The 72,089-nt window shown below is 43.5% G+C and overlaps 1 protein-coding gene and 1 long non-coding RNA gene across 2 annotated transcripts in view; both read right to left on the bottom strand.

Annotated features, from left to right (window-relative positions):
• Nucleotides 1–24,973: 24,973 nt before the first annotated feature.
• On the bottom strand, nt 24,974–57,710 carry LOC306940452. Its single transcript, XR_013792018.1, has 3 exons — nt 57,477–57,710; nt 51,020–51,064; nt 24,974–25,055 (listed from the first exon to the last, which is right to left on the bottom strand). It is a non-coding gene; the product is annotated as an uncharacterized lncRNA (long non-coding RNA).
• Nucleotides 57,711–63,594: 5,884 nt separating this feature from the next.
• The window catches only part of plcb1l (phospholipase C beta 1-like), a 220,270-nt gene continuing 211,775 nt past the window's right edge, over nt 63,595–72,089 (bottom strand). Inside the window, exon 33 of the mRNA XM_079525533.1 lies at nt 63,595–65,214. Within this exon, the coding sequence (XP_079381659.1) occupies nt 64,981–65,214 (234 nt within the window). The 3' untranslated portion in view covers nt 63,595–64,980. The remainder of the gene's footprint in view (nt 65,215–72,089) is intronic.

Raw genomic sequence — 72,089 nt, 5'->3', positions numbered from 1 at the left:
CTTGTTTGTACTGTAATTGTATATGTTGCATATAAAAATGTGTAAGCCATGTTGATATTTTGGTCTGCGGGTGGCACTGTACTAAAGTTAAGGGAGGTCAATCAAATGGTTAGGATTCAGCTGCTGGGGTGCAAGTTTCATGGCTTTCTGCCCATTCAATTTTGAGCTATGTTGTTGTGTGCAACTGGAAGTGTCGGCCAAAGGGTGGCGCTAGAGGAGCTATTGGGAAACCAAATTAATCCTCCCATGGAGAATGCAGGGACACAGACAACTCAATCCAATCCAATACAATGCAATCCAGGCATCTTTTTATATATATATATATATATATATATATATATATATATACACACCGTATATCCTTTTTGGGATAAAGCAACAGACAGACTTTGCCATCCTGAGAGGTGACATCCTTTCCAGTACCTGGCCAAATATAAAATGTATAATTCAATATAAATACTATTATTGATACTAGTGTGAATGCAAAACAAAATGATCTGCTCTGTCCTTCACAAAGCACTGCCGGTCTTCAAATGTGAAATATTTCACAGTCCAGTCAGTCGTATAGTCTCACATCCTCCTCTTCACTCTCTATCAGGCACAGAGAAGCCCTGCAGACTAAAGCCATCTAATAGGACACAAACGCTGCTCACCTACAGTGGATTCTACTGTGAACAAAAACAAACCTACACTCTACAATCTCTCCGTCTGTCATGTTCACATTTTCCCCAAACTATACAGATACTGGTACATTAATCACTTGCCTTGCAGTCAATATAATGGCATCACACACACTCTGTCGCACTGACTATATATAAAACACACACAAATACTTCATCGAAGAAAGACTGAAAGAATTTTTTAAAAATGAAAGAAATATCTGTCAGCCTCGCCTCCATCTACACAGGTTGCTCAATGGATAGTGGATACAGTGCAGTACTGCCACGGTTGTGGATTTGAATCCCCATGAGGCTGCCTACTCTAAAGTCTACACCTGCTTCACTGCACACCGAATCACCACACCAAGAATGGCATAGTCTACTGGCCAGCCTGCCTACCTACCTGACTGACCTGTCCGTCTCTGTGCAGTAGGGTCCAACCTGTTAAGTATCCCAGAGGAAGCAGAGAGACCTGCCGACTGCAGACCGTTAGAGGCAGTGTGTGTGGGGGGGAGAGAGAAAGAATTAGAGAGAGAGAGAGAGAGAGAGAGAGAGAGAGAGAGAGAGAGAGAGAGATGAATGCATGCGGGTAGCACACAAACGGACCACACCCTCAGGTCCATTGGCTTAGTTAAACATCGGATTTTACAAACAATGCAAAAGCGCAGACATACCAGGATGCATTAAAGAAGAGGTTTGCCAACCAGTGAATGACACTGCCACTCCACACTGAAACAAACGGGCTGATGGGCTGAAGTCTTCGCGGTCCCACTACATGAGGGAGATGCGAGGAGTCTGCAAACGGACGCTATTTCATTCAATTCTAGATCACAGGCAAGATAAAAAACATTGCAGATGCAGCATGTCGGCCCCCAATTGCATTACCATAAATTAGATTTGAAACCAAATGCTATCGAGTACAATCGGGTTAGGGTTAATGTTGGCCAGTGACGCCCGGTGCACCGCACCGCTCCCTGGCAGACTGCCGGCTGCGTGCTGCAAAGACGCAAAAAGCGTATCATAAAATAATCAAGTGTTTACCCCAGCTAGAAGTAGCCCTTAATTTACTGACAGGGCCTTGGCAAGGGATGCAGGGAGGGGGTTTATTGCACCCGGGAGACATCGACTTGCTCCCTGCTCAAACAGCTTAAACGGCGAGGAGATCAATGTCGGGCCGTTTCCCTGTGTCCGTGTTCATATTTCATTTACCCACTTAGTGGATGGAGGAGGGGAGGAGGTCCAACGGGAGGAGGCGAGGACACGCGGCAGGAGGAGGTTCAACAGGAGAACATGAAAGGACGAACAGCGATCACACAACAGAGTAAACACACTCACCTTTACTAGGATGAGGATCCGGTAGAGCTGTGTGTGTTTGTGTGTGTGTGTGTGTGTGTGTGTGTGTGTGTGTGTGTGTGTGTGTGTGTGTGTGTGTGTGTGTGTGTGTGTGTGTGTGTGTGGATGCATGCATGTGCATAAGTCACGCTCCACTGCAGCCTAATGTGGCATGCAACCTGTGGTCTCCTTGCATTAAACAAAGTCCAAAACACACACACATCACTCCGAGAGAGGAGAACAGAAGCGACGCAGAGTAGGTGAACTGGAAGGAGAGGAGGATGGAGGAGAGATCAGAGGAGGAGGGTATAGAGGAGAGAAGGATAGAGAGATGATAGGAGGAGGGTATAGAGGAGAGAAGGATGGAGAGATGAGAGGAGGAGGGTATAGAGAAGAGAAGGATGGAGAGATGAGAGGAGGAGGGTATAGAGGAGAGAAGGATGGAGAGATGAGAGGAGGAGGGTATAGAGGAGAGAAGGATGGAGAGATGAGAGGAGGAGGGTATAGAGGAGAGAAGGATGGAGAGATGATAGGAGGAGGGTAGAGGAGAGAAGGATGGAGAGATGAGAGGAGGAGGGTATAGAGGAGAGAAGGATGGAGAGATGATAGGAGGGTAGAGGAGAGAAGGATGGAGAGATGAGAGGAGGAGGGTATAGAGGAGAGAAGGATGGAGAGATGAGAGGAGGAGGGTATAGAGGAGAGAAGGATGGAGAGATGAGAGGAGGAGGGTATAGAGGAGAGAAGGATGGAGAGATGATAGGAGGAGGGTAGAGGAGAGAAGGATGGAGAGATGATAGGAGGAGGGTATAGAGGAGAGAAGGATGGAGAGATGAGAGGAGGAGGGTATAGAGGAGAGAAGGATGGAGAGATGATAGGAGGAGGGTATAGAGGAGAGAAGGATGGAGAGATGAGAGGAGGAGGGTATAGAGGAGAGAAGGATGGAGAGATGATAGGAGGAGGGTAGAGGAGAGAAGGATGGAGAGATGATAGGAGGAGGGTAGAGGAGAGAAGGATGGAGAGATGAGAGGAGGGTAGAGGAGAAAAGGATGGAGAGATGAGAGGAGGAGGGTATAGAGGAGAGAAGGATGGAGAGATGAGAGGAGGGTAGAGGAGAGAAGGATGGAGAGATGATAGGAGAAGGGTAGAGGAGAGAAGGATGCAGAGATGAGGAGGAGAGATAATGCCAAGTAAGTCTATTCCTCTCTCTATTCAAATTCCCAGCTGAGTCGTGAGCTTATTTCCCTAAGTGTGCGTTTGGGCTCACCGACACCAAGCACATCAACACAGCCTCCTCTGGGTCCACTGGCAATGTGTGTGGGCGTGTGTACTCATGTACTGTGTAGTGGAGGTACTTCTTTGGCCTACTGCCAGTATGCACCAAAAAGTTACTGATTGGTCTCAGTAACTTTAGAGATTATTCTCTCTCTCTCTCTCTCTCTCTCTCTCTCTCTCTCTCTCTCTCTCTCTCTCTCTCTCTCTCTCTCTCTCTCTCTCTCTCTCTCTCTCTCTCTCTCTCTCTCTCTCTCTCTCTCTCTCTCAAGCTTGAGTAATTAATATGATCAATTACCTATAAGGCTTATTAGACAATACCCTTCAACATACTTTTCCACTCACAAGCCAGCTTCCGTTAGCCAGCGCTCACAATAAACACAATACATCCGAGTAAGTGTGACGTAAGAGCAAAATGGCCGCGCATGTAAGTATGGTTCGAAAAAGGCGGATAGCTGGCAGAAGAGAAGCTGTTGGCGAGAGATGTCCGGTGACAATTGACAACTGGCTACCGGAGACTAAGAAACAAGACTTTCTCATGTCGGCCCTTCAAAATGATTTGTGTTGGCTTGGATAGGATGTCCTGCGCTGGCACCAGACATGTGTTTCTCAGGGAGCCCTGCCGAGGAGTTCCTACATTAGCTGGAGGAAAGAATGTTCTTTTTCCACAACCAAAATGACCCCTTCTTCAATCCTCTACGTTGCCTTTTATAGTCGAGGATCGCCCGTCCCCCGCACGCTCCCTCGGTTCCGGGTTACATAATTAACTTTCGAGGCTGGGATGGAAACTGGCCGCTGCCTCCGCTCACCAGAGGAGGACCGCTGCATGTGCACGGCAAGGAGCCTGACGGATAGCTCATGCATTAAAGTGTGTGTGTGTGTGTGTGTGTTTGTGCACACTTAACTGAACGTACACCATGTGTTTGTATGTGTGCGTTTGTGAGTCCCTGCACAGAACACACACACACACACACACACACACACACACACACACACACACACACACACACACACACACACACACACACACACACACACACACACACACACACACACACACACACACACACACACACACACACACACACACACACACACACACACACACACACACACACACACACACACAGACCTCCAGGCTGCCCAGTGTAATATCAAAGCGCCTGAGGCCTCCTCTATAGCCTTTGTTAGGAGAATATTAATTCTCCTTTCGTTAAATACAATTAATTCTCTATAATTTTTCATTTCATAATGTGTATTGGGATTTCTATATAATGCTAGAGGTTACTGCATGTGTTGATCCTCACATTCCAACATGTCAAAGTACTCAACCAGGCTTTCCGCGGTCTAAAGGTTTATACTGATAAATAAGGACAAGGTCAGAGGCTCTGGGTGAGAAGGGCCACTGCCGAGCGTATATTATTCGGCTCGGCAGATGGGCACCTTTTTCTCAGGCGCTTATCTTATCGGGCCGGGAGACTCCCTGCTACAACTCATCAATGGGTTCCGGCCTAAACCTGCACTCCTTGTTGGGAGCAAATCAGTTGTAATCTTGTAATTAACAACCTGTCATGTAGGACCACCTCTTTTTGAAGAATCCTGTGTGTTTATATATTCAAACCAAAGTGATTTTGTTCATGTTCATGCGGAGTCTCGTTCTGAGAACTCGTGTCTGCATCATTTTGTACAATCTTACCATGGAATAAATATACCATCTCAGACCAGACCATTTCTCCAAGAGCTTTTAATTGTCATCGTGTGCATAATTAATCTTGGTCTAACAATTGGCGCGGCGAGCAGAGGTCATCCAGGTCACCGCCCTCCAGGCCCTTCGGGTGTTTTGCCGTCGGCTGATTAACCATCTCGGAGGCTTTCTGCCAACCGGCCCCGGACCGCACATAGAAAACAGCGAGGGGGAGCCGCGTTTCCAAACACCCGGAGGGGCCAGGAGCACAGCGGACTGGATCTCAAAAGAACAAACAAGACATGCACACGGTGAGGTTTTTCTAAAAACTATAAATCTTGTTCCTGTGAATCGGGGGGGAATATTTAAGGTTGTAAAGATAAATTGAGTATTAACTCATATGTCGGGACCGTGTTTACATATGTCGGTCTGAACGGAGGTCCGTTTCAGAGGTTAGTCTAATGGTCTGTAAGCATTCGAGGTAGTGGTGAAACAGAGATTATTCTAAGGTCCGCAAGCATTCGAGGTAGAGGTGCTGCGAAGGTCAGTTTTCTGACGGTTAGTTAATGGTCTGCAAAGCATTCGAGGTAGTGGTGCATAGCAGAGGTTAATCTAAGGTCCGCAAGTGTTCGAGGTAGAGGCACGCGGAGGTCAGTCTTAATATTTAAGGTGTTCTTGACACTTTAAGTGACTGAGGGTATTTACGCTTGTTTAACCCACGGTATAACCAGCCTAGCTAAAGAAATTTAACTAGAAAAGGTCACTGAGATCGTTATCAGTGAGGAATAAAGATGGGCAACCATCGGTCATCATCAAGATTAGGTGATGAGGGACATGAAATAAAACACGGTCCTGTAGTTTTTTTGCTGTCTGTCTGAATGGTAATTTATGGGTTTTTCTGAGAAAGGTACACTGAGTGTAAACCAAGTGATTGAACTTGGTGAAAAGCTAACCCAGACAAAGTTAAGTCTCTCTAAGTAAAGAGAGCATAGACAAAGTCAAACAAAATAAAAAGTCCTAAATGTGCAAAGTTGATGCAGAAAGAGGCAGTAACAAGAGAGATACTGGATGAATGTGTAATGTGATCTCCATAAAGAAGTGTTTGCAATGTGGATGAAGGAAGAATGAGTGGATGACGGAGCAGAGCTCAGACAGAGAGAATGATGTGAAAGTGATGTCTAAAATAGAATCAGTGATGGATGAGAATTCGCAACCTCCCTCTTTACATTTTTATGGGAGCCCCTACTCGCATGTGTTTTGTCTGTATCACCTCTGTAGGCACTGCTGCGGATCGACCCAGATCTTGGTTTCCCCCCCCATACCAGCCATTCTACGCCCTGCCTGCCCTGTCCAGCAAAGCAACCAGCATTCCAGCACGAGCAGAGCCCGCAGCCCTCCCCGCTTCACAGCAGCAGTAACCCCTTCACAACCTATGACGGAAATGGACGTGCATCGTTGGGTTAATGCTTCAGCACCCCAAACGATGCCTCTGCACAAAGTGGACAGCAGCAGCCCTGTCAACACACATGCCTGTGACCTCTGCAACCCCACGGCCTCCTACGCCATATCTCCATATCGACGACCCTGCCCACTCTGGAAGAAACACAGTCTGCACAGATGTGGGCTGCCCTCAGCCTATGGACTTGATTCAACTCAATGACGCAGGCGACACCCAACGCTCGTCCTGCACTGACATTTCAGACCCAGTGCTGTCTAAACAGTGACAGTACAAAAGGGCACACCAACATATTCGACTAACAGCCTATAGAGGACTGGCACGGTGCCCCGATCACAGGGCGCCTCACAAACGTATCATCTGCCAGGTGCTGGGCCCACCTCAAATGAACTGTATCCTGACCCATGGGCCCAGCAAGAAGAGGAGGATGAAACCAACGTACCACCGGCCGACATGCAGACAGCTGACGACAACGAGAGTGGTGAAAAGGGAGGTGAAAAGAACCAACAGCTGAATGGAGAGCGGCTTGCCCGTTACTGAGGGGGAACAGAGGTCAGGGCCGCACGGGGAGGGGTCAGGCGACTCCAAGGGAGACCACGGAGACCAGGGATGATGGAGATGACGGGCGCTGGGCCGGATTGTCTGGTGAGGGGAGGCGGACGAGAGAGCTGGGGCCGATGCTGCACTGTGCGTTCAGACGTCGAGTCAGTCACAGGTTAAGGTTATGCACTCCATACACCCACTCAAACACTACATAAACACGCTCCAAAAGGCACACATACATCCCCGCACAACCTGAGAAATAAAACATGTCCCATGCCGTCACGCAAACAAACATCCTCTGAGCCATTTTCATTGCACTATACCACACTTAAATTGCAATCAAGCAGATCATAATCATGCCTTAAAAACACCACACGCAAACAAACACCCTCTGAAACATGAATCACGACCCCACGCCTCATTTCATTCATACACCCCCTGTGCCATGACAATGCACGACACCACCACTTAAGTCTCACACAGAGAAGATTGTTTTTTATTATTATTACTATGTGTTTTAGAATGTCCCTTGTCCACATATGCCTCACAGTGTTCGTTTATAAACTGCCCATGTATTTTTGACCTGGTGTTCAACTGCAGTTGAGGGAAACAGTACTCAAATGTTTAAAGTAAAAGTATCGATACTGCAAAATAGAGAAAAAGGTACATGTTGTTGGAAAGATGGCGAGAAAGGCCATTTTGTTATGTATTTAATGATACGTATTTACCAATATGAATATGAAAAGCCCAATACCATAATGTCGGAAGGGGCAGCGTCTTAAAGCTGCTTTTGGAAACTAAGGGGTTAAAACAGAAAACTCCAAATACCATTTTGGCGTGTAGAGCCATAAACTATTAAGATAACCTTTGAGTTATCAACTAATCAATCATCTGGACTCTGGAGGAGTCCCGTTGAGGAGAATTTGTAAGAAGGTAATAGAGTACAAGTACTCAAGCCAGGACTATAAAACCTCATTAAACAAGTGAATATTAACTTTATCTTTAATGTTAATATGTTAAACTGTAAATCTATATTAATATCTTTTAAGGATGAATACTTTAGAGGAAAACTACAATACATTGGTTGCTGTCCCTGTCTGCAGCCCACTGGGGCACACCCCCCACTCTCCTATACAGCAACGATGCCCCCAAGTAGAAACACACACAAGCAGCATTCTAACTGTTGTCTGTATTTCTGTTCAGTCTGAGTAAAAGTATCAGAGTATACCAGAATACCTTAGAATGAGTTTGACACAGACGATGAAGGCCAGGAGAAAACAATACTTTATCTACCCGCCAGCTGGGGGGAAGAATTAATACTATCTGTTTTACGCTGGGGCAGAAATGAGATGTAAACTCATGGCACACAGGGCAAAGTTATTGGGAACATGTAACCAAATCCCACAAAATAACAGATCTACAATAATTCAAAATTATCCATCACATGTACTCATTTTGAGTTTCAGATGGTTTATACATGAGGTTCCAATGTCCTAAATGTATTGTAATGGTTAAAATATACTACGCTTTGTGATAAAAATGAAGCTGGAAGTAACTGAGTTTCAGTATAATGTTAGGTAGTGAAAACTGTGGTTTAAATGTTGACAGAAATGTAGGTGATCAAAGTGTGATTACTACCCTCTCTGGGGCAAATAAATTAATAAATAATGACCATTGTGTCTTTAAGGTAATTAGTAAAATTACATAACATATGTTGCAACTAAAGGGAGGAAGGCCTACAGCTGATTCAAGACACATTTTAACCCCCCATTGTGGTAGGGTACTACCCTACCTATCGATGTGTCAAATTAAATTCATATCTATTCCAGCTGGATGATTCTAAATTAGCTTACACACTGCTACATTTGTGACACGCTCCACAGACATGTTTTCGCACCGGTTATGTTCTTCATAGCCACACGGTGACCATGCTCTGGTGTCTATTATTATTGTTAATATATATGTATATATATCTTTTAGATTAATTCCCTTGTCTTTCTTGGCTGCCTGTGCGTCAACATGCAGAGCAATATATTAACTGTTATCTCATAGGAGTATAACCCCCCCCACGCATTCCTGTGGGCTGCAGGAAAACTGGACTGACTGAGGGGACCGTGCAGGCGTGCACAGCCGTGACTGACTGGCAGGTTATACCAGGATCTTGACATTTTATTTTGTTTTAATTCTCCAACGCTTACACGTATGGCGCAGGCAACATGTGCTTTCCTTGCTTGTTTTATCACACCATTTGACAGGCGGATGCATGCCGACAGTGGCAGACTTTGATGGGCACGTGATCATGACCGCTCCTTGAAAACTCCCATGTCCTCTCTGCTGACATGGCGTCCACCAACAGACGCAGTTTTTATTTACGGCTTTGGTGTTTTTCTACTTTCCTTTTCGTCCGCTTTGTTGACAAAATGAGAAGATCGCAGCTGTGTCTGCTTGTGAGACAGCTGTACTGATTTCAAATTACTTTCTCTACCAACTCTTGACTTACAGATCCCGTATGCTCACTTCCTGCTTGAGCAGAAGAAACCTACTACATCCAGTATCTATAGGTAGGTATTGATTAGGTAAGTTATGCGCAGGCGTCCACATTATTCCACAGGCATACCACTGGAGCCAACCAGGAGGAAACACCGGAGCAGAGGCCAAACCCTTGGCCTCGGAGCTCATAAGATATTTGTTCTGCTATAACTAAAAGTCTTTTCAGGATGAATATTGCCCTGCCCACCCAGGGGCCACAGCTGTCTGCATCTCCAACCTGATGACCTCATATTCAAGGATATCACCAAGATTAAAAATCTCTTCCGCGCCCTATTGACCAGCCCATCGGCAGTATGAGCCCCAGAAAGAGAGACATGGAGTCATGCCACACACTACAAAGGATTCAACCCAGGCCTTCCGGTGATTGACGGCTTCATCGACGAGGAGATTCGTTTCTACTACAACCAACCTGGCCCAGACCCCTGCCCATCCATCCATCTTCAACCGCTCATCCGTAGTCGGGTCGCGGGAGCAACAGCTCCACCAGCTCACCAGTCAAGGAGCTACGATCTGGCTACTGGCTCCCCGACACGGAGGGCCAGAGTAGTGGACACCCCTTAGTGGCCAGGAGGCTGATTCGACGACGAGGTAAAGTTTGCGCTGGAACAACGCGACCAGCTGAGGCTTTTTGTCATTGTCTCCAGTTGAGACAGTGGAGCAGCCTTGTTGTCATACACACATAACTGCCTACCTCTGAATGTCTACCGTCTCTACCTCTCATTGGCACAACCTTGCACATGTATACATACACATGCACACCCCCCAACTACCTCTCACTGAACTACCTCTCACTGGCACGTGCGCACACGCACACACGCATGTGCAAGCCTCTACTGCACACGGAAGCACTCGTGCGCTCATTGGATTTCCACACGCACGCCGACCCGGACGGACCGAACCTAACAATATGTCACTGGGATGAATGGTGTACCTTCTAATGTCTTAATTGATGTTTGTATGCATGTCACATGTCCACCTGTAGCTCTGCCTGGATTTGGTATCTTGTTTATCTGGGTTATGTCAAAGGTGATGAGGGAGCGGGCCACATGGCCACAAATGGTGTTTGAGGGTTTTTGATTCAAAGTGATTTCACAAATGGTGTTTGAGGGTTTTTGATTCAAAGTGATTTCACACATAGGGCAAATTAATGGGCGTCTTCTCACTAACCGCATGCCATTTTGTTCTGTTTTTTTCCACAGGCCAGACAATGCTGCTCCCGTGTTGTGGGTTCACTGTCTGACTTTAATCTAACTTAATGCTATACTCCTTTCCTTGGTGTTAGACAGGAGACAGGAAGGTCATTGTCTTCACAATGCCAAATCTCCCTGTTTGATATCTGCAAACGGTGTTTGTTTCCCAGGTGGAGATTTACAATGGACTACTGTACGTAATCAGAATTCTCACTATTACCTCCCACTAGGTTCCCGGTCTGAACGAGAATTTGTGTTGGCAGCGGGCTAAAGGGAGGCCTGTTGTCTGGCTGCTGGTGATAAATATGCTGCTAGGGTGATGATTTCATTCGATATAGGAAAACTTGCACTTTGTACGAGGTTGCACCTTTACGTTGGGTACTCGCCCCTCTGGTTGTCTTTTGTGTTCCATTTTTACATTTGGTTATTGTTCAAGTATTTTGATTGTGATGTATTTTGCTTTGCTTGAAAACGTGTGGGTGTCCTCTCTTGGTAAAATCAGCCTGAAATGTCCAGCTGTGATTGATGTGCTCTTTTGCAACCATTGGGGGGAATTCCACTGATGTGTGTCCTACGGCAATCTCCGTTGTAATTGTATATTCACATTTGATTGTTTAGTTTAAGTTGTTTAAATAAACAAAAGGGAGGATTGTTAGGAGAATATTAATTCTCCTTTCGTTAAATACAATTAATTCATTCTCCTTTCGTTAAATACAATTAATTCTCATCGTGTGCATAATTAATCTTGGTCTAACACCTTACATGCTGCATGTGTTTGAGGGACAAGGGCCCGTTTGTAGCGTCTTCTGATGCTATCCTCTGTCACATCCATCCTGTTGTATAATGTACATGAGCCTTCAGGGACACCTAGGCCCTTTAGCTGCTCTCCAAGTCAGAAACCTCTTATCTCCATATTATTCCTCCTTATTAACTTTTTTGTCAGGTTAAACCCTTAGAGTATATATTAATAGAGACGGCACCCGGAGGAAACCCTGAGGCGAAAAGGACATAGTGGCCGAATTTGGTACTGCAGCGCTGGGCCAAACACAAGTACGCGCTGGTCCGTTGACTGTCATTGTGCACGTTCATGATAACACGTGAACGCTGAACACGTGCAATGATAGTCAACGGCCAGCGCGTTCATGTGTTTGGCCCAATCAATCCCAGAATGCACTCTGTTCCTACCCGGAAGGAGGAGTGAAATCGCCTCATGCGCTTTTGAGCAACTTAATGCAAGTGGATGGGAGGAGATATCGGGTGCCGTCTCTATTACTATATACTCTAAGGCAGGGTTCCCCAATTAATTTTCCTCAAGGGCCATATTTTGACTAGGGAACCAGGCTGGGGGCTGAGTTGCGCGAAAAATTGGGTTTTTTATTTTTTCATGAATGAATAAAAAATTGTTCTCAACCAGTGGTCCTGGTCCTTGAGGGGGAGCCCAGTTTGACATGCATAGGCTACTGACCCCAATGTAATGCCATTTATATCTGGGACACCCCCCCCCAAAACAAAACAAAAAACTTTTTTTTGATTTTTTTTAAATTCTTCCAGGGGCCACAAGGGGTCGCTCCACGGGCCGCAAATGGCCTATTGGGGAACCCTGCTCTAAGGTTAAACCTGACATAAGTTTTTATTAGCGACCTAGTCATGAATGAATGCCCCGTAAGCCAAAAGTACTCTCTGGTCTGCACTCTATCCTTGGGCGACAAGCCACATATTTTGACTTTGTAGAGGTTTTTGACTTTTGAATTTGAATCCTGAAAAGTAATAGTTTTGGACATATGAGGTTTCCACCTGACAGAGACAGAGACAGAGACAGAGACAGAGACAGAGACAGAGACAGAGACAGAGACAGAGACAGAGACAGAGACACACACACACACACACACACACACACACACACACACACACACACACACACACACACACACACACACACACACACACACACACACACACACACACACACACACACACACACACACACACACACACACACACACACACACACACACAGTATGTAGACACATCAGTGCAGTCAGATGGAAACCTTGTACCGTAAGTCAAAAAACGTTCCTTTATTATTATTTAAAAAAATATATTTATAACTATTGAAAATAACCGATCTACAAGCTCACAGTTTGTCATGATGGGACGCGTTGAGAGCTTGTAGAGCATCTATTTTCAGTACTTAGTTGTGTGACACTCTTGTATGATGTAAGTAGGGCATTATTTTATAAACAAAACGCTGAAATAGTTACAAGATACAAGGTTTCTGCCCAAAGCGACAACATGCTAATGCTGACTCACGCAGACAGGGACTCACACACACGCAGCAAACGCACACACACACACATGCACACGCACGCACGTACGTACGCACACAGTTTATGGAATCTATATTTAGAACCACTTCCAGGCTAAGCCAAATTGAGTTATACAAAGGACTTAACACATGGTCTAATGGAAGGGGCATGCACCTAATAAAGGGTAGGCTAAACCCCCTGCCAAATGGTGGATCTGTGTCTGTCTCTCTGTGTGTGTGTGTGTGTGTGTGCGTGCGCGTGCGTGCGTGCATGCAGTCTTGAAAGTGTTACAATAAGCATATGTGTGTGTACAGTACTGTGTGTGTGTGTGTGTGTGTGTGTGTGTGTGTGTGCGTGCGTGCGTGCGTGTGTGTTTGCGTGCGTGTGTGCGTATGTGTGTGCGTGTGACTGTGTGTGTGCGAGCAGCCCCCTAAGTGATTAAGTGATGTAACATGGGTCTCCGTGCCTGCATCTGTGCACTCGCTCCCGCGCGTGTGTGCATGCGTGTGTGTCTGTGTGTGTGTGAGAGACTTATAGCCCAAGGCCCAAACATTACCCTGACAGAGGGAACAATGAGGCCTCTCAGAGGGGCAGGAAAGAAGAGATGGATGGATGGGCAGAGAGAGAGAGAGAGAGAGAGAGAGAGAGAGAGAGAGAGAGAGAGAATAGTAGGGCTGTCCCTGGCTTATCAGCATACTGGATCACAAGTATTTACAGAGCTCTCTGCAGTGTGACTTCTCTCTCTGCGTGTGTGTGTGTGTGTGTGTGTGTGTGTGTGTGTGTGTGTGTGTGTGTGTGTGTGTGTGTGTGTGTGTGTGTGTGTGTGTGTGTGTGTGTGTGTGTGTGTGTGTGTGTGTGTGTGTGTGTGTAAAGAGGCACTTAGACAGGGAGTTCCCTAACGGTAATGAAGTAGTGGGGTCAGACCGCTGCTTTAACATGCTAAACCATCACACACACACCCTCCTGTACACACAGCTTTAATGCTCGCTTGTACGAACACACCAAACATCCTTCAGCCACTTAACCCTTTAAACCCCAGCATCCGTATTACAGGGAAAGCTTTTGCAGAAATTGCTTATTTTCAGCAAAGCTTTTCCCACAATATCCGGGAAAAAAAAATATATATATATATATACAATAGTATAGAGCCCTGAAGGACTCCAGTCAACCATATAGCTTTTAAGTGGATAAACTATGTATCAGTGATTCCCAACCTGTGGGTCTTGATTCACTGGTGGGATGTGAGGGCATTGCAAGTTGGCCCCCAAATAATTGACGAAACACTAATACTACTTGGTTCAAGTCTGAACACGATCGACTAATTGATACGTAGGCTCTAATGCAGCCTGACAGCAAGTTGTGGGTTCGATTCGCGAGGCCGACAGCCTTTGCTATACCTGTCACTCTTAACTGTATCTACCCCAATACAACGGCAGAAAAAAGGTCAATTGTGAGTGTGTGTGCTTGTATGCTTGCACACAAGCACACGACAGAAGATGGTTGGAGGTGACAGTAGCCAGGTGTACACCGTTGACCGTTCACCCCGGGGGAACCACCACTGCTGTAGGGTGGAGGTGACAGAGTTGACGTGTCCATCATTACCAAACAGCTGAGCAGTACATCAGTGGCTCCGTGCTGTTATTTGAGCAGGGCTCAATTAGAACAGATTAGCAGGTTGTGGGTTTGGTTCGCCCCACTGACTACACACCGACTTACTGAGGGACTGTTTTGGGCCAGGCTTGCCCAAACATGGAGCCCAAACAGTGAGATCAAACACGCACACACCTAAACAAGCGCACACACGCGCACGTACAAAGTATGCGCACGTACTTGGTAAAAGTAATTTAAACAGAGTGTGTGTGCCAGTGTGTGTGTGTGTGCAATTACGCAATTGTGTGTGTATGTGAGTGAGTGAGTGAGTGAGTGAGTGAGTGAGTGAGTGAGTGAGTGAGTGAGTGAGTGAGAGAGAGAGCAGCAGCCCATTGGGTTCTGAATTCCAGCTGAGAGGGATTTTGTTCATTCTCCTCAGGTAAGCTTTATTTCCCTGCTGTGGTGCTACTACAGTATATACAGGCTTCTCAGGACAGAACTTTAGACTGCTCACTACTATACTGAATACTGATAGAACTTTAGACTGCTCACTACTATACTGAATACTGATAGAACTTTAGACTGCTCACTACTATACTGAATACTGATAGAACTTTTGCACCTCAGGTACAGTTCTCATCTCAAACCTTTAAATTAATAAACAATATTGAAATAACACGGCCCCATCACATATTAAAGGGACAATATCAGTCACCAGAACCAAGGCCGGGTGTTTTTGATGAATCGAACATGGTTAAAATGGTGTTTGAAGTTGGGTTTCATAGGAAGGGATCAGGGCAGCTAAAATAAATATCAGTGAAATATCCCTTCAAGGAATCGGTTCGTTAAGAGGGAATCGTTAATGACGCGGAATCGCTAAAACCCTAAAGCAGTGGTTCTCAACCAGTGGTCGGTACCAGCCAGGTGGTCCCCAGCTGAATGATGGAGATCATAACCAAATGGACTCTTATTAGATCTTTTCATTTTACACTATCAAGAGTTAAATTATAGTTAAACATCTGCATTACTTAATTGAAGAATTGTTATTTTGATCAGCGTTTGCCTCCTATGGTACTACATCAGTACATACAGCATGGAAATGTGGACAAAATCTTATCCAACGACAACAAAGTCTTGGCGTGTCTGAGAGGCTAAATCTCATCAAATGGTGGTCCATGGCCCAAAATTCCGAATACATAATGGACCTTGACATGAAAAGGGTTGAAAACCACTGCCCTAAAGGATCCCAACCCTATTCAGTATACTGAGGAGGCACTGTCAAGGCGGGGAAGAGTTAAAGATAAAAAACAGAGATAAAAAGAGCAAGAGTGGGAGAGAGAAAATGAGGGAAAAAGAGAAAGAGGGAGAGAGAGAGAGAGTTGGGACAGAAAGGAAGAAAGGAGATAGGAAGGAAGGAGGGAGTGCATGGAGTCAGTGGGGGGGGGGGGGGGGGGGACTCCAAAAATATGATATTTCTCTCGTTGACCAAATAAGTACCTATTAAAAGAGAGGCCGTAGGCCAGCTGAACTCCACGATAAGGAGAGCGCCAGGAGAAAAGGAGCAGAGCCGTGGAACATGGCCATATAGAGAGACAGAGAGAGACACGCTCGTTGGGGGAGGTGGGAGGTTAGAGGGGCAGGGGTTAAACACTTTCCCCGAGAATGTGAGCCGTCTCGCTGGGGTAAAAACCACGGGCCCTCCTGGGCCCCTACCGGCTGAACACGAGCCGGGAGCACCGGCTGTCGAGGATATGTCGGGGATTGTTGCATGGAGAAAAGGCCACCGGAGGAACCTTGACATTATGGCTGTGAACAGCTGTTGAGGAGTTTGTTTAATCTGGCGTACCTATTTTTGGGCATGTTATTATGCAGAGATTGCAAAAGGAAATGTATGAAAATTGTATTATTAAAAACAATAAATGGCATATATCTCAATCTATGAGCTCAGACAAGTCGCGAGAGCGACCAGACCAGACTCTTAAGCCCAACACACACCGTCTGTGAACGCCGCGCGTCAAAACAGCCACCTCCGTTATTTTCAATGAACCTATCCCACACCGGCGGCATCAGACGCACGCTGGCGCGCGTTCACGCCTCGCCTGACGCTCCGATACGCCGCTGTTCTATTTTCCAGGCGTTGCCGCGCGGCCTCCATCCGGGAATCCATGGGCGTGGCTGGCCAGCCGCGCGGTAGCGTACCGCGTCCTGTGGGTGTTGCTGTGCGGCTATGACGCGCGGCAATACTGTGCCGCGTCGCTGCGCACCAGCTTCACAGACGGTGTGTGTTGGGCTTTACAGGTCTGTAACTAACAGAACCAAAAAGCATGTGGGTCTCTTAACATGGCATCTTAAATGAGATGATAAAATATACCAACAGATACTGTAAATTGGCCATCCTAAAGAAGATATTCAACTTGGTAAAGTGTGGGCCATTTTCCAGTCCTTTGATGTCATTAAATCAATAATAATATATTGGCAGAGGGTGAACTAGGTTGTACCCTCAGCCCCACCCTCTTGAAATATATTAACAAACTGGCATTATTATTAGAACAATCACCTGGTCTCACTCTTACTGACACAGAAATTAAGTACCTATTTACCTAGAAGGTCTTCAGCAAATCCTGCACATTCTTCATCAGTACTGTCAGACATGGGCCCTGAGTTTGTAACATCAAAGATGCGATTATAATCCATGTCTAATGGATGAAGCCTTGGCCTGGAAGAGAGGTCATCAGGCGGTCTCCAACCTTCTTAGAGTGTTTCGACACTTAACCACAACACTCTCCAGTTGGCGTGTCAGCAGCAGTGATCGGCCAAGTCACTGCCCTTCTCCTCCATGCTTCCAGCTGTAGACGAATCCGTGGAGGGGCGCCCCGGGTGCAGCCATCACCAAGGTGCAATCAGCACCGCAGGGAGGGCCACACACGGCAGGGAAGTTCGCATCCTGCCGGCCAGGTGCAGCAAACCAGTGCTGACCACACCCCAGCAACCACCGTGCCCAGGGCACCCCCCGCGGATCTGCCCACATGCCCTTTTTCTCTTGCCAGAACCAACAGAAGGCTCTCTGCCCTGTGTGTTCTTGGGGGACTGCAGGCACTGAGATGTCTCTAGGACTATATGGTTTGCCTCCTGCCTAGTGTCCTCCTACGTCTCACCAGACTGTGCGTCTGTGCGGTGTGCATGTGTCCGTCCTTGTCCATCCTTGGCCTTACTCTGATGTATTTGAGTCAAGGAAGACTTCTCTGAGTATGTGTCACTGTCATTGCCGTTGCATCTGTCCTATCGAGTCTCTCTTCCTCCCCTCCTCTCGGGAGACTCTGGGGGTACTGCTCATTTTTACGTTCTGTAGCTTGCTTGGTGCCCTCTTTCACCATGCTTATCCACTGGACTCACAACTTTTTGAGTAATAGACCACAAACAGTTAAAGTAGGTACATCATTCTCATCAACTGTTATCACCAACACAGGGGCCCCTCAAGGTTGTGTCCTTAGTCCTTTCCTCTACACACTATACACAAATGACTGTATTAGCCCTTCACCCACTAACATCACATACTTGAAATACTCTGATGACACTGACAATATCGGACTGCTCCACGACAATAACTCTATTACGTTTTATCAGAATACCAGTTCTCATTTTACACAGTGGTGCACTGACAACATCTAGAGTTGAATGTGGACAAAACTAAAGAACTTGAAACAACCCACACTGGACTTAACCCACTACTCATTAATGGTAGAACAGGTTGACAGTTTCACATACATTGGACTCACACTGGACAATAAACATAGGTTTGATCAACACATTACATCTATCCAGTCACGTTTTCAGCAAAGACTCCATATAATTCGTAAGCTAAGATCATTATCTGTTGCTCCTCATCTTCTGTTATTACTGTACAAAAGCATTATTCTGTATACAGTGGGGACCTCATGTTTTTGTATTGTCTTGGTGTTATGTACTATGTGTTGTTTTTTATGTGGGTGTTGAACAGACTGAAGACAACGATTATTATTATTATTAACATTGATGACTGAAAGTAATAAATAAAAATCACACTTGAAGTGAAGTGAGGGTCGCTCTTATCATCATACATCATCACATTCCGTGCTCAGCCAATCAAATCATCACAAATGGGCTTGCCCATGTGGGTTTTAATTAGATTCTACCCAGGCCCTACGTCAGCTCGAACCTGGTGTAGGTAGACTGGAGATGACGTTAGTTTTTTTTTGTTACACTGATTGGATGAAGGGGTTTGTTTGTCAATGCTGTAGTCCCGTAACCAGTCAGACTCCATGTATGTAAATGCAATTTCTGTGACGTGACAAAAAAAATAGAAAAGTGGATCGAGCAAATCATAACAATTTACTCATCGAGTAAATTTACTCATTCGTCTTTTGACGAATGAGTAAAGTCATGGAGGAGGTAGGCTGTGCACACATCATCATCATTAGCAGATGACTTGGGTTTATGTTTAGAAAATATGCTTTGCTCATATTTTCTGTTGCCCTGCAGTTGGCTTTGGCACTTTTTTGGGGGGGCATTTTAATGTGTGGTGGCATAACGCACAACATACAACAGTGTCGGCGTTGTGCGTTTCCCAGTACAGTACAGTAGTGCATCCCGTGGACGCAGAGGTTGTTGGTGTATTGTATCCCATAACTATAAACTGCGTTTTGGGACACAAAACGCACCCTATTTTAATCTCTTGGCAGCAGCCCTGCACTCTGATTGGTTAACATTGACACGAACGATACAGCGCGGGGTCGATTCAACAGATTTAAAAGCCTCCTGCTCCGAACACAACCTTCCTCACTGTACTTTAAATATGTCTACTCCACGACTTTATATATTTAATATTCTATTTGTTTACTCCACTCCAACTATTTGACCGCTTTAGTCACCTTCACTTTGCGGATTTAGATATTATTAGAAAGCATACTGTACATTAACCACTTAAATGCTATTTTATACTTCCATTTTATACTATACTGTTTAATTAATTGACGAATTAAAGATGGAGTGCTGTGATTTTTGTATTCTTTCCAGTTTTTCATGTGTTTATGAGGTGACAGTACTTCACACCCTTGGTGTGGTTGTTATGTGCAATTATGTCTTCCCTTTGTATTTAGGGTTTCTTCCTGGAGGCTGAAGCCTTGACAGTCAAACGTGCCAATGAGGAAAACAGTGATATAGTGACATCACAATATCATCCCCTCCCCTAACCCATCCCCTTTATCATACTGCATTATACTGCAATCATGTATTCTGGATATTCTATATTTCTTGTACAATGTTTCATTGTGTTTTACATAGGTAGAGGCCTCGTACTGTATAAGCCCCTTGGGCTTTTTGCCTCAGCCTAGCACTTTATCCTTCTTATATTTGTATGTTCACTGTATTGTTTTTTATACTGTGCTGAATAAATAAATACTAAAATACAACAACAGCTGTGGGTGCAGCTTCAGTTCAGGGGGATCACCACCCATCACCACCCACCAGGCAAACCAGGCATATTAATGAAGTGGTGGGCGTGTCACCTTAAAAACACTGCTTTAAACAAATACCGATACATTTTTACGTTCTGTAGCTTGCTTGGTGCCCTCTTTCACCATGCTTATCCACTGGACTCACAACTTTTTGAGTAATAGACCACAAACAGTTAAAGTAGGTACATCATTCTCATCAACTGTTATCACCAACACAGGGGCCCCTCAAGGTTGTGTCCTTAGTCCTTTCCTCTACACACTATACACAAATGACTGTATTAGCCCTTCACCCACTAACATCACATACTTTAAATACTCTGATGACACTGACAATATCGGACTGCTCCACGACAATAACTCTATTACGTTTTATCAGAATACCAGTTCTCATTTTACACAGTGGTGCACTGACAACATCTAGAGTTGAATGTGGACAAAACTAAAGAACTTGAAACAACCCACACTGGACTTAACCCACTACTCATTAATGGTAGAACAGGTTGACAGTTTCACATACATTGGACTCACACTGGACAATAAACATAGGTTTGATCAACACATTACATCTATCCAGTCACGTTTTCAGCAAAGACTCCATATAATTCGTAAGCTAAGATCATTATCTGTTGCTCCTCATCTTCTGTTATTACTGTACAAAAGCATTATTCTGTATACAGTGGGGACCTCATGTTTTTGTATTGTCTTGGTGTTATGTACTATGTGTTGTTTTTTATGTGGGTGTTGAACAGACTGAAGACAACGATTATTATTATTATTAACATTGATGACTGAAAGTAATAAATAAAAATCACACTTGAAGTGAAGTGAGGGTCGCTCTTATCATCATACATCATCACATTCCGTGCTCAGCCAATCAAATCATCACAAATGGGCTTGCCCATGTGGGTTTTAATTAGATTCTACCCAGGCCCTACGTCAGCTCGAACCTGGTGTAGGTAGACTGGAGATGACGTTAGTTTTTTTTTGTTACACTGATTGGATGAAGGGGTTTGTTTGTCAATGCTGTAGTCCCGTAACCAGTCAGACTCCATGTATGTAAATGCAATTTCTGTGACGTGACAAAAAAAATAGAAAAGTGGATCGAGCAAATCATAACAATTTACTCATCGAGTAAATTTACTCATTCGTCTTTTGACGAATGAGTAAAGTCATGGAGGAGGTAGGCTGTGCACACATCATCATCATTAGCAGATGACTTGGGTTTATGTTTAGAAAATATGCTTTGCTCATATTTTCTGTTGCCCTGCAGTTGGCTTTGGCACTTTTTTGGGGGGGCATTTTAATGTGTGGTGGCATAACGCACAACATACAACAGTGTCGGCGTTGTGCGTTTCCCAGTACAGTACAGTAGTGCATCCCGTGGACGCAGAGGTTGTTGGTGTATTGTATCCCATAACTATAAACTGCGTTTTGGGACACAAAACGCACCCTATTTTAATCTCTGGGATCCTCACGGCTCTCTACCATATTGCAGAATTTCGTGAAAAACGATAGCACAGAAATAGCATTTTTGTATGTCATAATTGAAATTGGGCTTTGGCAACACTTGTCATATGTCATGCCAACACAAAGCTTGTTGAATTGAAATTTAATTGAGAGACAAACAAGCACATGTTGCTGTTCACCGACACTGGTCGGTCGCCATGGCAACCCAGTCAGTCTTGCTGGCCTCGTAGCAGCCATGCTACCCCCCCACCCCCTCACACATACCCCCACCCCTTCATGCACTCAAACAAACACGCACATGTGGCTCCCAGAATGGGATCCCAGTGCGTCTCACCAGCCCACCCACAATGATGCCCTGCTGCTTCTAGGCACGCCAGCAAACAACAGCTCTGTGCAACACATCTATTGACATCATCAGTCCCCAGGGCCCAGGCATGCGCACGTACGCACGTACACTCACACACCTGCCAAGGGTACCGGAATCTGGTAAACAACCCTAGCAATCAGCAGTAACAACCACAGTAGTTGAGTATTTGAGTTTTGGAGGCATTTTCTGATGCTGCTCCCTTCGGGTGTGTGCCTAAAATGCACGCACGCGTGTGGGTGGGCGTATTGTCAACAGTTGTCCTTGGCAGCAGCCCTGCACTCTGATTGGTTAACATTGACACGAACGATACAGCGCGGGGTCGATTCAACAGATTTAAAAGCCTCCTGCTCCGAACACAACCTTCCTCACTGTACTTTAAATATGTCTACTCCACGACTTTATATATTTAATATTCTATTTGTTTACTCCACTCCAACTATTTGACCGCTTTAGTCACCTTCACTTTGCGGATTTAGATATTATTAGAAAGCATACTGTACATTAACCACTTAAATGCTATTTTATACTTCCATTTTATACTATACTGTTTAATTAATTGACGAATTAAAGATGGAGTGCTGTGATTTTTGTATTCTTTCCAGTTTTTCATGTGTTTATGAGGTGACAGTACTTCACACCCTTGGTGTGGTTGTTATGTGCAATTATGTCTTCCCTTTGTATTTAGGGTTTCTTCCTGGAGGCTGAAGCCTTGACAGTCAAACGTGCCAATGAGGAAAACAGTGATATAGTGACATCACAATATCATCCCCTCCCCTAACCCATCCCCTTTATCATACTGCATTATACTGCAATCATGTATTCTGGATATTCTATATTTCTTGTACAATGTTTCATTGTGTTTTACATAGGTAGAGGCCTCGTACTGTATAAGCCCCTTGGGCTTTTTGCCTCAGCCTAGCACTTTATCCTTCTTATATTTGTATGTTCACTGTATTGTTTTTTATACTGTGCTGAATAAATAAATACTAAAATACAACAACAGCTGTGGGTGCAGCTTCAGTTCAGGGGGATCACCACCCATCACCACCCACCAGGCAAACCAGGCATATTAATGAAGTGGTGGGCGTGTCACCTTAAAAACACTGCTTTAAACAAATACCGATACATTTTTTGAAAAGATGTTGTTGTAGCTGTATAATGCTGTATAATGCTGCTTTCAATCCGAGTACTTCTTCCACCACTGGTGAGATCAGATGTGGCTTTGTGTATGAGACAAGGTCATGGCTCTGAGGCTGCTACCCGGTAGCTAGTCCTTCTATCCGGTAGTCTTTCCACGTAGATGCACTCGGACTCAGATGGGAGCGCAGAGGCTGACTGATGTTTGCACCTGAGGAAAATGGACTGTTTGTACGCTGACTCTCAAGGTTAAATCAACACAAGGGTTTAACGATGTGGCCAACAGCCATGCCCCCCCACCAGTTTTATTTGAGAAATATTGACAAGGTTGGACTAGCAGCAGAGGATTGTGTTGGAGAGGTTTTTCTTCACTGTCTGTCTTGTTGATGCATCAACAAGACAGACAAGGGAGCGAGTTTGAACCGTGGCCATGAGGGGATGCTAATAGGTTCATCTATCTGTTTATTTCCATCAAGGACCACTAAGCCAATGAGTGTTCTCAGCAGTGCTTTTAAGTGTCATCCTCTGGGATTTGGTGTCATGGCACTACTTAGAGTTGTTGTGCTTTTAAAATACTAATAAAGATCTAATCTTCAGCAGCCAATAAATTATTTTCCGTTTGTTTTTTTTCTTCTTCTTTTTTTTAATATCCAAACAAAGATGTGTTTTATATTTGCTGTCCTCAGCTCGCACATGGCGTTTGAATGACGTGGGTCGCTCATGTGTGTCTTCTCAATAGGTTTTCCTTGCATTCAGACCTGGTCAAGGAATGTGCAACACTTTCGCTGTATTCCGTTTTGTATTCAATCATTGATTCTAAATTCTATTATACATTTAGTCCTGGTTACTATTATTTTAGCTACACTGACATGATCACACCCGAGTGGCCTAGTAAGTGTGAATAGGAGAAGGTAATTGACATCACATGAGTGTGTTGGAGAGGTCCAAACAAATGGTACTTCTTGTGTAGATTTGGCTCCTTTTTGTGGATCAGGAGCCTAAAAATCACACTTGTGTGAAGTGAGAGGCGCCTTTTATCATGATGATCATGTGACGTCAATTTCCGGTCTCTACTCTATATGCAAAGTGTGTTGAAACAACTTGTGATTTGGCACTATAATAAAATAACATTTTAAGAACCACTGTTCTGGTCAAATAACTGCACTGGGTTCTCTCTCCAATACCTGATTCTATCTATTCAGAATGTAATCCTGTATTCACTCTCATATTCAATTCTGCATTCAATCCTATGTTCTGTATTCTATGTGTTCTACGATTGTTCTGCCGTAATTGCGGATCAACAGAAATGAGAGGGAAAAATCCATCCCAAGATCATAGCATTGATCACATAATAGCTGAACATACAGCAGCTACGTGCTTTGCAGAAGCAGACTGACATTGGTTTTTTTTTCTCCAATCCCCATCTGCCAAAGATGGGGAAAACATTATATCCATTACTCACCTAATTACATTCAGCAGAGCCATCAATCTATCTGTCATGAGTTGTTTACATTGGTGACTTCCTGTGTAAATACACTTAATTGCTGGCAACCGCGCCTGTCTATCAGTGCAATTAGACAGGTCCTTACAGAGAGAATGTGCATGCATGCATACTACACAGCAACTAGCAGCCGATCGTGAATGTATCCAAGGGACTTGTGGCTTGATTATTTGGTTGAGAGAAAATAGCCGATCAACAAGCTCACAACGTGTCGTGATGCGACCCGTTGTGAGCTTGTAGATCTGCTACTTCCGGTGTGCGACACCGGTGCACAACTACAGTACGAATCAGGCATTGCGCTGATGTATTCTTCATACGTCCCTGCTTGGTGTTTGTGTGGATCGACAGTCATGTTCCTTCTTATGTGAAGGCGGTGACAATATCACAGGCATTGTAACGTGACAGGTACACATGAGTATGAGCGTGAACGCACTTACCAGGTCACACACAAGAGGGGCTGTACGACCAGGGGAGGGGGAAGGGGGCACACTGGAAGACAGCGATGGACCACTCTGGAGAAAAGGAGAGAGAGAGAGAGAGCGAGGAGAGAGGTAAGCGAAGTATAATGTGCTCCCATTCAATGTGCAGGAAATATCTTTTTTTCTCAGATTTGTCTGAAATAACACGTCATTATTATTGCGCCTACTGGGAAAGACGCACGCACGTATACGCGTGCACACACACGCAAACACACACGTTTTGTTCCAGATTCGAATCATTACGTACTTGCAGCTCTAAATAACCTAACAGGAACAGGAGAGAGGGGGGATTGTTAGAGAGCGCGAGAGAGAGAGAGCGAGAGAGAGAGAGAGCGAGAGATTGATTCTGCTCTCCATCAAGAGCTTCCTGGCCAGCATTTTCAATTGTACAGTTTTATTCATTATTAATAAGAGTAGGAATTTTACACACCTACAGAAAGAAGATAACCCGATGAAACGTTGTTTCTGTTCACAATAAAAATAATAATAAATACAAATATATTTTGACAGCAATTTCATCAAAGTTCGCGAGTTTCAAAAAACAACACAATTGTTCAGACATAAAGGGATATTTTGAACATGTTTGGGGTCATTTTAACGTCTACTCTGGCTTTTGTGTGCACCCAAGGCAGTTTTAAGTTGCCTGATTCAGTTTTTATGTATTTCATATTGATTTTATCAGACAAGCCACCTTCCTATATAAACCTATTGTAATGGTATTTATTTTCCATCCAAAGCGTTTCACAATGTGCATTACATTGTAACTTCAAACACTGTTTTATCCACGTTGGATTCATTGAAAACAAAAAAATGACTTTTTCATATTCCAAATAAATAAATTAAAAAGATTTAAAAAAAAAGTTAAAACATTGTCCCCTCGCGCATTAGAAGGACAATGCCGGTCAATGAGTCCAACATGGTTAAAATGTTTAACGTTACAATGGGTTTATTGCCATTTACTATGAAATCCTGTGTCTCGATAGATATTGAAATAGTGAAGAATGGCTTCTCACTCCCGGGATATGCCACATGGTCAGTGGTCAAGTCCAGATCAATTGGTCAAATTGAGACAAATGGATAGGATAGTACAGTAGGATAATCTGAAATGGATTGATTTAATCTATATCTACATTTGGCCTCTACTACTGGTACAAACAGGTCTCTGCATTCGGCCTGTTTTTAAAGGTGATTCTATACACTGGAGACTGAGGAGAATGATGAGTGACAGAGGTCAAAGGTCGCTCTGCCTGACCCTACTAAATGGCCACGAGGAACTCCCCAAAGAGGAACTAATTACCTACGTACGGAATGAAGACCATTAACCTTGTCCACCATCTCTCAACTCAGCACAACAACAACTCATTGCCTTCGGCTGGCGGAGAGCGGAATTAATCAGCGGAAGTCGAAGAAACCAACGCGAAAAGATTATTTCCCTGGGAGTTTACCAACGTCTACCAACCCATCTCATGTTCCATCTCTCCAAACACAAACTGGACTGGACGTATACGCAGCAGGTATTCACCCTCTGTACAGGCAGAAAGATTTACTTTACTTTCAACCTGGTTATGTCACTATAAAGGCAAACATGTAAAATAATAATAATAATAATAATAATAATAATAATAATAATAATAATAATACAAAATTCAAATACAAAATTGCCTAATTGGTAGGCAGGGTGGAACGGCCAGCCGGGCAAGCGGACAAAATGCACCGATGTCAAGAGAGAGCGAGTGCATTTTTCGGCAGCGGTGTCAGCCGTGGCGTCACCGCCAACTGTTGATAACTGGGCAGTGTTTCCACATTAGTCCTACACCCTACGCCAAACCCAAACCTCACAGGGAAGCCACAGGTGATTTTAACCGGCAACGCATGTCGGGAGCCACGGGTGAGTTTTAACCAGCCTAGCATGTGTCTTACCACCGGCAATGCATGTCGGCACCGACACTGCGGCAGTGGAGTGTCATAATCCCCCCCGGCAGTGCCGTGTCTGATGCCGCTGCCAGAGAACACACTTGTTCCTTCTGCTGATGTCAGGCACAAACAGACACCATTGCTTTACTGTAACAACTCAGGTTTGCACATGGCCCCCATAACATGCCCAGTAAGAAATAGCAGATGGATCCCCACAAACAGTCAGGGCGCCTGTTCAGGGGGGGGGGGGGGGGATAGCGTGTACCTCCACATGCGTTACGCCCCCTAGTGAGGACCCTTCACTGTAGGTGAAAAGAAGATGGTGGCTTGACGGCTCGGGTGGAGGAGACCCGAGGCTATCTTCACCCTCCCAATGACTTATTGTGGGGGTTAGCAGAGATGGAGTACTCGTAGAGAGGCTTGGGAATTGGGAATTGGCTCACTTATTAAATTGGGACATGAAGGGGAGAATTTTTTATTTTTTCCCCTTTTGTCTGGGAGGGGCATGTGTTGCTCAACAAAATATTATTTTCATTATTTACCTGCCCCTAAGATTTCTGTTTCAAATAAATAAATAAATAAAAAGATTTTGAAAATAAAAGAAATAGCAGATAACAACTGCTAATAACAACTGCATGATAACAACAAGCACGACCTTGGCATACGACGAAGTTATAAAAGAGGGATTAAGATGTTAAATGAAGGGTGGTTTAAATGCTGCTCACATGGTGAATTATTAATGAGAATGTTCCCTGATTGCACCTCTGGCATCTCAAACAAAGGAAATGGAGCTGTGCTTTAGACTTGCCTCTCTTATGCTGAGAATCTCTAATTGTCAGTGCTCTAAACTGTAGAACACCAGATTGAGATTATACAGAACAGATATCAGACTGGCAGACTGTGCGTGCGTACACTTATGAATAATGTATAAATGAAAGAAATTGCCAGAAATTAGATTTTAGATAACAACAAAATAAATGGTGACCAACACTAGAGAGAAAGCTGCCATTACAGAGGGAATATGGGTTAATCTGCAAAACCACCCAATTTTGTGGGAAATCTTGGAACAAAAAAAAACATTCAACAGTATAATGGACCTGCAGTTCCATTTCACCACAGCACTCGCACACAGCACAATAATGGACAGAGGTGTGTTGATGTATGTAATGCATTGTGGATGGGCAGACAATATGAAATAGAAACAATATGCGACTCTACAGTATGTGCCCGGTCAAGGAGGCAGGGTTGGCATTGATGTTGGCATCATTGTCAAGAGTATGAACAATTTAGAAATGAAGTGGTCAGATATCAACCCTTGCAAAACGATGCCTGCTTCCTGCCTCATACTGGATTAATTTGAATTAATTTTCCTACACTGATCCTCTCCAACCTGGCTCTTGTTCTCCACCTCTTCCTCTCTTCTAATCTCTTCTGCTCCCCTCTCTGCCCTCCTCTCATGCCCTCCCCTCCCCTCCCATCCTCTCCTCTCCTCTCTGATGTTCCACATGTCAAGTGGTCTCGCTGGCTGAGAGCTATTCACAAGCCTCTCCAGCCGGGGAAAGAAGAGGATGACACAGCGTGCCATTCTGGACCAAAAAAGGGTAGTCAAGTCATATAATATGGGCCAATATTTATGTTGGGCTGAACCATTTTGGTGGTGGAAACATGGGAACATGGCACGGGGCCATAGTGGGAAAATGGTTGTAGGCCTATAGTAGATAGAGAGGGATTGAAGTGACAAATAGACAGGGAGATAAGAAAAGGGTCATGGGAAAACTCTTGGCAGAAGAGAAGGTGATTCCATGTGATTTATACTGGCCGTCTTGTCTCTCTGACGCACCAACTGACCCGGCAGTATAGTAGGTGAGGAACGTGTGCTGGAATCGACATGGGGGACACTAGAGATTATCTAGAATAGCTGTCAAAGTATGTTTGGATAAATGATACTGCAGCTTAACCACTTAAGCCCTAAATATCTACAAGCTCACAACACAAAAACATTTGTAAACTAGAAAAAGTGCCCTTCTGGGCACAGGTCTCCACCAGGAGGATAGGACTGTGTGAGATGTTTGGCAAAATGTTTAGGAGTAATATAAACATGTTTGCCTTAGATGGCAATTGGATGATTTGAGGCATTTTGTTCCAAAAATGTGTTTTGCAAAAATCAACCTGTTGGTGGCGCTATAACAGGCCAATGTGAAAAGGGTGGGATATATTCCTCAGCCTAGTAAGAAAATGCGTAAATTGCATGCTGCGTTCATGATTTGAGGCTTTTGTTCAAAACGGGGCAATCTTGCTAAACTGTGAAAGCCAATTATGATGGAATATCAAATATCGGACAGATCCGACTTGAGCACATGACCATAGAGATACTGTGTAACGATTTTTGGACAGAATCTGGAGGAGTAATATCAAAAAATGTGTTTTACAAAAGTCGGCCTCATGGTGGCGCTATAACAGGCCGTTCTGGAAAATGCGGGGCAGAGGTTCATCGTTGGCATCCAGGGAGTGTGTGTGCAAAGTTTGGCATCGACCGGGTTAACGGTGCCGGAGATTAGCTGGTAACAGACGGACGGAAGGACACACACACACACGGACGGACACACACACACACACACACACGGACGGAGTGCAAAACATACTCTCTCCCCATGCCTTCGGCCTGGTGGAGACAATTATTGCTACCATGTGAAAGTTCCCACGTTTTGATGCATCAGCAGTAAGTATGTAGTACAATACACATCACCTGTAAAATAAGACTATTTGCCTAACCTGATTAGGCTTATATCTTTCTTTATTATCTTCGCTGTATTGCATGTGTCACCCAATACAGTCAAGACTAATTCCTTCCATATCGTCTTTGTTGAGTGGATGTGCAAAAATAGCAGATTAGTCAAGCTCAAAATACGACTCTTTGTTGCGCTTCGAGCTTGCGGATCTGCTACTTTTGATGCTTTTGTGCGACGCTGCACAATGATCATGTAGGCCGGGGTGTTCATTTAAAAGAAAAGAAAAAAAAGTTAAATATGGAGAAAACAGGTTTATGCCCGAAAGCAATGATATATTTCTTTCTTTATTATCTTTGCTGTAGTGCGGCACAATTCTTCGAAAAAAGGTCGAGATCGATTCTATGCAATCTCATTTTGTGAAGAATCGTTTTTGTTTATGTTTTTTTAATCAATATTTTCAGGGAAATCGTGATCTCAATTCTTGTGGAGGAAATCGAGTTTCACATTTGAGCAAGAATCATGCAGCACTACTTTGCTGTCAATCCAAACTCCTTCCATATGCACACACTGAGCAATACAAATTCATCCTGATCCTCAAACTAGACAGCCCGTTATTAAAGGTGACATTCATGTGCAAGCTCGGGGCCGTTTAATTAATTGAGTGGGTGATTATGCAAGAGGCTGGAGTTTCCATCAACATTCTGGTTGACGTTATTGTGATTGTGACAGCACTGAGTGCTCCAATATATCTGCTCAGCTCAGGGGACAGATATAGGCAGTTCTTCATGGCTATTAGTATCATTACAAATATTTAGTTTCAAAACACCCAGGAACGACGGATGTACTGAGGAGGAAATGTTCTTTCTCTCCGTCTCTCTCTCTCTCTCTCTCTCTCTGTCTCCATCACCCCCCCCCCCCCCCCCCCCCCCCCCCCCTCTTTCTCAATTTAGACAGTGCTATTTCAGGAAACATCCAGGGTGCGGAAGTAATTCCCTTGACTAGAGCAACAGGTAAGAGGCTCGTAATCTCACCTATGCCTGATTGGTCAGCTGCCTGCCTTTCTGACTGATTGGCCGGCTGCCTGCCCGCCTGTCGTTTAAGATGGACCAAACACAGTAATGACAGCGCCACAGGAACACACACACACACACACACACACACACACACACACACACACACACACACACACACACACACACACACACACACACACACACACACACACACACACACACACACACACACACACACACACACACACACACACACACACACACACACACACACACACACACACACACACACACACACACACACACACGTTATAAAACAAAAATAAATGTATCCCCGGGGGACAGGAGTAAGGAAAAAGCCACAAGACGATAAACTACATTAGAATAGAGAGTATGCGCATGCTTAAAGTGAATGGCACATCGAGTGGCAAAGCAACAGGCAAAGTGAGTTTAACATCGTTTAATGTTGTTTAATGCAATCAGATATGACTTTTCTGTGTGGATGTATGGGCTGTCAAGGCCAGAAAGTAGGGGTTTTCAGGGTTTTCAAGCCAGGTGGGAGGAAGAGAATGTTCATGTTTCAGTTGAATGGACTCAGGAAATACATGCAACTGACTTGATTTACTTTCTTATTTTACTATATGAAAGCAGTGAGAAGTTCAGTCACGCGAGAGAGACTTGGAGTAGAGTCGCTGCTTCTTCGCCTAGAAAGGAGCCAGCTTAGGTGGTTCGGGCATCTGGTTATGATGCCTCTCGAAAAATAAAAAAGTAATATTGAAAAACCAGAAAAAATGTAAGTTTGCTTTATTAAAGCGAACATATTTTGCAGCTCCAGACAGAATTTAGATAATAAAGGTTGCCTACCCCACTTGCAGATTATACCAGTGTCAGTCTAATTTATGTAGATTATGCGGTTGACACACACTGACATTTTGTATGTTAATCCCATGCACAACACACTGACTTTTGTCTTTTTCTGTGTATATAATACACAGTATACACCTGCTGCTATGCTCACACACCTTATATACCTTATCTCAGGTTTATTATGTGTAAATATGAAAATGTTTTACTTTTGTTCCTTTTTCTTGATCTCCTTGGCCTAACAGGCCAGTTTGGGCCGCCCACAACCCATTGGCTCTTAGCATCTTGCTCATACTGCTATCTACAACCTCCGTTGTTATGCACAACGGAGGTCTAAACACAGTTCTTGAAATAAATGTTTTAATTATATAAACACTGCCAGGAGTCTCTCTTTTTACAAGTGTGTGTAAGTACCTAGTGGTAGTCATTAAATCCAAGAGCTCCAGCTTGGCAGAAACATATTGTTCTTCGAATAATCAATTGATAAAGATCAGTTGTGGCTCGGGTCTCGCCCCTGAAGCCAAGCTGCTCTTCAGAGAGCCGTCCCGTGGGGATATGCCTGCCGTCACGCAACCAGCTGTCCGATGGGGTGGTGCTCTGAGAAATCCGTGCAGCTGTATCCCACAGGGCAACAGAGGTTCTGAGAAGGTCGCATAGCGGTGTCTTCTTCAAATTGAAAAGCGCTCATGAAAACGCAGGCCTGCTGCCAATGTCCTGAACCCGGGAGATATGATAGATGGAGTTTCCAGTAGCAGTCTCTGTCTGATCATTTGATAATCTATAATACCTTCTACCTCAGCCCCTATATACTTTGTTTTACAACAAAAAATAGACAATCTAAAAAGAGTTTTGCTTATATGCCAGTTTGATAGTGGTTAACTGTTTTACCATGAGCTAGTCTTTGACATTAAAGCCTTGGATTTGCTTCTTTTGCAACTTCTACATAGTTTTATACATTCATAATACTAAAGGTTTGCATAAGTTTGCGTTCTGCACACTTGACGGTGTACTGCAAAGCAGCAATGATCATCTGTCATGGGTGGATGTCCCCCTCTCCAGCCCCAACCCAACCGCATCCTCACTGATTGTCTCCACTCTCCACCAGGCCAAAGGCATGGGGAGAGAGTATGTTTTGCACTCCGTCCGTGTGTCCGTCCGTCCGTCTGTGGACAGCTAATCTCTGGCACTGCTTGCTCAATGGCAGCCAAACTCTGCACACACACTCCCTGGATGCCAGAGCTGAACCTCTGCCCCAAAGTTTTCACATTGGCCTGTTATAGCGCCACCCGGGGGCCGCTTTTTGCAAAACACATTTTTTGACAGTACACCTACAGATTTTGTCCAAACACAACGCAAATTGGTACACAGTCTCTCTATAACCATTCAACGAAACATATTTTTTCAGACTCCATCCTGATTGGCTAAGATTGGCTTCCAAAGTTCGCAGGAGTTCTCCGTTTCAGACAAAATGCCGCAAATCATAAACACACATTGTGTGATTTCCGTGGAATTTTGCACGCACATTCCCACTAGGCAGAGGAAGAAATGCCACTTGAAAATGTTCAACTCAGCCTCATGGTGGCGCTATAACTGGCCGATTCGTGTTTTTACCTATAACTGCACCTATCTGCATAAAACGTTGTATGCACTCTCACTACACCACAAGGAAAAAAATCTGGCCTGCATTTTTCAATTCTGCCTTTTCGAGCGCCACCAGGAGACCCAGTTATGTGCAACACTTTTTTTTATATTAGTCTTTCAGATTTTATCCAAATATCAATCCTGGTGGAGACCTGTGGCCCAAGGGGCACTTCTTCTAGTTATCTCTGTGTCCGCACAGGCAGAGCCAGTTACTATTACTTTGTAGATTTTGATTATTATGACAACACATAGACGCCTTATCAGACGACGTCACACTGATAAGAAACGGCATGCGCGCGCATAAAGGCAGCAGAAGAACACCACCTCTCATAAGATGCAATGGAAAAGTTCTAACTGCACTCGCGTGTAAAAAATGCCCCATCAAACTTTCAGATGCTGTTTTTCTCCCAGTGTGGAGGAAGAATGATTAGGATTTTTATTGTGATCTCTCGCCCTTGAAATATATAATCCTTGGTTTCTGTTGTGTTTGAACAATAATAGCAATTCAAAACAGTTGTCCTCAAAACCACACCTCCAGTCGCTGTCATAAGAACGGGAGGTGCGCTCATGAACACGGCAGCAGAGCCTATTTGTGCACGGCTGCACGCGCACCTGCAGTCCATCAAGTATAATTTATGCTTCGTCCCGCGATGGTGTCGCAGACCTCTATGCTCACAACAGTCGCATCTGCGATGCGATGTGAGCTTGTATATCAGCTGTTCTCTGTGCGCAATACTGTTAGGCTTTGAAGTATAAATGTCTCCTAGGGTGCATCTCACTAGCCAACTCACAAGAGGAGGTTGAATGGACTGAAACCAGCGCTCCCCAAAACAACAGGTTTGGAGATCTGTTGGGAATTGATTACATGAAACAGTCACCCGTGCGCCCAGTACCAATGTTTGTAAACAAATAATTGGTCTATACAGTAACCACTTCAGCCCTATACATTTCGGCCATTTGAAAAAAGCCTATCTACAAGCTCACAATGCGTCGCATCCGCATTGTGAGCTTGTAGATCTGCCATTTTCAAAACATGTTCATACATTTGAAAACTTGAAATGGGACATTCTGCATGATGACTGCAGTACATTTTGAATTTTACGTAACCGATTATTAACAGATATTTCTACATTGCAGTATTGATATCTTCACCGAAGTAAAACAAAAATGGAGTACTTTTTCCACCACTGATTGTTAGCCTGCTGCTCACGTTACATTCACGTCACACGTGTCGTTTTCCTTTGTAAGCAGGATGCTCCTGTTTGCACACATCCAGACTGAAGTGTGTTGTGTGCACACTGCACACATACTAGTACTACTACTGTAAGTACATTTTGAATTCCAGACGTTTACTTGTAGTAACATGTAAGTACGTATTTCTACATTGCAGTATTGATACTTTTCCTTGTACTGTTTCCACCACTGGTAAAATGTGATGTATACAGGAAACACTCACATGTCACTGAAAACACACTGAATGTACAGTTGGGTGCCACCGATATTGTCCCTTATCATTTGACCCATTTAGGCCTGACCTCAAAATTTAAAAAAATCCTTCTAAATCCTCCAGTTCTCTGAAATAAATATTTTCACGATTTTTCAAAAATAGCAGACCTACAAGCTCATAGCGCGCCACTCGGTGGCGCGCTATGAGCTTGTAGATCTGCTATTTTTCAATAGCTAAATTATAACATAGTTTAAAACACCAAAAGGGGTTCCCGCCCAAAATGGGTTAACTGTCCTTTTGCGCAGATCACGCAAACCTCAGCAAAAAGAAAAGGACAATATCGATGGCCTCCAACTGTAGATGCATGTTCTGTAAGTAGTGCCTTCACGGTGGAAAACAAGGGGACAAAATCCCCCTAACTAAGCCAGCAATAGTGCTGTAAGGTGTAAGCAATGTCAAATTGCCAATTACCTTCTAATCGCTTCTTCACTGACATGTCACCCTTGTCACAACCACATTTGTCATCTGAAAATGGGAGCAATATATTCACAGATTATGGAAAGATTTGACTTGACATGCTTTTTCTCTAAACGAGTTTCAGCAGTTTGATTTCGGTAGAGCAGCTCCCAAATAACATTCAATTAAAACTTTTGTGCTCGTATATAATGTGCATATATTGTTTTTGTAGTGTTGTTTTGTGGAGGCAGGGTTCTTACTTAGATTTTCTTTTCTATTTTTATTGCATGTTTATTTGTACATTTGTTTTACCATACTCTGCTAAAGGTTAAACTCTAATAAAGTGATGCTCATAAAATAAAACAAAATGTTGGCCTATAACGGCATGTCCAAAATAGTGTTAATTTAAAGTAGAAAGTGAGAAGAGAAACAGAAATGACAGAGAGATAGATTAGGCAGAGAGAGAGAGTGAGGAGTGATAGAGCGTTTAGGATTGATTGGGACACAAGAGGTCAGGGAGAGTGAGGACAGTTTCTTCATTGGAGAGAGAGAGACCACACACACACACACACACACACACACACACACACACACACACACACACACACACACACACACACACACACACACACACACACACACACACACACACACACACACACACACACACACACACACACACACACACACACACACACACACACACACACACACACACACACACACACACACACACACACCTGATGGTTAATTAGTAATTACATTAGCAGGGCGGGAGACGAGCACAACAGTCACAAGGGCAGTTGTCTTTTAGCATAAGAACCATCAAGCTGTTCCCAGTCGGCGAACAGTGGTGAGCTATTCTCTGGCCTGTCAATATGTTGATATGCGTGACAATGGTGACATGTGGCCTTGCTTCCCACAAAGAGCTGTCCATTCTATAGCAGCAGGGAATTTGTTAAATTTTAACAGGGGGGGGGGGGGGGGGGCACATATTGCTGCAGTGCTGCGCCCGTGAGTGGGCTAGGTATGTACGTGCTGCTGCTGCTGCTGCTGCTGCTGAGGAATTCACATGCGCATATCAATTGAACCTTTTTGCTCTAAAATAAATCACTACTCCACACACGAACCGTCCTTAAATGTCAACCTTTTTTAAACTTTGATATGCAGTGACTGGTTGGACAGACTGAAGGAGCCTCTACAGAAAAAGGAGCTCATTGCCACTTTACCTTCAACACGAGGAACACTGAAATGTGGTCTCACACACACAGGAGACCCGAGTTCAAATTATGAAGAAAGCGTGGTGAAATTAAAACAATACTTATGTAAAATAGCTCTATATTATGTTAGTAACCCATTACTAATCCATTACTATTTGTTCAAAAACATGGGTCTCCTCATCTCTCCAGCTCTTTAGCAAATAGAAAATAGATTTTCAGGTGGGCATACCAAATTGGAAATGATGAAACAAATAAAGGAGAAGACATTGGAAATGAAATGAAATCTATATTTACCCAGGGTATCTGGGCTAAGCTCAAGAACTTGTTTCCAGCCAGGCCCTGCTCATAGAACACATTTCATCGTAGTGGTTGATGCCTTGTTCAAGGGCATTTCAGCGGTGGTAATTTTAACGCGTCGGACGGCTGATTCGAACTGGGAACCTTCCGGTATCTAGACCGCGCCGCTATCCGTTCGGCCACCGCTGCCACAACTGCACACGGTGATTTTTTTGGAGACCGTCTCTCCTGCTGAAATGTTCTTTTCTGTTTACCAAAGAGCTGTAGACACAGGGAGACCCCTGACTCCCGTTTGTGAACAAACACTGATTACAATCATGATTTGACTTTAATTTATGTTAAACTATGCCAAAAACAAACAAACCTAACCAGAACCACAATTGACAGCAAATCAGCAATGAAACACTAGAAAGTTGGCCTGCACAGTACACAATTTCGTTCTCTCATCTTTGTTTTCTTCTCTTGTGCTCTGTTTTTTTGTTTTTGTTTGTTTTCTCTCCTTTTTATTTGGTGTAATCATGGTGAAGTAAAATTAATGGTTGGTAGCAGCATCAATTAGGATGTGCTGAGAATGGAGCAGGACCACATCACAAAAGTGGCCTTAAGATGGACACCACCACCAGGCAAGAGAAAACCTGGGAGGCCCAAAACCACCTGGCGCAGAACTGTGACACAGGAGCTGCTACCTGAGTACTTAGTTTAGACAGTTTTTTGTTTAGACTAGTCATTGGTTAGACCAGTCATTAGTCCTACAACTACAACCTATCTCAAACCCTCACCCTAAACCTAACCTCCCACGGGGCAGCACACCCAAACCTAACCTTAACCTATGTCTAACCAATGACTAGTCTAAACTAAGTATGCACCCCATCCTGGGGAGAGGCGCAACATGCTGCCAGGGATCGGATGCAATGGAGAGTACTCATTGAAGCCTTATGTCCCACAGGGGACGAAGAGGAGTAAGTAAGTAAGTAAGCAGCATCAATTAGTTGTTTTTAATGATAGATAGGGGCAGGTATCAATAAGATTTATCTTCTTCCTGCTCCTTTTCTTTTCTTTAATGTAATAATGTAAAACCATAACTGAAATGAAATAAATAAATATGAAATGAAATGAACAATGTATATTTTCCACAATGATACTAAGAATTGATTAAACAGATCATAAGTTATACTAGTAGGACATGATGCAAACCCATAGTAGGCAAAGACCGTATCATCATGGGTTTGAATCCAGCTCGAGACATGTTTTGCGTGTTTCAATTAGAATTATTGTTCATGATGATTGGCGATTTTGTAACTTGATGACTATTTTTATGCATTTGATGTATTACTTTGTGTTGTTCTTGCTTACTGTAAATCGATCTGGATTAAGAGCATCTGCTATATGCCTAAATTGTAACACTGAGGCTTTTACTGTGTATTTGTGTAAGCAGCCAGGGGGGGGGGGGGGGGAGAAATTGGTACAATATGTGGGTAATTGTTTTTTTTTTGCATGTGTTTGAGAGAGAGAGAGTCAGAAAAAGGACTTGTATGTATGTACAGAATGCAACATAGTAAATGTAGGCGACAGTTATTTTTTCATACACCTGTCCAAAGGTGAGTGTGAGCTTTCACAGTACAAACGCTTTTCATTTCCTCCATCTCAAATATACATTCCTGTCATTAAAGGGGAGGGTATTAAAGCAGTACTCCAGTGTTCCAAACATTTGTCAAAATAAGATTTACAACACTCCCCCCATTTCAGGTGCTTGATTATGGCACTTTTCTAAACCTTCTACGGCTTGTTATGATGGCTTCCTAACGGATTTATACGCTATGTCTGGAAGTTTGTTTAAATGACAAGGCTGAGAAGAAGTGGCTGTTGAAATACAGACCGATAGCCCTTCCCCTGACAAATATCTGGCGCTGGCTGGAACCCACGAGCGATGGGGGAACGGCTTCTCTGACGCGCTGCGTGTTTATACTCTGCCTAGAACTTGTTTGTTTCTCTAAGCCTGTGGACTCAGAGGAATAGTCCCATTTTATGAGTTGTAAAGCCTGGAAAAAGAAAAGATAAAGAGACACGACTGTTAAAACCCACTTTGTCTTGACAAATTTAAGACACCATTTGGACGTGCAATAAATATCTGCCCGATTTGTTTTCCGTTCCTGAAGAGCTACGTGGAGAATGGTTGTTCCCCTACGGCCAATCACTTATGCAATAAAACAAAAAAATAAAAAGGTCTTAGTTAGTGGAGCAAGATAAGCGATAGGCTCAGCTGCTCAACGTTACATAATTGTTCCGACTTATCTTGTACAGTAGCAGGTTGATTAAAGATGCTTTTTCCGGGGCGCACACAAACGCACACAGCTAAATAAACACACATTCAACATCTCTCTCTCTCTCTCTCTCTCTCTCAGCCAGACAAGACAGAGGAGTGCTGTAGAAAAGAGGAAGACACTGCATTCCTGCTGTTTATCGAGTCATCTGATCTGACCAGTGAGTCATGTGTTGGGAGGCTGGGAGCTGCTTTTAGCCGGAGCTACGCGCTCCGGGCTAACGCAAGGCAGCTATACTGTAGCTCCGTCTAGCCCTCTGCTCTGCTGTGCACAGTTCTCCATTCCTCACTTCCTCACTGTCTTGTTGTGATGCTGCTGGCTCCTGGAAGCCAAACAGGGGCCGTGCTGTGACTACAAATCTGCACAGCCTTGAAAGCAGCAGATAAAGTTGTCACGCTCAAGGCTATATGGGTGACACAACCAGTGGTTGTTTTCGTCATCGGGGACAGGTACTGCATTCCCAATTGTCCACAACACAAGGGCCTCAAATTGAGGTCTATAGAGAGTATGCGCGTGACATCATCATCAAACCAGGAAGTTCTGCAGGAACGCCTACTGAGTGGCAAAAAACTACTTTCCTGGCCTTGACAGCCCATACATACAAACAAATATTATGACAACACATAGACGCCTTATCAGACGACGTCACACTGATAAGAAACGGCATGCGCGCGCATAAAGGCAGCAGAAGAACACCACCTCTCATAAGATGCAATGGAAAAGTTCTAACTGCACTCGCGTGTAAAAAATGCCCCATCAAACTTTCAGATGCTGTTTTTCTCCCAGTGTGGAGGAAGAATGATTAGGATTTTTATTGTGATCTCTCGCCCTTGAAATATATAATCCTTGGTTTCTGTTGTGTTTGAACAATAATAGCAATTCAAAACAGTTGTCCTCAAAACCACACCTCCAGTCGCTGTCATAAGAACGGGAGGTGCGCTCATGAACACGGCAGCAGAGCCTATTTGTGCACGGCTGCACGCGCACCTGCAGTCCATCAAGTATAATTTATGCTTCGTCCCGCGATGGTGTCGCAGACCTCTATGCTCACAACAGTCGCATCTGCGATGCGATGTGAGCTTGTATATCAGCTGTTCTCTGTGCGCAATACTGTTAGGCTTTGAAGTATAAATGTCTCCTAGGGTGCATCTCACTAGCCAACTCACAAGAGGAGGTTGAATGGACTGAAACCAGCGCTCCCCAAAACAACAGGTTTGGAGATCTGTTGGGAATTGATTACATGAAACAGTCACCCGTGCGCCCAGTACCAATGTTTGTAAACAAATAATTGGTCTATACAGTAACCACTTCAGCCCTATACATTTCGGCCATTTGAAAAAAGCCTATCTACAAGCTCACAATGCGTCGCATCCGCATTGTGAGCTTGTAGATCTGCCATTTTCAAAACATGTTCATACATTTGAAAACTTGAAATGGGACATTCTGCATGATGACTGCAGTACATTTTGAATTTTACGTAACCGATTATTAACAGATATTTCTACATTGCAGTATTGATATCTTCACCGAAGTAAAACAAAAATGGAGTACTTTTTCCACCACTGATTGTTAGCCTGCTGCTCACGTTACATTCACGTCACACGTGTCGTTTTCCTTTGTAAGCAGGATGCTCCTGTTTGCACACATCCAGACTGAAGTGTGTTGTGTGCACACTGCACACATACTAGTACTACTACTGTAAGTACATTTTGAATTCCAGACGTTTACTTGTAGTAACATGTAAGTACGTATTTCTACATTGCAGTATTGATACTTTTCCTTGTACTGTTTCCACCACTGGTAAAATGTGATGTATACAGGAAACACTCACATGTCACTGAAAACACACTGAATGTACAGTTGGGTGCCACCGATATTGTCCCTTATCATTTGACCCATTTAGGCCTGACCTCAAAATTTAAAAAAATCCTTCTAAATCCTCCAGTTCTCTGAAATAAATATTTTCACGATTTTTCAAAAATAGCAGACCTACAAGCTCATAGCGCGCCACTCGGTGGCGCGCTATGAGCTTGTAGATCTGCTATTTTTCAATAGCTAAATTATAACATAGTTTAAAACACCAAAAGGGGTTCCCGCCCAAAATGGGTTAACTGTCCTTTTGCGCAGATCACGCAAACCTCAGCAAAAAGAAAAGGACAATATCGATGGCCTCCAACTGTAGATGCATGTTCTGTAAGTAGTGCCTTCACGGTGGAAAACAAGGGGACAAAATCCCCCTAACTAAGCCAGCAATAGTGCTGTAAGGTGTAAGCAATGTCAAATTGCCAATTACCTTCTAATCGCTTCTTCACTGACATGTCACCCTTGTCACAACCACATTTGTCATCTGAAAATGGGAGCAATATATTCACAGATTATGGAAAGATTTGACTTGACATGCTTTTTCTCTAAACGAGTTTCAGCAGTTTGATTTCGGTAGAGCAGCTCCCAAATAACATTCAATTAAAACTTTTGTGCTCGTATATAATGTGCATATATTGTTTTTGTAGTGTTGTTTTGTGGAGGCAGGGTTCTTACTTAGATTTTCTTTTCTATTTTTATTGCATGTTTATTTGTACATTTGTTTTACCATACTCTGCTAAAGGTTAAACTCTAATAAAGTGATGCTCATAAAATAAAACAAAATGTTGGCCTATAACGGCATGTCCAAAATAGTGTTAATTTAAAGTAGAAAGTGAGAAGAGAAACAGAAATGACAGAGAGATAGATTAGGCAGAGAGAGAGAGTGAGGAGTGATAGAGCGTTTAGGATTGATTGGGACACAAGAGGTCAGGGAGAGTGAGGACAGTTTCTTCATTGGAGAGAGAGAGACCACACACACACACACACACACACACACACACACACACACACACACACACACACACACACACACACACACACACACACACACACACACACACACACACACACACACACACACACACACACACACACACACACACACACACACACACACACACACACACACACACCTGATGGTTAATTAGTAATTACATTAGCAGGGCGGGAGACGAGCACAACAGTCACAAGGGCAGTTGTCTTTTAGCATAAGAACCATCAAGCTGTTCCCAGTCGGCGAACAGTGGTGAGCTATTCTCTGGCCTGTCAATATGTTGATATGCGTGACAATGGTGACATGTGGCCTTGCTTCCCACAAAGAGCTGTCCATTCTATAGCAGCAGGGAATTTGTTAAATTTTAACAGGGGGGGGGGGGGGGGGCACATATTGCTGCAGTGCTGCGCCCGTGAGTGGGCTAGGTATGTACGTGCTGCTGCTGCTGCTGCTGCTGCTGAGGAATTCACATGCGCATATCAATTGAACCTTTTTGCTCTAAAATAAATCACTACTCCACACACGAACCGTCCTTAAATGTCAACCTTTTTTAAACTTTGATATGCAGTGACTGGTTGGACAGACTGAAGGAGCCTCTACAGAAAAAGGAGCTCATTGCCACTTTACCTTCAACACGAGGAACACTGAAATGTGGTCTCACACACACAGGAGACCCGAGTTCAAATTATGAAGAAAGCGTGGTGAAATTAAAACAATACTTATGTAAAATAGCTCTATATTATGTTAGTAACCCATTACTAATCCATTACTATTTGTTCAAAAACATGGGTCTCCTCATCTCTCCAGCTCTTTAGCAAATAGAAAATAGATTTTCAGGTGGGCATACCAAATTGGAAATGATGAAACAAATAAAGGAGAAGACATTGGAAATGAAATGAAATCTATATTTACCCAGGGTATCTGGGCTAAGCTCAAGAACTTGTTTCCAGCCAGGCCCTGCTCATAGAACACATTTCATCGTAGTGGTTGATGCCTTGTTCAAGGGCATTTCAGCGGTGGTAATTTTAACGCGTCGGACGGCTGATTCGAACTGGGAACCTTCCGGTATCTAGACCGCGCCGCTATCCGTTCGGCCACCGCTGCCACAACTGCACACGGTGATTTTTTTGGAGACCGTCTCTCCTGCTGAAATGTTCTTTTCTGTTTACCAAAGAGCTGTAGACACAGGGAGACCCCTGACTCCCGTTTGTGAACAAACACTGATTACAATCATGATTTGACTTTAATTTATGTTAAACTATGCCAAAAACAAACAAACCTAACCAGAACCACAATTGACAGCAAATCAGCAATGAAACACTAGAAAGTTGGCCTGCACAGTACACAATTTCGTTCTCTCATCTTTGTTTTCTTCTCTTGTGCTCTGTTTTTTTGTTTTTGTTTGTTTTCTCTCCTTTTTATTTGGTGTAATCATGGTGAAGTAAAATTAATGGTTGGTAGCAGCATCAATTAGGATGTGCTGAGAATGGAGCAGGACCACATCACAAAAGTGGCCTTAAGATGGACACCACCACCAGGCAAGAGAAAACCTGGGAGGCCCAAAACCACCTGGCGCAGAACTGTGACACAGGAGCTGCTACCTGAGTACTTAGTTTAGACAGTTTTTTGTTTAGACTAGTCATTGGTTAGACCAGTCATTAGTCCTACAACTACAACCTATCTCAAACCCTCACCCTAAACCTAACCTCCCACGGGGCAGCACACCCAAACCTAACCTTAACCTATGTCTAACCAATGACTAGTCTAAACTAAGTATGCACCCCATCCTGGGGAGAGGCGCAACATGCTGCCAGGGATCGGATGCAATGGAGAGTACTCATTGAAGCCTTATGTCCCACAGGGGACGAAGAGGAGTAAGTAAGTAAGTAAGCAGCATCAATTAGTTGTTTTTAATGATAGATAGGGGCAGGTATCAATAAGATTTATCTTCTTCCTGCTCCTTTTCTTTTCTTTAATGTAATAATGTAAAACCATAACTGAAATGAAATAAATAAATATGAAATGAAATGAACAATGTATATTTTCCACAATGATACTAAGAATTGATTAAACAGATCATAAGTTATACTAGTAGGACATGATGCAAACCCATAGTAGGCAAAGACCGTATCATCATGGGTTTGAATCCAGCTCGAGACATGTTTTGCGTGTTTCAATTAGAATTATTGTTCATGATGATTGGCGATTTTGTAACTTGATGACTATTTTTATGCATTTGATGTATTACTTTGTGTTGTTCTTGCTTACTGTAAATCGATCTGGATTAAGAGCATCTGCTATATGCCTAAATTGTAACACTGAGGCTTTTACTGTGTATTTGTGTAAGCAGCCAGGGGGGGGGGGGGGGGAGAAATTGGTACAATATGTGGGTAATTGTTTTTTTTTTGCATGTGTTTGAGAGAGAGAGAGTCAGAAAAAGGACTTGTATGTATGTACAGAATGCAACATAGTAAATGTAGGCGACAGTTATTTTTTCATACACCTGTCCAAAGGTGAGTGTGAGCTTTCACAGTACAAACGCTTTTCATTTCCTCCATCTCAAATATACATTCCTGTCATTAAAGGGGAGGGTATTAAAGCAGTACTCCAGTGTTCCAAACATTTGTCAAAATAAGATTTACAACACTCCCCCCATTTCAGGTGCTTGATTATGGCACTTTTCTAAACCTTCTACGGCTTGTTATGATGGCTTCCTAACGGATTTATACGCTATGTCTGGAAGTTTGTTTAAATGACAAGGCTGAGAAGAAGTGGCTGTTGAAATACAGACCGATAGCCCTTCCCCTGACAAATATCTGGCGCTGGCTGGAACCCACGAGCGATGGGGGAACGGCTTCTCTGACGCGCTGCGTGTTTATACTCTGCCTAGAACTTGTTTGTTTCTCTAAGCCTGTGGACTCAGAGGAATAGTCCCATTTTATGAGTTGTAAAGCCTGGAAAAAGAAAAGATAAAGAGACACGACTGTTAAAACCCACTTTGTCTTGACAAATTTAAGACACCATTTGGACGTGCAATAAATATCTGCCCGATTTGTTTTCCGTTCCTGAAGAGCTACGTGGAGAATGGTTGTTCCCCTACGGCCAATCACTTATGCAATAAAACAAAAAAATAAAAAGGTCTTAGTTAGTGGAGCAAGATAAGCGATAGGCTCAGCTGCTCAACGTTACATAATTGTTCCGACTTATCTTGTACAGTAGCAGGTTGATTAAAGATGCTTTTTCCGGGGCGCACACAAACGCACACAGCTAAATAAACACACATTCAACATCTCTCTCTCTCTCTCTCTCTCTCTCAGCCAGACAAGACAGAGGAGTGCTGTAGAAAAGAGGAAGACACTGCATTCCTGCTGTTTATCGAGTCATCTGATCTGACCAGTGAGTCATGTGTTGGGAGGCTGGGAGCTGCTTTTAGCCGGAGCTACGCGCTCCGGGCTAACGCAAGGCAGCTATACTGTAGCTCCGTCTAGCCCTCTGCTCTGCTGTGCACAGTTCTCCATTCCTCACTTCCTCACTGTCTTGTTGTGATGCTGCTGGCTCCTGGAAGCCAAACAGGGGCCGTGCTGTGACTACAAATCTGCACAGCCTTGAAAGCAGCAGATAAAGTTGTCACGCTCAAGGCTATATGGGTGACACAACCAGTGGTTGTTTTCGTCATCGGGGACAGGTACTGCATTCCCAATTGTCCACAACACAAGGGCCTCAAATTGAGGTCTATAGAGAGTATGCGCGTGACATCATCATCAAACCAGGAAGTTCTGCAGGAACGCCTACTGAGTGGCAAAAAACTACTTTCCTGGCCTTGACAGCCCATACATACAAACAGAAAAGTCATATCTGATTGCATTAAACAACGTTAAACAATGTTAAACTCACTTTGCATGTTGCTTTGCCACTCGATTTGCCACTCGATGTGCCATTCACTTTAAGCATGTGCATACCCTCTATTGAGGACCAATATACAGTGCAATGACCGTAACTGGAAAAGGTTAAGAAAACCTCAAATTAAACATTTTCATTCATTTTTGGTGTCTAAATGATACTGCCGAAACATAACTCCCCCTTAGTTAATGAGCATTGTTCACGGTACCCTATAATTGTATAGGCCTGGTGGGTGACCATGTCAACACCCCACCCTCCCCCTACTTTTTTTTTCAATTAAAAAATGACCCCAAATACCAATTCATTCAGAAATGAATCACACTATTTTTAACAACATTCAATATCCTTATGCAGTGACACCAGTGTTTAAAGTTACATTGGGAGGCATACTTTGGTAAGGTTAGACATAGCATTGGTTACATAGCATTGATCCGACTGGATTAAGGTTGGTGAGGGGTGCGTTAAAACGACCGGATTAAGGTTGGTGAGGGGTGCGTTAAAACGACCGGATTAAGGTTGGTGAGGGGTGCGTTAAGACGACAGGATTAAGGTTGGTGAGGGGTGGGTTAAGACGACCGGATTAAGGTTGGTGAGGGGTGCGTTAAAACGACCGGATTAAGGTTGGTGAGGGGTGCGTTAAGACGACAGGATTAAGGTTGGTGAGGGGTGCGTTAAAACGACCGGATTAAGGTTGGTGAGGGGTGCGTTAAGAACAAGGGTTGGGAGAGGGTTAAGGTTAAGTTTAGGGGTGCTTCCCCGTGGGAGGTTAGGGTTAGGGTGAGGGTTTGAGATATCGGACCAATGGTACTGTATGTCTAACCCAAAGCATGCACCCGTTACATTACAATATTCTTGCCTTTGATGTCAATATTCAAAAGGTCTCGATATAGTCAAGGTTTCTCAAATATCATTACATTTCACAACTGTGTGCCTCCTCTTTATATCGGTTTATGTTTTATATAGTTGGAAAGACTTCTGAATAAGACTACTGAATAACATGGGTTAGATTGGAAGCAAATACCCTGACTTTGTTGAAAGACTATTGGCTGATATATTGATCCGTATTAACCACTATGCCTTACAGTTTATACTTTGTCGTACAAATAGCAAAAATAACTGAGCCATTTGAAAAGTACATTCCAAAAGTATGTTATTTGTAAACATTTGAAAAAAGCTTGAAACATTTTGACCATTACATTTTGTCCAAAATAGGGATGCCATGGTGTCAACAGCCAGGGTCTTGCCGCGCAGCACATGCACGGCAAAAGCAATCTTGTAACCGTCTTGTGTTTTCTAGTGGACTGCCGTGAGCACGACCCTGGTACAGTAGGACTCCATGGTGTTACAGTAGAGATTCACCAGTGTTTTCTAACATCCTCTTGTTCTTTCTATTAGCGGGTATAGGCTGGGTAATTATAGCGATCCAGGAGAGGATGGTACAGAGTCACGTTTTGCATTCTGGAGCAAAGGTCGACAGTTTAATTGGAAGTGCAAATTGCGTTCACATGTGCGGCTCCCCGTAGCGGATTGAGCCATGGGTAAAGTGAATGTGCGCGTGTGCTCTTAACAGCGGGAAGGGGAGGGATGGGACAAGGAGGAGATGAATTAAAAAAAGGGAAGGAGCAGGGTTGGGTAATAGCTATATTCTGTTCGGTCCCCGGGTATTTTTAGCGCCTAGGAGAAGTTGGCATGATTCGAGTGTTTCTTGTCCTCCCTGCGGGCCACATTCAAACATACCAGGACGCTCGCACCATCCACCAATCAGCTCCGCTAATTCTGCCAAATGTTTGCTAAAGATGAGCAAATATTGATTCAATGACGGCACCATCCATCTGCTGGTGTTGAAAGCAGGTGGCCCTTTCCTTTTATTCCCCACTCTCTCTCTGTACTATCTGTCTATTTTGACTTCCCTCTCCCCATCTCTCCATCTCTCCCTCACTCAAGAATCGAGAAGGGTTTATTTCACCCATCGTTGCCATCGAGCAGAAACCCCTCCTAGAACGTTTTGTGTTCTTTCATAACTGAATGCACTACTTGATCAAAAGTGTCAGATCTACAAGCTTGAAATGTGGTGTGAAGCAACGCTTGTACTTTTCAATTTGAATCCTGAAAAGTAACAATCTTGTACAGGTTTCCAGTTTCCACCCAACAGAGACATCATACAAGCACAAGAAGTGAAATGATGGTAGGACGTTCTGTAAAGACTGTGCCAACACAACAAGATAATTAAACTAATAATACAGTATGTAATGAAGTAAATATAAGAAATATACCGGTAAATAAGACAATCATAGGGCTTGATGGCATTACGTCAAGATGTGACCTTTGGTTAGCTATAGCATATACAATACATTATGCTATGCATGATTTTCCCTGTGGTCAATTAGCAGTATATTGTATGTTAGATGAGATCAGGCTGCACATACAGTACTTTACATACATTAATTTTACATGTCTATTTCTCTCTCTATGGGCAGGAATTAAGCTCTTAATGGAGCTCATTCTCCCTCCCACCCCCCCCCCCCATCTCTCCCTCTCCCCTCTCTCCTTCTCTACTTCCTCAGTTCAGACTCAGAGGCAGCAGCAGCATATCAATGGCTGAAACCTCTGCATTAGTTTGGTGCAACAATGGTATTGAATAATGACGCTATCTGTTCAGTTGAGGATGTTTGTGTGTTTTGGTGTGATTTTTATGTAAAATGCCCTTGTTCATGACATGAATGTTTGACTGAAAACAAGTAAAGTGATTGTTGCTTTTTTAGTTTGTAAATAAAGGGTTTTTATAAAAAGTCTCTCTCTCTCTCTGGTGAAGAATCTTAATAGATTGCTTCTGTCATTCCATTGTCCCTCCAGAGACACTTAACCTCACAGTGACAGACTCTCCCCTTCACGGTATCGACCAAGCATCTCATCACACACCCCCCTTACATAGGTAGAGTAGAGGGAATACACCACGTGGGCCAAATTTATGATCTGACTAGTGTCGAGCTACTAATTCACGCAGTGAGGTTAATCGCATAGTTGTTTATTTCAAAACATCCTTAGGAAAGATGATAGCGCTTAGTGAGAGATCACTGGGTTTATCCACTTAAGCCCATGGTCTATATAGTTCATCGTACAACACATAGAAGGAATAGTCATTCTACAAGCTAACAGAGCTTTTTGAACTGCTATTTTAGCAATGTTTTTAAAATGACATTCAGAAAATGGGGACACCAGGTGGAAAGTGATTTGTCTTGTGAAGCATTTGTAACATGTGTTTTAGATCACTAGATTCATGTTCAGGCCAATTGGTACAGTAGGTGCTCATTTTAAAGAGAATTAAGCTAAGTAGCAATAAAGTTATTTCACTGATTTTACATGCCAGTTTCAGAAATGCCATTTCAGTCCCCGGCTGTGAATTTGCAGCAACAAACAGGCAATGGCGTTAGAATTTAAAATATCTTAATCCTAAACTTTCCATTTAATGGGAAAAAAAACACTTTGCTCTAGCCATTCACGAGTCACGACTTTAACCCAAGCGTCACAGTTTGAGGCATGTCAATACAGGTAAATATACAATAAAGAACTACAGTACATGTTACTGTGAGCTGAAAAAAACATGCTATTTTCAATGTGAATGTGTGTGTGTGTGTGTGTGTGTGTGTGTGTGTGTGTGTGTGTGCGCACACACACGTGCGTGCGCGCGCGTGCGTGTGTGTGTGTGTGTGTGTGTGTGTGTGTGTGTGTACGACTATGAGTGCGTGCGTGTGTGCGTGTGTGCGTGCGTGTGTGTGTGTGTGTGTTCTGTCCTTGACAGCAGACCTTCATAAAGCCAACAGTGTGCCGTGTTTGGACATGCTCCATATTTACTAACACGTCCTTCGTTCATGGTCACATCAGACATTACGGCCAAGTTGTTGTTTAATTTATCGAGGAAAACTAGCGGGCCTGGAGCTCAGAAGAGTCTGGAATTACACCTCCAGAAATCCGAGAAAGGAAGCTGCAATTTTGGTTCACGAAAATATATTTGAAAACACCTTTACATTTTATTTTGTTATTTCCATTTCTCAGTATTTCGATTTATATTATATTTTGCGCGACTGTAAAGACGAAAATGGAAGTAGGGAGGAGGCTTCACTTCCGCTTTATCGCTGATCAGAGCTCCCGTTCTAGACTGTATGACGGAAGCATTTGAAAATTGCGAGAGGCAACAGGTGCTGTAACACTACAGCTCCTGGAGAGCCTGAGGCGAGCCCAGTGCATCACTCCTACGTGGGAGACACACAGAGAGAAATTAAGCCCCCCACCCGCCTCCCCCCCCTGCTTCCAGCGCTCAGTGCAAATCCAATAACGCAGCTCTCATTTTCCTGCTCTTGCTGACACGACTCGGCTGAAAGGCTGAACATTTTGTGGAGAAAGAAAGTCGAGGAGTTCTGGAGCGCCTGCATCCAACTCAACTGAAAACGACAGGTACTGTAGCTGCAGTACAGGTTGGATGCAAAATAATAATGTCAGACATGTCCCTTTTCCCAGGCCTGCTTGAGCTTGAATATGTTTTTGTGGGCTTTTTCTGCTTGGGGCTGCAGAATTATTTTAAGAATCGTCTGTCAATTATTTTTTCAATTAGGCTGTTTTCATTTAGAAATTAATTAATAAATATGGTAATAAAGTACAAAATAATGGTACAGTAAATGCTCATTATCTGAACCCAAACAGACTCCTTGAAGTTACTTGAAAGATACCGTTTCACAAAGTCATGCAATGTGGTGAAATTACTCTTAAAACATTGTACATGATACATCATCGCTAAAAGGATGATTCAATTCAAGTTGTAATTCAAATCATAGTGTCCCCCTTAATCAGTAATCACCTGTTCGATTCCATGTTTCACTCATGATTCAGCTAATCACTGTTGCCTGAGTATTTAATAACCAGGCTTCTAATCACAAATTAGGGGCTTGGGTAATCATGAATCATGTTAAATTAAACACATTATTGCCGAGGTTCTCTGTTATCAAAAAGGACATGTGAACTATGAAGGCAACTGGTTTACGGGGGACGAGTAGAGGGGTCAATCACACTAAAATCCTGAGGACGTGTCAAATAGTCCCTAGAATATTAGATTATTCTTGATTGTTACTTTGATCGGCTAGAATGCTAATGCATGTCACTCTGTCAACGGTTTCCGTGGTTACACACATCCTGTTAGATTTATACGTGGTTGTGCGCCGGCGCAAGCGCATAAAAAATAGTCGATCCAAAAGCTCACAACCCATCACAGCACGACACATTGTGAGCTTGTAGATCTGGCTTTAGACCAGTTTATCACCAGCAGACGATGGCCTTAAAAACTCACCAGTTCAGTAGACACTCCTTCAGGGGGAGAAACTCATGTCTCGGCCTGCAGAGACAACAACAAAAAAGAAAGAGGTGGAATTAAAAAGAAATTATTGAATATCTGAGTGTAGACTTATTTGGCTGATATCTCTAAAAGCCTAGACAGTGTACAGTGGGCAACGGTAGCAGAGCAATGTGGAGATACAAGCGCATTCCGTCACCGCCCACTCCTCTTCTCCCCTGCCAAGGATAACACACAGTAAATTACAATATCGACAGACGGCTTCCACGCAGCCTTGGCTTGTCAGACTAACAATAAGGGCAGATATGTTGAGCACTGCGATAGAAACGGCGGCGCCTCCAGTCAGCATGGTGTACCAAATGGTACGTCTGTCAATCTGTACTGAAAGTATTAGTCTGACAATCTCTACTGCACGTCTATCTGTCAGTCAGACTGGAAACTGTCTGCCAATCTGTCTGTCTGCCCGGCCTATCATTCTTTCCATCTGTTTGCCAGTGTGTGCTTCCACTCTCGTGAATCCTCTCTCTCTCTCTGGCCTTATAAGTCCATGTGGTGTCTTGATATAGCACTGTCATGGTGGCTGGGAGCAGAAACTGCACTGCAACAGAAGATATGATGACCATGTAGTCAAATGAAACAACAGACAGGGGAGCTGATGAAGGCCAGCTCTTCATAATGATTAAGTCTATGATGAATGAAGGCCTCACTGAATGAGGCATGTGAGTGAATGAGTAACTGAGCCTTTCAAACAAATCTTACACTGGTAAAACAATCGATGGTGGCCACTTGGCATCCCACAAGAAAATACACTTAACTTCTCTGCAACTGAATACGGACGGGGTCATTAGGTTGGTATTTATGAAATAAATAAATAAAATACTTCTGACAGTGGCCACTAGAGGTTGTGCGACTCCTCACACAAGTGGTCTGAACTACGTATCGATCGATTAACCGGTTAGTTGATAAACAGCGTTTTTGGGGAAAAATCTGATCATCTTAATTTTCCTCAATGTTTAACATACAAATCTACATTTTGCATATTCCTTAATCAAATGTTTATTTGACCATTTACAATACAGGGCCAGGTAAAGGCATGAAATGAAAAGTGCACCATCTTGTCTGTCACATCACATGCAAAAGTAGAGACGTTTCTGTGGATTTCCGCACGCGCAGACAGCATTACATTCATAGAAAGCCACCCAATGATAGAACACCAATGGGTCGCCATGAAACTCCTTGCAACCAAACGGTCGCAAGGAGTTGCATGGCGACCCATTGGTGTGGTTTGGGCTTTAGAATAGAGCCCCATGCTCTCAAAAGTGAGGCAAACAATTAAAGAAATCAGTATATTGTATATTCAGTCAAAATCAAAACATTAACAGTAAAGATGAGTGGGGTTCATCCTGCAATCCAATCTACCTATGAGATATGATATCTTGTGTGCAAAGTTGCCATTTCCGCAATTCTGTGTAGGGCCTATGTAGGTAAGCAGCATCTACAATCTATTCTAAATCTAAAATCATCTAAAACCTAATCTATACTTAACAGAGATGAAATGAAGGGATGCAAGGATTGGTGCGTGAGGAATGTGGTTAGCAGCCTGGCTGCAGTGTTTTGTATGAGCTGCATGCAGGCTTGGGCTGCTCGGCTGAGACAGGAGAAAAGAACATTGCAGTAGTTAAGGCGTGGAAAACACAACGTGGGTATGTATTAGTTCATTTCAGATTTCTTTCATATTTATTAGATTTTTGCAATGTTCTGGAGTTAGAAACAGCAAGTTTATATGTGTGGGTCAAAGTTCAGATTTTATTCAAAGATTACACGGTTACACCCAAGTTTCTTCAAGAGAGTTTAACATAAATACAAGATTTCACAAATTGAGTGATATCTGTTTCTTCCTTAATAACAGACAGGCAGTCATGTAGTACACCAATATTCCCGATACAGCTAGGCCTACATGTCATCAGCGTAGCAATGGTAAGAGATGCAATTAAACAAGCTAACAAGATTAACTATTGTAATAGCTTGGAAAGTTAACATGGAAAGTGAGAAAAGGAAGGGAACATGGATTGAACATGGCAGTCTCAGAGTAGGGGGGCAACACAAAGTTGTCAATATGACTCAATAACAATCTGGATCCAATTAAAAGCAGAGGCTGAGATACGCATCCACTTATTTAAACATTCCACGAAGATTGAGCGGTCATTCAATAGTATATAAGCAACTGATACATCAAGCAGGATAGCATTTTCACCAATATCAGGCTACAAGGGCATTCACTTCTAGTCATTTTTACTAGTTGACTAGTTGCCTAGTTTACTAGTCGACTAGTTGTTTAACTACCTATTATATATTTTATTTTTTTGGGAAATGCATATTTGTACATTGAAAAACTGTGTACATGGTGACTATAACTATAATCTACCTGATCTTGAGGCCTACAAAATCGGGAAAAAAAGAAAAAAAAAGAAATGGATTTACTAGTCGACTAGTAAACTAGTCGACTAGTTGCTTAATGCCCTAGGCTACATGAGGATATAATTTGTCACTCTTAGTAGTGCTGTTTCTGTAACATGTTGGTGGCAAAAGCCGGTTTGGAATTTATTGTATATTGTGTCCTTCAGTGATCTTTATGGAATGTGGGGCCTGGGGCATTATGTCTAAGGGGCAAGAGGAGAGGTGCATGATGATGATGATGATGATTTGTTGGCGCCAAGGCGGCAGGCCTACAAACTAGGCAGCTCTTGCCTCTTTAATGTATTGGTTGATAAGCAGTAAGGAGACACAAACGTCTCCTTCATGTCTCCAACTATGATCCATTCGTCTAACTTCCCTTTTCAGAGCCAAATGTTGTCATTGATCCAGGGGCAAGAGATAGCTGAAGAAAATGACCTGTATCTAGCACTGAAGCACAGTCAATAAACTAGGTTACTTTAATACAAGATCATTGTGTGCACAACTGCACACACATTTGCACAAACATGCACCTCTATTGTTTGCACACATTATACACAAGCCACATCCCCATATATGGGTTCAGCGTGACATATATGTTGATATCCAGCCCTGAGGAAGGCGAGATGGCGACTTTGGGCTTGGGTCATGAGCTCCCCTGTTAAAAGATGCTGCACTGGCATCCACACATAGCATCACGTTATTTTTATGTTGCCTTCTCTGTGACTCATAACAAGAGATATTGTTATTCCGTCTGGTTAAATGTCAGGAAGGAGATGGTGAGATAGGGGGGATACAACTGTCGCTCTAAACCGTCCAATTTCAACACAGATTAAATCGTATTATCTGCTGTGGTGGAGAAAGAACACCAGCACACCAGTCACAAAAAACATTTTCCCTCTTTGAAGAACAGGTGGTTTTCATCCTGTCTTGGCCTGGCCTTTTCTAGCAGGTTCAGATAGGCTGATCTATCCATAGAAAATAAAACTGTAGTTCAATCCAGTCCCGACCGCAGCCTGGGAGACCTGCCTGTATCCTTGAACAAGATACACTTCTAAATCCTGTGTGTTGACTATGTGGGTGTAAAAATATACACTTATAGTATACTGTCAGTTAATGTATACTGTACACAAGGTTTTGTGTGACTCAAATATCATTGTTTGTTGGGCACTCCAGATAATAGTGTCTGACTTAAGGCTTAAAAGTAAACTATTCAGATGAAAAACCACACCCGTGTGAAGTGAGGGGTGCTCTTATCATTTTACAACATCGAGGAGGAAATATGATTAGGTGATGTAATGATGATGTAAAACAAACAGTGTCAAAACAAACATTAAATTCTCTTTATTCTTAATGGGATTTAATGTTTGTGTTAGGGACAAAACAAACATTAATTTCCCTTCTGTCAATGGCGTTTTTAAAACAAACATTGAACGAACTAACCTCTTCACCGAAAACTGGACTCTGTTCGCCCCACCGACTTCAAATTCAACACACGCGTTCCACACCCCCCACAGAGAGTGCAGTGCCCGATGTTGAGTTGGTTAAACTCACGGTTGTCCAGAACCGCCACAAAAGGCCTCTGCCCAGGCTCTGGACAGGGCCCCTGCCCAGCTCCATATATGGAGCTGGCCTGACATCACAACACTCCATATTTGGGCATGCCTGACACAGAACTCCATATATATAGGAATAAAGGACACAGAGAGACAGATACAGAAATGTCCATATATAGGCATAAAAGGGACACAGACAGATACTCTGACACGGGTACAACGGGTATTGCATTATAGCCGGGTGGGGCATGGATCTCCAACTTCCATTGTTACTGACTCGGTGCACTACAGCCGGGCACCGGTCTAGTACGTAAAAATTCTCATCATCATTAGTCAAATCAAAGAGGATGACAGTGCTGTCGGTTTAAAGTCTGATTTATGCTCCAACAACAGTATCACTCAACTAAAATACTCTACAGTAGCAGCCTATAAGTAACTGTATATTCAACGAAAATAAAGTGTTTGATGCCTTGCAGCGCCGAAGCATAAATTAGGCTTAAGAGCTGTGCTGTATTTCCCCCCTCCATCTCACTAACAAACTCTTAACAATTACCATACCCTCCAGTCCAATAAATGTCAACAAATAGGAAAATAAACACCTCCACGCCTCCAGTGAGCTTTTAAGCTTCTTAGCAAACCTATATTCATCACTAACAGTGTTGGGTTTTTGAGCCACAGGTGACGGATTGTTATTGTGCGAGGGTGGATAATGTTTGCTTCTATAATCACCAGTAAAGCGTTCATGCCACAGTGCAATGTCAACAGAGCAGAGAAACAACGCATTTCCTTTTGAGTAATGGTTCAGGTTTCTCCTGCAGGCAGCCACCAGCAGCAGGCAGCACACAGGACAAGGACATTGCAGCAATATAAAATCTATAACACCCACCCACCCTCCTACTCAACTCAACCATCCCTAAAAGAGTGTAGATATCAGATAGGTATTTTGCTGACAAAATACTGTCTGGAGTCTAGAGTGTAGCCTACTGCTGTATGTCGAGTAGGTAGATTAAATTAGCCAACAGTCCAACACCACAGCAGCAATAATAGTAGGCTAGTGTTGACTGCAAAGGCTGGTTCACAGGATTAGAGTTTACTTCATAGGATTACTACACAATTCTTCCAGTGTATGAAAAATGCGAAAACTCAAAAAGCCAGTGGAATTAGCATTAGGATGATGGGGAGGGTAAACGTAGGCTGTGTGTGTGTGTGTGTGTGTGTGTGTGTGTGTGTTTGTTTTTGGGGGGCATGGATGCACCGAGCGTGCGCGTTCATGATTGTGAACAGGTGGCACAGTTAAGTGCGCCAGACTGCCCAGGTGTGTTACTTTAAGCGCAAAAACAACTACGTCGATCCATATTATTTTCGGATGCAGCAAAAATTATCCCAAAGAAAAAAACAAGATAACCACATGGTGCTATGCAAAATACGCATTCCATTATATATATTTTTTTAAATAACATATGTCGCCATTCAATACCTTCTGTTCTCTCTCTTGAAACAGGGTCCCTCCTGCTGCTGCTGTCTTGAGTCTAGACTAGTAACAGCAAAGCGTCCCGACGGTCCCGGTCGTTTTAGAACAATAACATACCGGTATACTGTGACGGCCATTTGTACACATAATATGGGCTAACATAACTTAGCAGCAGTTAATGTTAGCATTAACATGTCGACCATAGCCATACGCGCGCTTTAACTGTCGGTTCCTGTTTATTCTCTTTACAACAATTCTGGACTAGCTGGTCCACATTTCGCACAATGAGCCCAGGTGTCGCTTATCGCGGCCACTGTACACACTGTGAACCACATACACAAGCCCTGTGTGTGTTCACATTAAAGGGACGCTATCTATCTCTGCTGCTGTGTGTGTGTGTGTCGTGCCCGCCCGCCGCCCGGTGACTTTTCTACTACATGGACACGGTGTGCACTTTGCATGGGCCAGCAGTGAACCGTTGGGAGAGCTAGCGGTTAGCTTCCGTTAGGAAAAGGATATAAACATCAACATTTCTCCGGGATATTTCATCCAAGTTTTTCGCCATCTGGCGGCGAAACACACTAGCTGTGCCCAGCGCGAAGCGCTGTTATTATTCTACACTACTACAGCCATGGTAATAATAATAATAATCATGCATGTCTTGATGATTTGGCTGCAAGTATAGCTGCATACTGTGCATGGCGAATGCTATACAGTGACTCCCAGCTGTGTGTAGGCTACTGCACACGCGCGCGTTTGTGTGTGTGAGAGAGATCCCAATGATGGGAGGATAACACCAAAAACCTCCTGCTGCTGCTGCTGACACTTTATCAACATCACACACACATTGCATCACCACCTACTACAACAACGTCAACCAAACACACACTTACATTACATCATCACATGTGTTCGCCACCGTAGAAAGATAACAATTTGTTACATCTGACTGTACATCGCTTTATATTCTTACTTGGGTTGGTTGATCCAGGACGGCGCTGCAGATTTAATCCGATGGCGAGGGGAAAAATGATGCTTTGCAGTGTCCGGGGCCGGGATTTTCTCTCTTTCTCGCTCTCTCTCTTCCAGCTGCTGTTGCTGTTTCTATTCTCTCTCTCTCTCTCTCTCTCTCTCTCTCTGTGTCTCTGTCTGTCTCTCTCTCTGTGTTAGATCTCTATCACTGCATGCATGCGTCCCGGCTCTGAGCTGCTTGTATCACACTCGCCCTCCAGTGGGGAATTGTGGTCTGATTCGTTTTGATGAGGAAGCCCTCCTTTAGTCTTCACCATGGTGGAGTGAGAGAGAGAGAGAGAGGGGGGGGAGGGAGGGAGGGAGGGAGGGAGTGACTCATCCAGCAGAACTAGATAGATCTCCCCCATCCCTGTGTCCACTGCTCCTCCCTTCCTCCCCTCACTCACTCTCTTTCCATCTTCCCATTCCATTCCCCCATCCATCCGTCTCCCCAATTCTCCCTATACTTGCTTCCATTGCTACATTTTTTCCTTCTTCTAACAACTGGACTGATTGTTGTAGCATTGCACTGTCAGTCAATGACAGGAAAGGGGAATTAATTTTAACTGTTCCAGAGAGATGATGATGAAATGGAACAGAAGCAGAACAGTAGCTCTCTTTGTTGCATTGAATAAGGAATGAATGGATGATTGAATGAATGCATGAAAATGAAAAAAGTCCACTTCTAAGGCAATGCGTGTGTGTGTGCGTGCGTGCGTGCGTGCGTGTGTGTGTGTGTGCGTGTGTGTGTGTCTATGCTTGTGTGTGTTTGCATGTGTGCAAGCATGCCTTGTGCGCACACACACACACACAAACACACACAGGTGCATGCGTGTATGCATGTCTGCGTGTCTGTGTTTATAATGCTATAGTGTCAGTCATGTACACAGTACCTACCTGCCAACCACGTTCCCCCACGGCCTCCTCCTCTGCTGTTCTCTGGCACGTCTCATTAGAGCTGGGTGACACGTACGGCATCCGTCCGTCCCCTGGCAGATGGACAGGCGGAGGGACGTACGTTCCTGGGTGTTGGGAGGAGGGAGGCGTCACTGTTTATATAAGCCTGAGAATCTTATTAAATAGGCGCTCTCCTGCGCTGAACCCCGCGTGGGGGTTAATTAACACACTTCCTCATCTGTGGTATGCATGCAGGGCCAGGCCTCCGACTGGTCACAGCGCTGTCAAGCCACACTTCTTCTGCTTGGTCATGCGACAGAGCATAAATTAGGCCTCAGGGGCGACCAGGCCAGCGGTGCTATATCTCCTGTTGCCTGCAGGGACCAGACTGCAGTGCAGATGCTGCCTGCTGAGAAGATTGAGAGGAACACCGTGCTTTATATAATTATGGAGAATACGTGCAGTCGTGCACATATGCATGCACGGCACGCATACACAAACAAACAAACAAAGACACGTCACACACACACACACACACACACACACACACACACACACACACACAAAAGGACATGACAATTGCAAACCACAATTCTGCACATACTGTATACACACAGCTATTATAGGCATGTATGAACACAAAAAAGGGAAGACCATTTTTGATCCTGAGATGGAAATTTAGTTTCAGCCTCATCCCGTTGGTGAGATCAACACACATGATAGACACGAGTGCGTACACGCGCACACACACACACACACACACACACACACACACACACACACACACACACACACACACACACACACACACACACACACACACACACACACACACTCTCTCTCTCTCTCTCTCTCTATGACACAGGTCGTATACGGTCCTGGCTGGTCCCTGCGACTTCTACATGACCGTTAATTGTTGCTGCTTGACAAACGTTTTCACACACACAGAGAGAGCTGTGTGAACCCAGGCAGCCTGGCCTTGGAAGGGTTAACAGCATGATGAGCGATTGAGTCATGGGAACTCTCTCTAGTTCACCTTGCTGAGGCAGGGGTGGAATCTCCCGTTACCTAGGAGATGAAGGGAAGTAGGCCAGCGAGGTAAGCCCACCTTCCGCTGCACTCTAATGAGGTGCACACGCAGGAAAGTAGTAAGTATGGCTACATTTAGCTACTTTTACTTTACTTAAGCACTTGAACCCTATGTGGTTGTATAAAGTGGTTGTACTGTATATATATGTATGTCACAACGCTGAGGAAACGCGTACATTGTCTGCTCGTCAGAGGTAAATAAATCATGTGAACATATATTGAGTGCTGGCATTTCTTCATTTTATCATGCGAGTGTTGTGGAGTGTTGTCTGCTTCGGCAGTACTCTCTTCTCAGATTTTTAATACAAAACATTCATTAACTGAAATAATGACGTAGTAATAGTATTATGGCTTGACCTACCCAGCAGCACATAAAGTAATTAAAGTCAGCCCCACCCTTACGAGCTGCAACATTAAAATGATGCATGCATTACTAATAATTACAATCCATTAATATGATGAATATGATGTGAAACTGCGGTGGGATCCATAATATAATAACGCGCCTCTGACACTTGTCATTCTCTTTTCAGCTGTCACCAAGCAACCCACCTCCATCCCCAACTGCACCGCCACCATGTCCAAATCGTCTAGCGTTGAGAAGGAAGGAGGTTCATCTGCACTGCCACCACCAGCATCTAGACTCCAATGGGGGGTTCTCCCTATTAATCTTATATACATTAAATGTTAAATGGAGTCTAATTGCCAAAATGCTATCTTTTATTCAATAAAACTATTCCTTTGCAACAACTTGATCTCTCCTTTTATTAAAATGTATTTCTACATTGTTACTTAAAGGGGCTATGACACCACGGCCCGAAAATGTTATGACATCACGTGGTCTCAGTGAAAAGGTTGAAAACTCCACTCTGCCTCTCCGCCCCATCTCACACTTGCTACTTGTAGCAATGTTATGTTAGACTAGCAGTTTGCCGTTGACATTTGCCGTTGTAGTGGCAAAATATGGCATTAAATAATTCAGAATTTCTAGTGTTTTGTTGTTTGGGTAACTGTTGCATAATCACAATATCACACTGGAGTCCCACGGTCTCCCCAGGTCACCAAGCCCCTGTGTCCCCACTGAGATGCTCTAAAACCCCAATATCACACTGGAGTCCCACGGTCTCCCCAGGTCACCAAGCCCCTGTGTCCCCACTGAGATGCTCTAAAAGTTCATGCTCACAGGCTGAGAGACCCAGGGGGGTGAGGGTGCAGACCCAGGGCACGGGCGGGGCCTTAGAGAGGAGATTACATAGGGATAAACAATACAATAGGAGTACATTATAAATGGGGGGTATTGTATAATATAAAATGCACCCCAGGCGTGACGTCATCATAACGTTTATTTAATCAGATTAGCCGGATTACCCCCTTTTCCCCAATTTTGTGTGTTTGTGTGAACACAAACATTGGCTGATGATTGGTTGATCACCCCATAGCGAAGATTTGATTGGATGAGCAAAGTACATATTGAAGATAAAAGTGAGGGCAGAAAAGTGAAGACGCCAAGAAGTGATTGGCCGGAATGACATTTGTGATGATTTGATTGGCTGAGCACAGAATGTGATATATGATGATAAGAGCGCCCCTCACTTCACACAGGTGTGATCTTTGCATGTCATAAGGTCTTTAAACATAATAGTGGAAGAGTACTTAATTCGCTACTGCACGCACATCGCATGCACACACACACGCACTCTAAGCCCAAATGTTTACAACCATATGTGTTGACACGGACACACATACACACCTTGAGTGTGTGTTTTAAACCTAGCTTGACAGGGAGCCTCTGTCCTAGTGTAGTTTTAATGGATCATAGTGCTGAAAAATAATGTTGACTTCTCCATTGTGATATAGTTTAATCAATGATAAGAATGTCGAGAACTAAAAGCCATTCACACTCCTAATGGTTCTTTCAAGGGAAAATCAGTTCTGCTATATGCTTCCTCTTTAACCTGTGCTTTTCCCCATTAGCCTGTCAAAGATTTAACAGATTTATGATGTAGGCACACTGTCGCATTGTATACTTAATTAAGGAAGCTTATGAGAAATGTAAATAACCTTTCCAGACAAATCGATCATGTTAGCTATATAGGCCAGGCGTAACCCTAAACCGCAGTCTTCTTTGCCACCACTGTAGTATGTTACAAAGACTGAAATCAGTCATGATAAATAATACATCACACAAGACAACACATTTCAATGTGAAACTAATACCAGGTGCGGTATGAATTCTACTATAGATGGAACAACATATGGCAACAAAACAAACACAACGTGACAAATCAAGACACACATGGGTTCACATCAAAGTACAATAATAGCCACATTTATTATTACTTTCTTTTTTTTAATTACAAGCATATTTCCCTTTACTCTATGTTTTTTTTAATCAACTTCATGTTTTATCCTGTTTTATGTCATACACACATTTACAAACCCAGAATGCATACATTTAGGTTGATAAAGAGGATGGTGGTGGGGAGGGGGTTAAATTAGGTGTTTCAAGACAAAAAAAACAAAACAACTTTAAAAAGACATCTCTCTTCTCACATTTCAAATACTGCTCATCACAAGCATTTACTCAGTAGACACACATACTAAAAAGTGCACACGGGTCTATTCAATATCAGGCAGCTTCATAGAATATAATACAATGGCAAATTTAAACAATTCACACATTCAACATTAAACAAGGCCAATCTATCGGGAAATAAAAAAGGCACGGGACTCTCACAGAACATGAATTTGTACTTGTTTACTTTCATGGGTAAACCGTCGCTTTGAACTTTACTTTCAGAGAAAGTTTGTTGAAATGTTATATTTCAATTTCAAACTTGTACTGTTGTCTGTGAGTTGGATGGCACTGGACAGTCAGGAAGTGGTGAAAAAATAATCCCTTCCTTTGTTTTGAGAACTGAATGGGCAATATACAGTACAGAGCTCTCATATTAAAGAGGGAACAACATAGGGCTGGGCAAAAATCTAAATATCAAATATCATGATATTTCTGACCAAATACCTCAATATCAATATTGTGATGATAATATCGTATTGTGACGATAATAAAAACATTTTTTTTTTTTGTAAAAACAGAAATGTCAAGCTTGTAGATCGACTATTTTCGCTATATATATTTTCTTAAACTTCCAAACATTTTTTTGAAAGTATAAATGGGGCTTAAGTGAACACTCATATCACGATATTACAATATCCAAAATCCCAGAAGATTATACAGTATATAGACTAATAATATCACGATATGGATATAATGTGGATATATTAGCCCAGCCCTAGAACAAACCAGTTGGTGAGAAGAAGGAAGAACGCTCTACGCTGGTGCTAATTGAAATGGAGCATTGGGGACGTCTGTGTAAAAACAACAACAAACTCTAGCTACTACAGTAGTTAATATTGTGAATCATGTCAATGAGAGAGACAGTGTTATTCCTGTGTATCTCAGTCCGTCGCTGCACAGTATGTACTGTATGTACACCACCAATACACACAGTATGTACTGTATGTACACCACCAATACACACAGTATGTACTGTATGTACACCACCAATACACACAGTATGTACTGTATGTACACCACCAATACACACAGTATGTACTGTATGTACACCACCAATACACACAGTATGTACTGTATGTACACCACCAATACACACAGTATGTACTGTATGTACACCACCAATACACACACACTCTTCCCCATACAGCTCTACAGCAGTGGTTCTCAATCTTTTTCGTGCCAAGGACTCCCAAATATATAAATATGAATTTGGCCGCAGACCCCCATCTGAAAAGGTATTGTGCCAGGGAATGCCCAGAAGAGAAGATTTATAATAAAAAAAATCTAATTAGAATTAATCATAAAAAAAAAACCCCATTCAATATTTTTCAAATTATTTTCCCAAAACAGCAGATGTACAAGCTCGTAGCTCGTACATATCCTATTTTTGAATAGCCAACATATAAATGAATAAAGTGGTTAAAATGATTGTGATTGCGTGCGTGCGTGCGTGCGTGCGTGCGTGCGTGCGTGCGTGCGTACTGTATACTTAAGTATGCCAACTACTCAGGGGGGGGGGGGGGGGGGTGATGGGGGAGCACTTTTTACGACAAAAACCCCATTCAGTTTACCTCGAGGAGACGAGGGTAAAAGACACAGTTAATTGATGTCCTTGATTTCATTGAGTTGTTGTTCCCAGTGTAACATTAGCCTCGGTACCCATGCAGGCTTTGGGGCAGCAGTACAGTGTGGCTTTCAGATTCAATTATTTGAAATATTGTGGGTCAATGATAAGAATTATCTGTACAAGAGTAAATTTACAGTGAATTAGTGTCTTCTTTCTTTCTTTGCTACAGAGCTACTGTAACATTTACAGTTGTTCAAAAATACATGCAAGTACTGTACAACAACTTCTTCATACTGTATACCCGCCCTCTGCAGGACTGGCCGTTAAACATGTCAATATATTAAAAATTATAATAAAAAAAACTATAACATGACAATTGACAACATACCGCATGATCTCACTGTGTCAGGTGTTCAACACGGTGTTGTACAAAGCAAAACCAACGGTATTAAAACAAAATAGCAGCAACACGTACGTAGGCCTACTTCTGTGAGAATTAAACTGAAACAAACCAGCTAGCCTCCTGTGCCTCTGGGTTACAATACGAGTTCATGTACATGGTTATGTGGGAAGCAGTTAGTGCAAATACATACACAAATAGTGGATCTAATCCTTAAGCATGATTTATGCCAAAGAATAGCCGATCTATAAACTCACATTTCGGGCTATTTCTGGTGCACAAACCAAGTATAAATCAGGCATTAGAGGGATGGAAGCAAAGGCTGAATATTGTAGTGGTTAGATTACAATTTGACTCCCCTTCACTTGGCGTCACATTGCAAAGCCAACTTCCACTAGAAGTGCACCGTGAACTCTAAATCTTGGCACCAGCAACCATCGTCCATCTGTCCGTCTGACCGATCGACTGAACAACCGACCAGGCGACCACCAATACTCAACAACAGTTTGAGTATTTCAATTTAAAACCTAAAAATAAACAAAGTCTTCTCTCTCTCTCTCTGTGCAATAGTTCAAGTAAGTTATTTCCTGTGAAAAAGTTAGTTCTTCGTCAGACATCCTGTGGCCGTACCCAAAGAGTAACGCAGCGCTCCGCAGAGCTCGACAACATCAACAAAAATACACCAAAAAGAACCAAAAAGGGTATTTACAGGTTGGTTCTCTGGACGAGACTGCACGGCAGGGCAGAGTCGACCTCTACTCACCAGGCCGGCGGGTTCAGATTGGGTATAATCCTCCCATTGGTTAACATTAGGACCGAAGGCGGTGCGTGTGGGAAGGGGGCAGATCTATCCTAGATCCGTTTGGCCGCGGCGTACGCTCGGCCATCGGTGATCGGTGGTCCAGTGTTAATCAAAAACAAAGATATGGGGCTCTCTAAAGTGGCGTGTCGTAAACGCGCTCCGACGAGCCCTCCTCGGTGTCGTCCTCCGACTGGGAGGCCTTATGGCTGAGCCGCTCCATGGTGGAGGAGATGGACAGGCTGCCCTGCTGGAAGCCTCCGGCGCCGTCGCTAAGCTTGGCCTTGCTGCTGTCCTGAACAAACTCCTGGATCTCCACGGGCAGCCGGCGGAACTTGTCCTGGTACTCCTGGTCCAAGTCGCTCTGCAGCTGCATACGCCACACACATGCACAGACACACGCACACAGTCGCAGACACAGGCACACACAGACACACGCACACAGAGGCACACAGACAAACACAGTAAGTAATGTGTTTCATTACTTTGTTGTGAAATGTGCTAAGGCAATGCATTATACTCATACTGAATGTGAATACACTAGCAGCCAATATGGAGAGAGAGGATAGCCATTGCCACGAGGTTGTATGCAGGAATTGAACTAACACAATAACACAATACATGCATGATTAATGTCCTTAAGGACATTAATCATGCATGTATTGTGAATCAGCTGGTTAGCTCTCAAACGTTTCCATTTCAAGGACCCTCAGTTTGTTATGCGTTAGGTTAGGCCATGGACCCCCATACCTCTGAGTGCATAAGTGGAACCAAATCGACCCGTAGACCCCCTGATTGGTCCCCGGACCCCACTTTGACAACCTACAGTACTGTGCTAGACCACCGAAGCGGTTCAAATGAATGTGATCTAGCGCTCCCCTCAGACACACGAGACACGAGTCTGAGGAGCTGTTTTTCTCCCAGGCATAGATGCCCCCAATGATTACAGATGACAAGATTGTATTCATTTCATTCTGATCCAATAATTGCTTTAATGCTGATTCCTCTGTTTAACTACCCCAGCCGACTCCCCCGGGACACTCATAATTAAAAGAAAAGCAGCTAATACGAACCGTGTCAGACGCTCACAGCTCAATACATCAGCTCGTCATCAACACAAGCCGTCCCAAAAACAACAGCATTTTATTTTTACCTGGATGTATCGATAAGATGTTTTGCCCTTGAAGCTCTCTGCTAAAGTCCTTGGAGCTACCGTAATCAATTTTGCACTTCACACACCGGACAACTCTCTGCCTCAGTCTAAAGTGTAAACAAACAGCCCTTGGTGCAAAATGCATCGGTCGGTCGGACAGACACGTACTGTAAGCTATAGCAGATCGACAAAAGTTGTAGATCTGCTACTTTTGTGTGACGCTGTAGCGCATTAACTGTATGAAAAAAATCACATCTGTGTGAACTGAGTGGTGTAAGGTCTTATATAGCCTGTCTGACGTAATGAAATCATGTCTGACGTAATGAAATCACACCCGGGTGAACAGGGTGAACATAGCAACCATGCTCATTTTTTCTGCACAGACTAACAAAGCCAGTTGTAGGAGTGGTTTACACCACTCAAAAACCAAAAAGTTTAAATATGGATTTGGTTATGGAAGGAGAACAGATTAGCAGAGAGGAGAGGCAGGAAGAACATGGGAGAGGAGAAGAGGAGAGGTCTATCACCTTCCAATTCTCTGTGGAGGTCTTTTGAGCATCTTTCAGATATTTTCGGTTAAAGGACCACTTCACCACTTTTCAAAATCTTCATATAATAGGTCCTCACTAATAATCATGATAAAATGGCACAATGTTTTTCTACTCGGTCTGTGTCTCATAGGAGGGCTATCTGGGGACATTTTGTTGGCACCCTTGAAATGCGATTACCAAGCCAAAAGAAAGTTTTGTGGGTTTTTTGTTTTGTTAATTTTTCTTGTCTCCTGCCCGCCTTTCCCAAAAGGTATTTTGTTCTTTTGTCTGTGTTTTGCATGTCCCCTTTCCCCAAAAGAACCACAATGGAAACAAGCCTGCTGGCTTTCTTGTACCTGTATCCTTTTTTTGAATTGAATCAATCAATCAATCAATCAATCAATCAATCAATCAATCAATCAATCAAAAGCTGTGTTTGTCCTTTGGAACAGCTGGCACGTACAGTATAAGAGTCAACGTCTGTCATTAGAGATTGAATAGACAGTCGGCCATCCATGACCATGAACCAGGTGAAAGTGTTTGTTAAGTGCTTTAAATCTGGTCTCAGAGAGGTACTGACAACCACTTGACTGTGTGTGGAGGAGCTCCTCACATATGTGGTGGTGGTGGTGGGGGCAGCGCCTCTCAAGGTGACCTTCTCAGCAAGATGTCCCCCGCTCTTCCTTTTCTTCACTCTCTCTCTCTCTCTCTCTCGCTGTTCACACCCTGTGTGTGTGTGTCACTGAGCGCACCTCCACCAGATGGCTGAAGATGAAGTGCAGTCTGTCTTTGCTCTCTCTCTCTCGCTCTCTCTCTCTCTCTCTCTCTCTCTCCCTCTCTCTCTCCCCTTTCTCTCTCTCTCTCCCACCTCCTTCTCTACTGCGCATGACCTACTTAGTGGGAGGGAGAGACTGTCTGCCCACCACGCCATGTATGTTGCGTGTGTGTGTGTGTGTGTGTGTGTGTGTGTGTGTGTGTGTGTGTGTGTGTGTGTGTGTGTGTGTGTGTGTGTGTGTGTGTGTGCCATTAACCACCAGGATGCAAACACTCTCTGATTAAAGCTGTCATTTCACTCCCATCTAATGGCACTTTGCAAAATGTGAAGGAGAAGGAGCTGGATGGTAATATGTCAGAAGAAGACCCTGGCAGCGTCAGAAAAAGTGTGCGTACTGTACTGTATGTATTGTATATATGTGCACAGAATGCACATGCGTGTATACGTAGTGTACTTGTATCAAGCATGTGTTTATACTGTATGTGTGGGAATGTTCTTATGTATACTGTTTGTACAGCCCTGTACAGTGTACATTGTGCGTGTGTGTGTGTGTGTGTGTGTGTGCGCGTGCGTGCGTGCGTGTGCGTGCGTGCGTGCGTGCGTGCGTGCGTGCGTGCGTGCGTGCGTGCGTGCGTGCGTGCGTGCGTGCGTGCGTGCGTGCGGTGCATGTGATAAACAGCTTAGAGTTCGGCAGTGGAATGAAGCCCTCTGTTATCACCCAGGGTGTGAAAGGAGGGAGGGACAGATGGGGGTGATTAGAAATTTCCAGAATGGGGGGGAGAGAGAGAGAGGAGAGAGAAGATGAAGGGAACGAGGGATGGAAGGCTGGCAGGGGACAGGAGACCCACAGGGCTGGCATGGTCCTGGGCTCGTCATCACTAACGACATGGTCATCAGCTCCCCACTGACACCTTATGTCAAGTGGCCACAGTGTGGGTCAGTGGTCAGACATGGTAAACAACACGTGACGACAGCTCAGGTCACTGTCTGGCAAGTCTTCATTAAAGCTGCATCCCATAATCTGTTAGTGCCTTTCAAGGTTTGACCCCTTAGCTGAGAGGCAGATGAAGCAGGGACCCTCGATGCTTCGTCTACATATATAAAATTGTGTTGCAGATGAAAGTTTTTCATAGATTTCATAGTAGCACTTAGGGAGTTGGCACAAGCCTCGGATCCCCTAGAAGTTTGGTCCAATTTACGGGCATAATAATTAGCTACTAATAAATGTAACAATAATAAAAGCTGCTTGCTTTAGGTGTTGGAACAGTTAGTAGAACAGTCCCATGCAGGCAACCTGAGACTTTTTGAGATGAAAATGTACAGTAAAGGATATATTCTTGTATTGAATCATGTAACTTCAATGTAATATATGCATAAATTGTAAAACCCTGAATAATTCTCAATAAAGTATATATAAAAAGTAAAGGGCATAATGTAAAAGCGAGTAGTGTGTGTTGAAATGTGCAGATCCCTGAATACTCTTGTACTCTTGGTTTGTGTACTGTTGAGTGAGAAAACAATGTTAACTGGGGCTAACTGGGGATGAAGGTAAGATTTAAACCTTTTTCTGCCAGAAAGTCCAACCCAGTTTTCCAGGCTATTTAGCAGCAGTATAGTGATATAGGCAACAGGCTTCCCCCGGGCCAGAATTGGCCCACCAGCATTAATATCTGGCCCGGACTGACTGACTGTCTCACATATAAGCTATAATGTAGAATCTACCCCTCGTGAATAGTGCCTATTACTTTTATCCACGCTGACAGTGAACGACAGGCACAGACAACTACCAGTCAGACGTGTACCGGCTGGTGCTGAACCCCTCAGTGAAATCCAAGATTTAAAAAAAAAAGTGTGCCATCTCCGGTTTACTTGCAGGTGGCTGCCTTTTTGGAGACCAGAAGCAGGTTGGAGTCTATTATTTCCAATGAAAGAGTGAACATGAACACAACCCCTGATGGGTGACACTTTAGCCCCATGGTGGTCACTGAACTAAATATTGGATCCAGTGTTGGATTTATAGGAGTTGATGCCCCTGGGCTAGAGTCATTTTTTTCTCACTTGAATTGGATTGCAATACTCATAGTGTAACAATGTAACACAAACAAAAAAACAACAAAGCCCAGTGCTAAATCTGGCCCTGATTGGACCTTGTCGTCACAAGCCACAAACTTCCCAAGATTCATACTAAAAAAATATCTATACTTTTTTCAAAGAGACAAATCAGGAGAAAATCCACTTTATTATCAACCTTTCTCTGTCCCAGGCAGCAACACACTCTTGCGGTAAACATAGGGTCAGGCGGCGCCCACTTGAGACCATAAAGATGTGTCTACCATTTTGCCGCTAGTGGCTCCAATTGGAATGGAATGGTCTTATCTTTCTAAATCAACCAACTTTGGTGCAATCAATAGGGTAGGATGGCTGACTTCCTCCGACTCAACAACATAATAGCAAAAACCATTAAATGTGTGGGAGGAGCTGGGTCATTGAGACTCAGGAATATATAATTATTAATATAAGTTCCATGGTCAGTCCAGGTGGTCGTGCATAAAGAGAGAAGCAGTCAGTCCTTCTCGCAATAAAAATGATACACATGTATTATTCACAATATGGAAAAGGCGAAATAAAAGCCAGCTTGTTTACAGCATTTCATAACTCAAATGTCACATGGATGGCCCTATCCCTGTCCTTGTTTATTTTCTGAATTATTTTTATCCATCTTCACTTCTCCCCCAGTTCCCCCCACTACATTCATGTCTTATAAGGTTTTAGTTCTTAAATTAGCCATTGATTATGTTCTGGCCTTATACATACAGTATATGGCCCTAGGCCAAACGTACTTGCCGGGTCATCCCCAGTTCTACAGAGTTAAGATGCAGTAACACTAGGATGGGAGTTTTGTCAGAATCAGTGTTTAGACAAAAACTCAAACCCTGGATAGCCATACTGTACATGGAGAAGACTGGACCATCACCTAGATCTGCATATATGGAGCCGGCCAGCAACCTTACATCTGACCTCAAACCTCAAACCCTTAGATCTCCATATTTGGAGCTGACTTGTTCTGACATTCCATATATTGATCCTTCCACACCCGTCCTTCCTCTTCGATGTCTCCCTTTTGACTGATACCTGTCCATTCAAACTCTAGACGGGCCCACCCCAAAGGAGCTGACCTGTTGTCACTGCAAACCCTGACATTCCATATGTTGATCTGACCCCCCAATACCAAAGCACCAGCGCTCGCCCAGCAGTATGCCGTCACCCAGGCGGATGCGTGCACTAAAGGGCGAGGTCGCTCAAGTTCTCGCCCTCAGGGCGTCTTACTGGTAGTATGATTATCATTCTGTGGCTGACAATGATAGAATGTGAAATTCATTGAGTAATAGCAGTATGGTTTGGGGAATATCCTATTCCGTTATATTTCTAGTCAAGAGGACAACAAAATTCACATGGGGTCCCGACAGGGCTTGACATGGGAACAGCCAGTCACAAACTGCATCTCTAAAGAAAGCGGGGACCCTGAGGAGATCAGTTGTTATGTCAAGCAGTGCGTCTGTGACACACTGCTTGACACAGCCACCCAGGGTGGAGGCCTTGGAGAGAATTACAGAAAGGAAGTCGGGGGATGAGGATAGAGTGCTACGATGGAGTGAGTGAAAAATGGGTGAAATTGATGCCAGCATTCCAGTGTTGATTGACAGAAAAATATTGATTTAATTTAGTCTTTTTTTTATGCAATTTAATTTAGTTTTAGTCATATATTAGTCATCTGAAATGTGTGTTTAAAGTTTTAATATTATAAGATTTTAGTCAACAAAATTACAGTTGATTTTGTCGATTAAAAATGTTTTGGCGGGCCATGATGGCATCGTAATGCCTGATTTTACATTTGGTTGCACTCTGAAAATAGCAGATGTGAGCTTGTAGATCGGCTATTTTCAGTGTGCAACTTGTCTTTTACAGTAGTTCTACTGGAGCTCTTCTCCACAAGTTTTATTTGTTGACAAAATTGTCAGTATACCGGTAGTATTTTGTTTTTATTTAGTTTTCGTCAGTGAAAAAAAGTATAGTCGGCAAACATCTTTTGTCATAATTTAAGTCGACAAAATCAACACTGCAGCATTCACAATTTTTTGCACAAGATTAGATTTAGAACTGTGACTGTAATGGGTGCATTATACGGTTTTAACTACATAAACCCCTATAAGTGTTCAGGGGGTGAAACAGCTGGTGAACATATGTGAACATTTAAGTGTTTCATTTGTATAGTCTTTGAAATGACCTGGCCAAGGGCAGACCCTCTAACCACAAGGCCACAGAGCTGGACGAACATTTAAGTACATAGATGCTAGTTCTGCTGTTCTCATGGAAAAAAGAAAGAATTCAAGTCAAACCCATGAATCTAATGTGAGTAAACATGACATGGATATACTGTATGGCCCGATACATTCTGGCGTGGGACTTCAAAAGCAGGCTTTGAAGTACTGTAATAAGGCCAGCTGTCACGCTCTAAAACCCTGAGCTCTGTGCAAGGTTGAATCCTGAATGGATGCAACAGTCCTTTGAAGCATGAATGACACCTACAGTATGCCAAGTTGTGTCTGTTTTTGCACATGATTTGTGTGTGTGTGTGTGTGTGTGTGTGTGTGTGCGTGCGTGCGTGCGTGCGTGCGTGCGTGCGTGCGTGCGTGCGTGCGCAACCTCGATTTGGACACCAACTACTGTAGCTGCAGTTAAGCCCAAATTTTACTTAATTGTGCGCCAGTGTCACCTGCAAAAAATAG

The sequence above is a fragment of the Electrona antarctica genome (assembly GCF_951216825.1).
Source record: "Electrona antarctica genome assembly, chromosome: 17".
Classification (NCBI taxonomy): Eukaryota; Metazoa; Chordata; class Actinopteri; order Myctophiformes; family Myctophidae; genus Electrona; species Electrona antarctica.
This window is presented reverse-complemented; position numbering and strand designations above follow the sequence as displayed.